The 72089-nt window shown below is 36.6% G+C and overlaps 5 protein-coding genes across 5 annotated transcripts; 3 read left to right on the top strand and 2 right to left on the bottom strand.

Moving 5' to 3' along the window:
- The first annotated feature begins 3951 nt into the window (after positions 1 to 3951).
- Positions 3952 to 10479, top strand: LOC111895486 (trafficking protein particle complex II-specific subunit 130 homolog). Its single transcript, XM_023891567.3, has 21 exons — positions 3952 to 4265; positions 4622 to 4851; positions 4946 to 5127; positions 5229 to 5412; positions 5487 to 5577; positions 5671 to 5831; positions 5917 to 6006; positions 6096 to 6257; positions 6345 to 6406; positions 6498 to 6588; positions 6670 to 6833; positions 7130 to 7322; positions 7398 to 7943; positions 8012 to 8224; positions 8338 to 8692; positions 8963 to 9059; positions 9140 to 9224; positions 9301 to 9487; positions 9573 to 9850; positions 9937 to 10027; positions 10147 to 10479. Exons 1-21 carry the CDS (start codon positions 4202 to 4204, stop codon positions 10332 to 10334), a joined length of 3714 nt encoding a protein of 1237 aa, XP_023747335.1. The 5' UTR covers positions 3952 to 4201; the 3' UTR covers positions 10335 to 10479.
- A 7134-nt stretch (positions 10480 to 17613) lies between these two features.
- Positions 17614 to 19273, bottom strand: LOC128129179 (uncharacterized). Its single transcript, XM_052767840.1, has 3 exons — positions 18821 to 19273; positions 18485 to 18734; positions 17614 to 18401 (listed from the first exon to the last, which is right to left on the bottom strand). The coding sequence occupies exons 1-3, from the start codon at positions 19271 to 19273 to the stop codon at positions 17614 to 17616; spliced, it is 1491 nt and encodes a 496-aa protein (XP_052623800.1).
- Positions 19274 to 42453: 23180 nt separating this feature from the next.
- LOC111895468 (receptor-like protein kinase THESEUS 1) lies at positions 42454 to 45611 on the top strand. The gene has a single exon (XM_023891542.3). The coding sequence runs from the start codon at positions 43027 to 43029 to the stop codon at positions 45496 to 45498; it is 2472 nt and encodes an 823-aa protein (XP_023747310.1). The 5' UTR covers positions 42454 to 43026; the 3' UTR covers positions 45499 to 45611.
- A 16835-nt stretch (positions 45612 to 62446) lies between these two features.
- Positions 62447 to 64238, top strand: LOC111895471 (receptor-like protein kinase FERONIA). The gene is made up of 3 exons (XM_023891545.2): positions 62447 to 63626; positions 63726 to 63879; positions 63961 to 64238. The coding sequence occupies exons 1-3, from the start codon at positions 62576 to 62578 to the stop codon at positions 64055 to 64057; spliced, it is 1302 nt and encodes a 433-aa protein (XP_023747313.1). The 5' UTR covers positions 62447 to 62575; the 3' UTR covers positions 64058 to 64238.
- Positions 64239 to 65807: 1569 nt separating this feature from the next.
- On the bottom strand, positions 65808 to 67032 carry LOC111895482 (uncharacterized). The gene is made up of 2 exons (XM_023891564.3): positions 66710 to 67032; positions 65808 to 66126 (listed from the first exon to the last, which is right to left on the bottom strand). Exons 1-2 carry the CDS (start codon positions 66960 to 66962, stop codon positions 65945 to 65947), a joined length of 435 nt encoding a protein of 144 aa, XP_023747332.1. The 5' UTR covers positions 66963 to 67032; the 3' UTR covers positions 65808 to 65944.
- Positions 67033 to 72089: the final 5057 nt, after the last annotated feature.

Below are 72089 nucleotides of genomic sequence, written 5' to 3'. Positions count from 1 at the left end.
TTTGTTCGGTACCTCCATTTCTGGAAAATCGAATTCTTCTTTTAATGTGGCTAGGAATGTCACCTCGCCCTTCCGAAGGCCTTTGCTAAGTTGCATGGCTGAAATGATACGGGAATTTGCCTTGCTTCTTTCTAAGGGAACGATGTGAATCGAGGATCCCTTGGTGAGGCGCATGGTTTGATCTTCAAATGAAAAAGGTCGGGCTTCGTCTAGGAATTCCATCCCAAGCACCATGCAGTAATCATCCATAGGGACTACCGTTAAGTCTATGATTCCTGTCCATCCTCCTATCTCGATGGGCACATTGTGGGCGACACCAAGGATGGGTTCGGATGGGGAATTTACTGCTTTCAGCCAGCCTATCTCCTTGGTGTATTGAATATTCCTTTTCTTGGCTTCATTTTCAGCAAGAAAGTTATGAGACGCACCTGTATCGACTAGGGATTTAGTTGCCTCTCCATTTATTTTAGTCTTCACGAACATGAGACCTCCTCCCTTCTTTGGTTTTGTCTCTTCCTTAGCCACCGAGTTGAGGAGACGCATCGAGCTTAGTTGTTGTTCGTCCCTTTCTTCATGTTCATCTTCAAAGACCATGGCGTTGAAACTTTTCTTCTTGGGACAATCTCTTATTAGATGGGGACCGTCACATAAATAACACTTCACCTCCTTACGAGTCCCTCCTTCGATCGCCTTTCCCTTGAAAGCTGAGGGTTTGACAGCGGGTCTATCGTCCCTTGGTGATGGATTTGGCACAGCTTTATCTCCCCCACTAGTCCTTCTAATCAGTGCATCTCTTCGGAAGTCCATAAGGTCTTCCGCTACAACAATCACTTCATCAACATCTTGGATATTCCTTCGCTTGAGCTCGTTATAGGCCCAAGATTGTAGTCCATCTTGGAAATAAAATAACTTGTCTTTTTCTTGTAATTCAGGCAACTCCAGCATTAAAGCAGTAAATTCTGCCACATAATCTTTAATCGACCCAATGTGTTTCAGTCCCCGAAGCTTCTTCATTGCTACATCTTCTGCGTTGTGGGGACAAAACTGCTTCTTGAGTTGCCTTTTGAACTCATCCCAGGTATCTATGGTGTATAGCCCTTTTTCTATGTTGTTATGCTTCCGCCTCCACCATAGGGCAGCATTCTCACATAGGTATAGGACAGCCGTGTCTATTTTGGGCTTATCGTCCTTTACCCCGATTGCATTGAAATAACATTCTACGGACCAGAAAAATTCTTCAAGAAGTTTAGGGTCACGCTTACCTTTGTACTTCAGGGGTTTAGGTGCATCGACATGTGGCGTCATCTTTGTACTTGCTCCTCCAGCAATTGCGGCTTTGCACAACTTTACTTCGGCTTCTAGAGTAGCTACCTTCTCACGGAACTCATTCTGCAGGGTGTTAATAAGTCCAAGGACTTCTTCCTTGATGACACCGATGGTCTCCTTCAATCCATCGCTCGTGTCACTTATCTCGGCAACGAACTGATCGACGGTATCCTTCCATTCAAGGATCTCACCGACGTTAATCTTCGTCCTTGTAAGCTTGTTCTCTAAGCTTGCCAAGGCATCTATCGATTGGTCCCTCTTCCTGGATTTTCTTCCTTTCCCCTCGACGACAGGGGGCACGTTTGCGACTTCACTACTTCCTGCTTCCGTAGTCATGATCTCTTGCTTGTACGAACAACCTGGCTCTGATACCACGTGTCACGGGATGCTTCAATCACCGTGCGCCACTTAGTATTTTCTCCGACTAAGTCAGGCTAACTTCGATCGCTTAGATGTATTAACGATTAAAGGAAGCAAGAGAAACGACAAGAAACACTTCTAAGAAAAGAGCTTCTTTATACAACTTTACTTCTTACAAGAGAACTTCTTGGATGCCTTGGACAAATGAGTCCTCCTCCTATTTATAGGCATCCTACACCTCCTCAAAGGGAAGTCTCTAGATTTCGTACATTCCCGAGTATTCTAGATTGTTCTTACAAGATCCTTATCTATACAAAGTTCTACACAATTCTATTCTATACTTTTGCATCCTAGAGAATTCTAGATCGTTCTAGGGACTTATGGTAGATTATTACTTGTTCTACCATCTTCTTGATCGATCTGGAAGATTCTAGAACACCGACTCGTGACACTATGCCCTTAACCCCAAAACGCGTACTCTCTTTCTCGCCCCCTTCTCCTCCTTCTCACCCGCTTCTTCTCCCTCACCGAACTCCAATAATCAACCGCCTGTGACGACGCCTCCGACGCCGCCGCCTTCTCCTCCGACGCCTACAACAACGCGTCCTTCAACTTCGACAATCCAGGTTCGTTCTTCTTCCTTCTTTCCCCCCGAAACTCGATTTTTTTTTTCTGTTTTTATGAATGAATTGGTCAATGAATCGGTTTTTTTTTCTCCTCAAACTCACGCCTCCTCCGATTCTCTCTTCTCATCAATGCACACAAACACCTCCGCTCCATCTGTTGTGTTCCCCCTGAAACTCGATTTTTTTCCTGTTTTTATAGAAAATTTGTTTTTTTTTTCTTTTCCTTTATTTTTTAATTCATGTGTGGTTTGCAATCTGATGTTGAATTCGTGATTTTCTTATGTTTTTTTTTTCCTGAATTCATATGTGGTTTCAAACTATTGAAATGGTGAAATCAGAAATCTAATTATAAATGTTTGAATTTGTTTTTTCTTGAATGTTTTGCTTCTAACAGATTTGGATTGGGTTTTAAGTGTTGATGTATGTATAAATTATGATAAAGCTGTTATTAAGAGCATCAATTTCAGTCTCTTAAAATGTTTAATGTGGGCGATTCTTGAAATCTGTTTGATAACCTGATGCTGAAATCTTGATACTTGAAACAATTATGAACTTGGATTCTGAAATTTTCGTTAGGAGCTTTGATTATTAAATCGTGTACCTGTTGCTAATGGGTAATTTCTTGCTTAAATGTATGATTTATATTGAATTGTGCTTAAAAGTTTTGGTTAATTTTTTGTTGATAAAAGAGTAATAAATTGTATGGTTGTTTCTTAAGTGTGCACGAAGTAGAAAGTTTTTGGTTCACTAGTTGGATACATATATATTGAAGACTCAAAGCTGAAATTAAAGTATACCCTATCTTAAAAGATCAAAGCTCATAACTCAGTGGGAAAAAATTTGACCTTCAATGTCAAATATGTTGTACTAGTTTATAATTCGTGTGAACCACGGTTACAAAATTAAGTTTTTTTAGTGAAAATTCAAAGTTATTAATCAATTATTTTAAATAAATTATTAATTAGGAGATTTTTTTAGTTATATAAAACTATAATTATTGATTTTAAATAAATATGTGAGATTATCACTTTATAATTTGTATTAATTTTATTTTAATGCTATTAATTTAATGTAGATAGAGTGGAAAATTTAAAATTTAAAATAATAATCAATAGGTTGACATGTTGCAAGTATTAATTAGTAGACCTAATATGGTGACACATGGCAAAAGAAGAATAAAACATGCATTAATTAAGAAGTTTAATAAAATGACACATGTCAAAAGGAGAATAAAACTATCATTTTATTAGAATAGGAAGATTTTAACTTTGAAACCCTTAGAGACATACAAAAAATGATTGTTATTTTTGTAAATTGATCTCTCAAAGATCATTACAGATTAATGAAGATAAATTTTGATTTATATTAATTTGGATTTTGTATGGTGTTTAACTTTTTTTATTATTATTATTCAGAAAAAATAATATAAAATGGTAAACTGGTCATTTTCATAATTCAACACAATAATTTAGAGGTTCTAACCAAACAACATTTAAAAATTCAGATGTTAAAAATTCATACACTCTAAAAAATTCAGACATTTTAAATATTCATTCTTTCCAAACATTCCTAAAATAAACATCATGGATACATAAATAGTAACTATTGGTACAAAATTTTAATATTTACAGCCAAAACTGAAGTTGATTACAAACTACACACCCAATCAGCTTTAGATCACACGGAGGTCACCAGAGGTGCAATAAACAAGCATGAGATCAGATGAATCCCGACAATGACGGAAAAAGAGCCGATCAAATCGCTATACTCTAAAATCACACTGAAGGGGTTTTAATTTGACTGTTTACGACCAATTTCAACCACCCCAGTTGACATACGCCCTTTGGATCCACTGATTTCCGTATGATTGCGGCAGATCGATCACCTACATGGCGAATTTCCTAGCTCAGTTTCTGTCGATCAAGAATTCTTGTGAACGCGTCGTCATTGCTGGTATAGTTGATTAATCCGTCCTTCCTTTATTATTCGTAGCCCTAATTTACATTTGAAACATGCGTTTGTATTCAACTGATAGAAATATAAATCATGTAGATCAAATTATTACTATTTTGTTGATGGTTTTTGTTTACATTGCGGAAATGTAAATGTACTACCTCCATTAGTACTTGGAGTTTCCTCAATCGCATAATTTAAGCGAACATTTCTCTTCTAAATTCAGACCTAGTTCTTTCGAACTGAATATTCATGCATATATTTCAGTTTTTGGCTATAAATTTTCCATATCGTCATAGCTTATGAGTTATATCTGAATGTTGAAATCTCAAAATCTCTTATTTAATTGATCACAGTTGAAGATGTGAGTGATTTGTGGCCCTTAGTCAAGAAGGGATTTGAGGATCGACTTCCAATAAGAAGAGCTACATTGAATAACAAAACCCGTAATCCCTTATTAGTGGATAATCTGCCAGCTGAATACATACTAACAACAGATTCAAGGCTCCGCAGTAGATTCCCTCAAGAACAATTCTTATTTTCATTCAGAGAACCATATGCAACCGTGGTCCTTGTGACTTGTGAGGTAACTGATACTTCATCTTTCACTTTGGTTAAATATTTCTATTAATCTGTTAAATTCAACAACACAAATGAAATTGTTATCACCTCATCAACAGGATCTGGATGAGTTCAAGACAATCCTAAAACCTCGTTTGAAATTAATCGTGCAAAATGATGAGCGAGAGTGGTTTATTGTCTTTGTGTCTAGAGCTCCACCCCACAATGATCAAGCAAGCAAAATGGCTAAAAAAGTTTATGCCAAACTTGAAGTTGATTTTAGCTCAAAGAAGAGGGAAAGGTAAACTTGCTATATCTTAATAAATGTATCTTGATTTCAATACAAAAAAAAAGGGAAAGATTAAAAGATAAACTGTCATTGTAAATTTGTAATTGTAACAGGTGCTGTAAATTGGATATGCATGGACCTGAAACAACCTTCTGGGAAGATTTGGAATCTAAAATCACTGAGTGCATTCGAAACACTCTTGATAAACGTATACAATTCTATGAAGAAGAAATCCGTAAACTCAGTGAACAAAGATTCAAACCAGTTTGGAGCTTCTGTAACTTCTTCATCTTAAAGGTACCCAAGATTTTTATATCTGTTGAAAATTTATTGATCTTGGATTCCCTTTAAATTATTATTTTCAAATACAGGAAAGTTTGGCATTCATGTTTGAGATGGCTCATCTACATGAAGATTCATTACGTGAATATGATGAACTAGAGCTTTGCTACCTGGAAACAGGTTTTTTTTTTTTTTTTTTTTTTTTTTTGGTTGTATATTGAACTTTTTTTAACAAATGTGGATTTAGTAACTTTATTTGTGAAATGTGATTAGTTAACATAGCAGGAAAGCAAAGGGACTTTGGAGGAATGGAGCATGGAGATGATCAAGCTGCATTATTAAACCCTGGAAAAAAACCATTGACACAAATAGTTCAAGATGATTCCTTTAGAGAATTTGAATTTAGACAATATCTATTTGCTTGTCAAGCAAAGGTAATCTTTATGCTTTGTTGCATGTATAAACATGTAACAGGTTTATTGCTTGTATATGATTTCACTAAGAGGAAAACATTTGCAGCTATTGTTCAAGCTAAATCGTCCATTTGAGGTTGCATCAAGAGGGTATTCATTTGTTATTAGCTTCTCAAAAGCATTGGCTCTTCATGAGGTCTGACATTCACTTCAGTGAGTATTAATACATATTTTCTAAACTGACAACTTGGTTTTTTTCTGATTACATTTCTTTCTATTGTCCAGAGTATTTTACCCTTTTGTATACGTGAAGTTTGGATTATAACTTCTTGCTTGAGTTTAGTCAATGCAACTGCTGCTCATTATAGCAATGGACTTGTGGGACCCGAGATAGAAAAAGAATATTATCGTGTACGTGGGGAACTATATTCTCTATGTAGAGCTAAGGTAAAGAGGTTATAACTTATAAAACAACATATCAACCTACTTTTTTTTTTGTCTAATTTATTGAAAGTTTATTCTTGAATTTGTCAGTTCATGAGACTTGCATATTTACTTGGTTATGGTTCTGCTATAGAAAGAAGTCCAGTCAACAGGTAGCCTAGCCACTCAACTTTTTTCCTGTAAATTGCTTTCAACTTTGTAATTTATTCGCCATAAAAATTATTTATTTAATTTTGTAAACAGTGCTTCACTTAGCATGCTACCATGGCCTAAACCAGCAGTTTGGCCTTCTGTTCCTTCTGATGCAGCATCTGAAGTTCTTGCTAAAGAGAAGGTATGCATATATATCTTATATTATGTTTAATAATAAACAAAGAAAGTTAATATCTGACTTAATTGACATTATATTATATAGATGATTCTTCAAGCTACTCCAAGGGTCAAACATTTTGGTATTCAAAGGAAGCCACTACCTCTTGAGCCTTCGTTTCTTTTGAGAGAAGCTAATAGGAGAAGAGCTTCTCTTTCTGCTGGAAATATGTTTGAATTGTTTGATGGGCGTTCAAATTTCATGGATGGGTATGGAAAACTGTACTTTTATAGTTACAAAAATGGTCCCTGTGCTTTTTGATTTTTACCGTGTTTAGTCAAAAATCGAAGCTTTTTTCAAAATTTCTCCGTATTTCAAGGTTCTGTATATATTCTGGTCCTTCTTTCAAGGTTTCAGGGAGAAAATCGATATGAAACCTTTTCATAAGGACTAAAATCGAAAAACAGTTTTGAGTTTTGGACCAAACATGGTAAATATCAAAAACCTTATTTTGTTATACATGTAAAAAAAATGGCACTCTGATCCACTTATCATATAATTCCAGCTCATTATCTCCATCTCCCAAATTACAACCAACATCCATGTCAAGAACCAATTCTACACCAGGAAACTTTGAAAGCTCAATCGATCGACCTATGAAACTTGCAGAAATCTTTGTTGCTGCTGAACATGCTCTCAAAAAGACAATATCTGATCATGGGTTATGGACATCATTCTCATCTTTAGCAGATTTTGAGGTGCATGTCCAAGTCCACCTCAGCATTGTATGATGTTTGACTGTTTCTTTTCTCATTCATGATTTGTGTTTTCAGAAAAAGTATCTAGAACTTTCAAAGTCTGCTGCTGAAAACTATCATCATTCATGGTGGAAAAGACACGGGGTTGTTCTTGATGGTGAAATTGCTGCTGTTTGCTTCAAACATGGTGAATACGATTTAGCAAAAAAGTCATATGAAAAAGTGTGTGCTCTTTATTCTGGTGAAGGGTGGGAGGATTTGTTAGCTGATGTGCTTCCTGATTTAGCTGAGTGTCAAAAAATACTTAATGATCAAGCTGGTTACTTATCATCTTGTGTGAGATTACTCTCTCTTGATAAAAATCTGTTTTTGAAAAAAGAACGTGAATCTTTTCAATCAGAAGTTGTTCGTCTTGCACATGGTGAAATGGACAATCCTGTCCCTCTAGATGTGTCATCATTAATTACTTTTTCTGGGAACTCTGGTCCACCATTAGAGCTCTGTGATGGCGATCCAGGGAATCTGAGTGTAACTTTATGGAGTGGCTTTCCTGATGACATCACTCTTGACTCACTCAGTCTTACCTTGACAGCTACTAGTAATGCTGATGAAGGTGTTAAGGTATTTTCTTTTTTCTTAATTTTGAGTAAAGAGTAAATTCTGATTTTTTTCTTTCTTTCAATATTTAGACAATCAGGAGCTCGGGTGCTACAATACTAAACCCTGGGAGAAACACAATTACACTTTCGTTACCCCCTCAGCAAACAGGTTCCTATGTCTTGGGCGTACTTACAGGGCAAATTGGTCATTTACGCTTTAGGTCTCATGGATTCTCCAGAGGTGGTCCTGCTGAAAGTGATGATCTTATGAGTTACGAGAAGCCAACTAGACCGATTCTTAAGGTGATAATACTAATACTAAAACTAATTCTACTCTTCAACTTGGATGGACTTACAGGGGTAGATTGGTCATTTTACAGTTTTATGATATAATGTGTTTTGTTTATGAACTTTAGGTATTCAAACCAAGGGCACTTGTTGATCTTGCTGCAGCCGTGTCATCTGCATTGTTAATGAATGAGCCTCAATGGGTGGGTATAATTGTCAAACCAATAAATTATTCCCTAAAAGGAGCTGCTTTACATATTGATACTGGTCCTGGATTGAGGATCGAAGAGTCATTTCCCATTGAAATGGAGAAATACGGATTAGAGGATAAAAAGAACCATAATGATTCTGTTAAGGAAATTACGAAATTAACCTTGAAGAATGGTAGCATAGAGTTACCTGACTGGGCAAGTAATATAGAGAGTGTTTTATGGGTTCCTGTTCGTGCCATTAATGAAGGACTTGCAAGAGGAACATCTGCAGGTTCATTTGTTATTATTATTAGAGTTAGAATAAATTACTTTTTTGGTCCCTGAGTATAGCTGATTTTTTCAATTTTGGCCCCGATTCTTTTTCTTACAATGTTGGTCCTTATTTGAGGTTTTTGATTCCTTTTCCAAGTAAAATGACTTTATTTTTTGGACCAAAATTGCAAAAATCAGCTGTACTCAGGGACTAAAAATGTAATTCAATCTTATTAATATTATCAATGTGTTTCTCTTTTAATAATCTATAGTTATTTCTTTCTTGTAGGGGCAGTTTCGTCCGGAAGACCGAGTGTTGTGGATGGATTAAGGACTGTAGCTTTGAAACTTGAATTTGGAGTATCACGCAATCAAAAATTTGATAGGTTTTCAGTTTTTAATAATTTAATTCGATTTTCAGTCCCAAATGTAGTGAAAATATCAACATTTTTGCCATTATTTGTAGGACTATAGCTGTTCACTTCACCAACCCATTCCATGTCAGCACACGTGTAGCAGATAAATGCAGTGATGGCACCTTGCTTTTGCAGGTATATTGATCTCAAGTCTTGTTAGGGTTAAATGCAAAAAAAAAAAATAATAATAATTATTTACTCACATTCCCAGGTGATACTCCACTCACAAGTGAAGGCTAACTTAACCATACACGATTCTTGGCTGGACCTAAAAGACGGTTTTACCCTTGCTGGTGAAAGTCAAAGTAATGGAAGACCAACATCCGCCTTCTTTCCACTTGTAGTTCCTTCTACATCAAGAGCCGGAATCTTGTTCACTATATCCCTACCCACAAATGGCAAGCATTATTTTATTTCTCATTTTATCACTCATCTTTAGAAAAAATAATCAATCTCTCTTTTTTTTTTTTTTTTTTTTTACAGATGAAGCGAAAGATATGAATCCTGATAGTGATACGATATTAAATATAAAATATAAAATATCTGGGGATAGAAATCATGGATCGCATACTCCTATGTTTGAGGATGAGTCTTCACAGATGTTGACTTTTAAGAGTGCTCTTGTTTTACAAAGACCAGTGTTGGAACCTTGTTTGGCAGTTGGTTTTCTTCCCCTTCCTCCAGAAGGCCTTAGAGTCGGCCAGCTTTTTACTATGAAGTGGCGAGTTGAAAGGTTGAAGTATCTCGAGGACGAACAATACGTAAGTTTCTAAAATTTTTACTTTTTTTTTTTTTTGGCAATAAAAAAGTAAAAATCACTTAAATCATATATTTGATTTGCGAACAGGATGAGGTAGTATATGAAATAAACGCAAATTCTGAAAACTGGATGATTGCTGGGAGGAAGCGAGGCCATGCACCTCTCTCCACAAAGCAAGGTACTACTAACCTTTTATAATCCAAATCCTCTTTCAATATCTCAACATTTAATAAATTAATAAATTTTATATCTTGATTTTGAAACCTTGTTGTCTAAAAATAAACTTAATGTATACAGGTTCACGAATAGAGATTTCAATCCTATGCGTGCCATTGGTTGCTGGGTACATGCGGCCCCCACAACTGGAGTTACCGGACATTGGTGAGGGTAATATTAGTTGCAACCCAGCTGGGCCCCACTTGGTCTGTGTTTCCCCTCCACCTCTCAGCTCCTCCTTCTGTATTCCCATTCCCATTCCTGCCTAGAGATGAAATCGTGACTTTTGTAGGTGCTAGGTTATAGTCAAATTTCATACGCTGTATGTTATAACCTAACTTTGTATCTTTATTATGTGGGATTTGTGTGTGTGTGTCTATGATTACTTTCAATCACTTTATTCATTTACTGTCACTACCTCACATACTTCATTTCATACATTAAGATTCATCAATGTTGATGTTATTTAGAATTCCACCATTTTCATACTTTTGGTTTTAGGTCACCCTTTGCACATATTGGAATCGAAATCAATTATGAAGTAACAAAAAGTTCGTAGGTGTCATGAGATCATTAGGAACCTATCGAGACATTAGTCAATAGGTATTAATCATTAAGGACTAAATATGAAGAATCAAGGAGTTATACCTAAACAGAACATTAGTTTCCTTTCTAATGCCACATATGAAGAATCAAGGAGTTATACCTTTCACTAGAAATGAAGATGATGATTGTCATGTTGACCTTTTAAGAACTTGCGTTGTGTGTATGTGGAATTATAACTCTAACATGAAACCTTGGTGAAGAAAGATTGATGCTCTACAGGGGAAATCATAACCATAGTGAAATTACGCTAAAAATGACACATTAGAAGAAATTGGTTTGTTGTTATGGAGTTTTTAAACCAACTTCGCGGTTGAAACATATTATCCAACTAAATGACTTGAGGTGATCGAATGTTTGAGACACATGTGAGTGAGTGAGATATATTGATACCTATTGGTAACTGACTCCATTAATGAAATAACAATGAATATGTTAAAGTTAGGTTTATTTTGAAAAAAAATTAGGTCCCAAAAAAAAAACAGAATACAAAAGTATAGAGTATTTTATCGAATAAACCCAATCCAACTTTGTCAAATGGCCACTCCATTTATGAAATAACATCGAATTATTTTGTAAAAAAAAAGTTTAAAACGGAAAATGTTTTTTATGAACAAATCCTTTTAGAATAAGAATAAATATTTAAGCTTTTAAAAAATCATTTTTTTCAGCCAAACATCCATTCCACCGTCCTATAGATAATTGAATACAACAAAACTTTTCTTTAGAAGAGATTTAAATGGCTCCCACAACAAATAAATCAAATGCTCAAACATGTAACTATCATTTTGATGTGATGCTACAAATCCAAAACTTTTCGACAACAAACAAAGAAAAGGCAAATGATGGTTGATAGATGCAATTTGATAGCAACATATGTTGACAAATGCATGTGCGGCGGGTGCATGGTGACGACCGTTGTTGCTTATTCTTTTCCACCAAAAGTCCTCCTCAATCACCCGTCCCCTTCGCCACTAATGGTGGTGCTCTTTTAAAATTATTAGAAGAATCGACAAACTCATGACAATTAGATATCTTTAACATCTTAAAAACAGTATATGAAAAGACATTTTATGGATAGGAAAAGTGATAATATATAATATCAAATTATGTTGGATTGATTGCTTTCTAGAATGGTATTGGTATCTATCTTCCCTAAGATTAATGAACAATTCTTTAATTAATGGTAAAATATAATATGATTGATTCTGTTTAAAACCAAAAAAAATTATGAGTTTTGGCCAAATTATCTTTTGAATATTAGTGTATCTTTGACAAAGAGTAGATTTTAGTTTATACCTTTTAATAAAAATCTTGAATTAAAGAAAAAGATTTTTTCGGGACTATGGACATAAAGCTTTTACTTCAAATAAAAAAAAAATCATAATCCAATTATTTGAACCAGCTTCTATAAATTTTTAGCTTTTAACTTTTATATTCTATGATATGAACTCATTTAAAACTAGGCCCATATCAAGTCCAAGTGTAAAACTTACTATCAAAACTTTGTAGGAAGGACACGTACACTTATATTTTATGTCAATTTATATTTTTAAAAAATATACATATAATTTTATCAAACATTTCTACATAAACAAAAAGTTTCCAGCTAGATTTATAAAACATATCGTAATACTATTTATTTTTGTATTCAATGCGGTAAGGTGAGTACGGTGCAGTTCATTGCGGTTTTTGGGCCAAACCGAATCACAAACTGCAAGTTGCAGTTATCTATAGGGAAAAACCAAAATTTACAGTTTTGATTATGTGTGGTTTTACGGTTATTTCGGTGTAGTTTTAGTTTTTAACCGAAAAATGAGCTGATGCGGTTTTACGGTTAAAATGGTTAAAATGATACGGTTTCATGTCCAAACCAGATTTTTCAGTTGACTTTCTTTTATTTGCAGAATTTCGTCGACTTCATTTATTTATAGATTTTTGTTGCAAATAACCACTATTTTGACCAATTTTATTCTTGCAAGTTGCATTTTATTATGTTATAGTTGCTTTATTTCATTCAACCAATATGCATAATAGTTAAATAGTCACCACTGAAAAATAAAAATGGTATTTTTTGACAATATTTTTATTAAATAAATAATATATAAATTCAATATGTATAATAAATAATAATACGGTTATTTCGGTTTTTACGGTGCAATTATACAGTATAAAACTTAACCGGGTTGAAATTTACGGCTTTTTAAAAATTTAAAACCACACCATTTTGTTCATTCGGTTTTGATTTTGGGTTAAGTTTTAACTGCTTTATATAACTACAAGTATAACTTTTTCGGTTTACTTTTAGCAAATTACCTTTCATCATCACATTCATTCTAATACGTGGGTTGTATTATCTTTTTATTGGGGATCAAATGAAATTTGTATCGTAAATGATCTATAGCCAATTCAAACATATCTAAAAATAAATTCGATTACCATATATTTGGGAAGTAATAAATAAAATTAAAAGGAAAGAAAAATGTCTCACTCAGCAAACGGTATTCAAAAACAACTTAAAAACCGCGTTGGGTGGCTGCCACCAGACCCATGGTCCATGGATATAAAAGGTTGCAGAATAAATGAGGCATTAGATCTAAATAATTATAATAAAAAATATAAAGTACAAAATCAAACATTCCATAATTTACCACATATGAAGCACTATACGATGGAATTGACTCAAATTTAATATCATATATTTTAACTTTAACAGTTGTTAAAAAAACACTGTTGGGTACCGAATACGTCCTCGGCTTAAAACCGATTTGGTCGTAAGTATGATCACCAGTCAAATACATTTTGTTTTCTAGACACTATACTATAAATTAAGAATTATTATATCCGATCATTATAATATCTAACGCAAACAAATTGACAAATAATATTTAGAATTATATGTAAGGTAGTTGAAAATTATAAAATCAAACTATTATTATTTGTTTACCAAGTTTGTCCAGAAGTTAGTTTGATATTTCACGATCATATATGATTATAAGAAAAGTATAAGGAGACAAATTAAAAGGCGAGATAGAAATTAAAACCAACATGATTTTGCTAATCTCACTGTTTAAACTGCACAAAATGACTATTGTCCTTGAAAGGTTTTATGTTATTTTAGGGTTGTACACATTTATTCACTAAACAATTTATTGTAAATGATTTACCATTAAACTATTCTAATTGTTCAAAAGCTTCCATTATGACCTAATATTGCAGGTAAATGTTGATTTGACATTTATGTAACTCATACAGATCTAATACATAATTATTTGACATCTATGTAACTGATACAGATCTAATACATAATTATTGACTTATATTCGGTATATAACACATCTAAAATGTATCTCTTGTGCATAAGTGATACCATTCATTTGTAGGTCACAGATCAATTAAAATACCACTTATTTCAGTGTTATCTTCGGTCAAAGATGTTCTAAATCGAGAGGGTAAATCATAATTGTATGGAAGGACGTTGATTGAACTTTTCCATACCTAGTCCCGGCTTCGATTAAAGACCCAAAACAACCTTTCATTTGTCCCTTCATATTTGAGTTGGAAACCCATAGATGAAGACTACATTTATGGGACCGCGCTTATCAAAATTTAAGGCACAAAACCATGTATGTTAGATGACTTACACAGTTACACATTAAATATAAGTCCAAAACTATGTATTAAATCAATATATTTCAAATCAATATTTATCTATAATATCTCGTCATAATGATAGTTTTTGAACATCAAAGAGATTTTAATGATAAGTTATGTACATAATAGTTTTGTAACTAAGAATATGTTTTTTAAGAGGTAAAATATATGCACACATTTGTAAAAGAAGATGTAGACCAAATGTATACAATTTGCAAGAAAAAGACTATTTGTTTTTAAAGTCTACAGACTGCTAAAATAAACTGAAATTTAAAGAACAATTTTCTTTAACTTAATTGTTTTTCTCAATTACCTTTTACAATAGTTATCTATAATTTATATAAAAAACTAAACTGTAAATTCAAAACAATCTTCATGCATAAATAGAACAAATTAGTTGATTCAAACCATTTTTTTAAATGATATTTTAGAGAAAATTCATGAAACCATCCATGAAAAATCATCATTAAAAGGTGTTAATCGCAAAAAAACCTATATACATGAAACCATTTATAAGAAAATTCAAACAGATGATTAAGAAGTAATAAAAAAATGATGTATTATCAGAATCCTTAAATAGATGAAAATCAAGTTGATTGCATAAGATTATTTGTTATTGTTTACTTATTTATTGCGTAGTTAAAAAATTGGTTATCTATTACAAAATAGGTATCGGGTCGGGTCGGTCAAAATAATATTATGTCGTTTAAATAATAAAGTTAATAGCATCAAATAATTTGCACCGATATTAACATCATAAAATGTTTGCTTTTATATACTTAATTTACGTTCATATTTATATTAAATATCATAGGTTTATAACTTTTGTCTATTTATTTATATGTTTTTACACTTTGAATATATATTCCTCGAAAGCTTTTATAAAATGACTTTGAATATTCCAAGCTTTTAAAGATTAATTTGGTTTTAATTAAAATATTAGATTGGATATATATATATATATATATATATATATATATATATATATATATATATATATATATATATATATATATATATATATATATATATATAGAGAGAGAGAGAGAGAGAGAGAGAGAGAGAGGTTCAAATGTGGATTAACAAATATTGTGTGAATGTAGTGATTAATTTGGGTCAAGTATTTTTTAATTTTAATAATTAATTAAATCATCTACCCTTTAATTTAGGAAAATTACTTTATTTAAAACCCTACTGTCTCTTTCATCCACACCCACAAAATCGCGTCCCGCTTCCATCAAAGATGTCAAGATCGTCGGAGTGAACGGATTCAAAATCGAAAATCAGAATCGGGAACCAACCCTCCAGAGCTCGTTCAATTGATATGCATTCGAAGATGACAAGATCGTCATAGGGAACAACTTCAAAATCGAAATTAGAATCGGGAGGCGGGAACCAATCCTCCAGGGCTCTTTCAATCGACGTGTGTCTCCAACAATGCTTCAGCCTCCATCAGTATCGTGAGTTCCTCCGCCATTGTCAATCATATCGATTTTCTTTCTTCTCAAAACATGACTTTACTTTCAGAAATTGATTTTCTCCATCTCCGAAATCAATTTCTTTCTTCTCATCTATGAAATCCGTTTATTATTTGAAATCGACTTTTGTAAGTGATATTCTCTAATCGATTTGGAATGAGTTTCTAGGATATAAAATTGATACAAGCATTTGTCTATTTCTTTTCTTTTTAGTTCTAAGTTTTGAAGGGTTGATTTAGTATTCACAAATGAGAATTCAATAGTGATAGTCAATTCAAAATATCTACAAACAAGGTTGGTCCCTTATTCTCCACTTAAACTCTACAAGCATTTCTCTATTTTTTTAATCCTAAGTTTAATGTATGTGATTTAGGTAGTGTTTGTTTTTTGTCTGCAGATCTACATAGCCTCTTCTGTCTGCGTCGCGCAGACCACGCGCGGACATTAACCTTCGCAGAAAGTTTGTTTTTTTGAAGACTGCAGACCTAAAAATGTCTACGCGTCCTCTTCTTGGCATAGATGTGGACCAGAGTATTCTAACATCTTCTAGCCTAAATATATATATATATATATATATATATATATATATATATATATATATATATATATATATATATATATCTTTATTTTTTTTAAAGTTTTTTTTTAATTTATATTTTTTCCAACTTTATTAATAAGACAAAATTGCAAAAATGGTCCCTGTGGTTTGCATTTTTTCAGGAAAAAAGTCCAAACCACGAGTTTTTTGGTTTTGTGGTCCTTTTGGACTGGTTTGTTTGTGAGAATGGTCCCTATACTTAACACCAGTTAAATTCCATCCGTTAACCCCCTCATGTGCCTTGCACGTGAGGGTATTTCTGTCCTTTTACTTATAGGGACCATTTTTGCATATGGAAAAATAAAACATCCTTTATATATCGTTTTCTTTTCTTTTCCCAGCTTCTTCCCCAACAAATCTTCTTCCCCAACGTTCTTAACTGTTCTTCCCCAACGACTATTATCTTCCATTTCTCATTTCCTGACTTGCAATCGAACAATGGTGGTTTGTTTTTGTGGAAAGCTTGCTTTGGTGAAAACGTCTTGGACACCACTGAATCCCGGCAGGAGGTTTTATGCTTGCCCTACTAAGGATTCTGTTTGTGGGTTTATCGGGTGGGTTGACCCACCTATTTGTGCTAGGAGTAAAACCATCATACCTGGTCTTCTAAGAAACATAAATACATTGGAGGAAAGATGTAATGGGCTGGTAAGAAGTATCAACATGTTACAGGAACAGTGCAATGGACTTTTGAGCAGGAACAACATGTTGGAGGCAAGGTGTGATGCATTGAAGGATGAAGGTTTCAAGCTGAAGATGTATTTATGTGCAAGTTGGTTTATGTTTGTGATTGTTATCTTTAGTACTTGGTCTATGTAAGGGATAGGGTTAGGCAAATGTGGGGATTTTTGTTGATCAAGTGATGCAGGGTAAAAATGGTATAATTTTGTTGTAATTTGACTTCATCATGTTTGTAATGAATTCCAAAATGTGTATCAGTTGTGTTCAAAATGTGTATCAGTTGTCAGATATAAGCACATAAATAGAACCAAAATGTAACAAAAGTACATTACCAAAATACATGTCATAAATTTACCAAAATGAACATTCCATTAACCACATGAGTGGAACCAAAAACCATTACCAAGTTAAGCATACAAGTGTCTGTGCACCATACATAACCACATCATCAAACCATAACTAAAGTTTTCAAAAACAAACAGTTTTTAACAACAAGAAACTAAATAGTCATTGCACCACAACAAATAACCACAATCACTTCTTAGATTGATTCCCTCCTTGCCCTTTACAGGTCCTAGAGTTGTGTCCTTTATTCTTGCATTTGCTACAAGTAACACTAACATGTTTCCTTGATAGCTTCTGCACTCCATCATTTCTTGGCCCTTGGGAATTTTCTCCTTGCATCTCATTGACTCCATCACCTGCACTTGCCTTCTGCCTTTTGCTTAACCTTTCACCCTCACTTTGTCTTCTTTTTTTCTTAGGCCTTCCCACCTGAGTGTGATGTGGAGGAGGGATTAGCTTTGTTGGACAATTACTTTTAGGCCACATGGGTCTCCCTTTAATTGGTTCCACCTTAAATGAATAAGCTTTTTGCCATGTCTCTAGCCAATACACCTTGTGTACCCACTTGTAAATGTCAAGCTCAGCCTCAGGGTCTTTGCTCATTTCATTCAGAGTTGCAATTGCATGCCTGCAAGGTATTCCCATTAATTCCCACTTTCTGCAAGTACAGGTTTGGTTCCTAACATCCACCACATGTTGATCTTGCAATGCTGCAGTGACTTGATACTTGTTTGCCCCATTCCACCTAGCAATATATTGTGAAGCACCTTTTTTCCTTGCATCTAGGATGTCTGTTGCTGTAGGTGTTAGTGGACCTTTAGCCTTCTTCATTGCCTTCATGACATTGCATATCCTCTTCATTAGATACTCCCTAATGAACTCTAAACATGAAATTACAGGTTTGTCCCTGCCTTTCTCTATCTTCCCATTAAACACTTCACACATGTTTGAAATCAACACATCAGAAACAGCTCTTCCTGCACATTACAATAACATACAATTAATGCTGATAAATAACTGAAACACATAATCTTTACCATATGCAAACATATACAATTACCTGAGAAATGACTCCTTGCCCAATGTACAGGAGGAATTTGCTTCAACCATTGACATGCCTCCTTATCATACTCACTAAACTCTTTCATCAAATGTTCAAACTCAGGAATGGTGGTTGCTGATGCACACCTCCATAAATGGTCCCTGTACTCAGTTTGCCCCCACTTCTTTCTCATATTGTCATGAATATGTCTAATACAATACCTATGCTCAGCATTGGGAAACAATTGATCAACTGCAATTTGTAATCCCTACATGACTCAACATACAATAATTAGAATTAATTTCTTGGTAAAAAAACACAATCTAAATGATCAATTGATGAGTTTTAATTTACCTTTTGCCTGTCACTTATGAAAGTATAGTTTGAGTTGCTCCCAAGCTCCAAGTCATCCCCAAGGTTTTCTAAAAACCACTTCCAGCTAGCTGTGTTTTCAGACTCAACAATTGCATAGGCTAAGGGATAAATTCCATTGTTGGAATCTAGACCAACTGCTGTAAGAACCTGACCAGGGAATGGGCCTTTCATGAAGGCACCATCCAAACCTACTAAGTCTCTAAGACATGCTTTGAAACCTTTTTTCAGTGGACCCAAGCATACATAAATCCTTCTAAACTGCCTTGTTGGGGATGCAGGGTTGCCATTAGGACACACATCTATTTTGACTGTTGTGTCTGGGTTTGTAGCTTGAAGTTCAAGAGCATAGTCCCTCAACAACTCAAACTGTTTTGTGTAGTCCCCAGTTACATGCTTTCTTGCCATATCTTTTGCCCTAAACACCTTATCCATTGAAATACCCACCTGGTAGGTCTTTTGAAAGTGATCTTGTATGGCTCTCAAAGGAATGCATCAGTTTTACTCCCAAAAAGAATCAAAGACATGTACTCACCAATTGGTTCATCATTGACATGGTTCATATTTCTCAATGGAGATTCTACATGAACTTCAGCCTCATATTTAGCCCCTTGATCATCATTTTCTGGTAATTCCTCAATGACAACTTTACCCTTTGCATTTGGAGACATGAAGTATGTGAGTAGATTTGTCTTCCCATGTTCTGTGTACACTTCAATCAACTTGTTATTTTGAATAAATTTAGAAAGATTGATAACATCCTGATCATTCCCTAAAGCTCTAAGACCAAATTGAAAGTCACCATTGGGTATCCTGAAATGGTAGTATATCACTGGGGATTCAACACTCAATTCAATCATCCGTGGGTCTGGGTAACCTAGGTCAAGCATTATGGCATCAAGTTCATGTACAGAAAACTCATCTATGTCCACATAATCAACATAACGCACTTCACCTCCAGTATACTTTATGTCAGGTAACTTAGTAAACTTCCCACCATGATGAAGCTTAATACTAAACCATGTGGGTGCACCCGCTACAAGTCAAAATTGTACATGATAACAAAGTCAAAATTTGGCGGATTTTAGTATAAATCAAGGGTAAAATGAAAAATAGGAATGTTTAAGAAAACAGAGCAACTTACCATATAAGGATGATACGTCGACAACTTCATTTTTTGGTCTGATCTGCCACATTACGTACACCATTTCGACTTTATGACCTTGTCTCCTTTTGCTTCGATTAGGTTCTTTCGATAACGACTTTTTTTTTTGCAGGTTTAATGGAGCAGAAGGAAGAAGGAGGGAGGTGGGGAGTTGACGGGTGTTTGGGATTGTAAATGAGGGATAAAAGGTAGAAGGAACTGTTGACATTGTAAGTAAAAAGACAGAAATACCCTCACGTGCAAGGCACATGAGGGGGTTAACGGATGGAATTTAACGGGTGTTAAGTATAGGGACCATTCTCACAAACAAACCAGTCCAAAAGGACCACAAAACCAAAAAACTCGTGGTTTGGACTTTTTTCCTGAAAAAATGCAAACCACAGGGACCATTTTTGCAATTTTGTCTATTAATAATAAACAATTTGAAATTTTTTTTTACAAAACTTAAAAAAAACGTTCGACGATACAAACATGATATTTTTGACAGATTTATAAATAAAGATTTATTACAATAATAGTCGTTGAAGTTGTTTATATAAATATGAAAAAAAAAATATAATATATTCTTATATTTTTTTGCCAAATTTTGTAAAACATTATTTAATACAGTATCGTCAATTTATCGATAAAATATTTGTGGTATGTTTTTAATGGATTTAATTGAAAAAATCGAAGTTTATTTCTATCGATTTATGTATCAAATTCTTTGATCACTAATTATAATGTTTAGTTATAACTTTGCAACCAAAGTTGTTGGTTTTTATCAAATATATATGTTAATTAATACCATTTTTTTTAATTTTTTATATAATAATACATAACAGTTGATCTAGATTCGTTAATTATTTATAACAAAGTCATAAAAATATTAAAAAATCACTTTGAAGTTTAAAAAAATCAGTTTATTTTAGTAGTCCGCAGATGTTAAAAAAACAAACAGTCTTCTTTTTTCAGATTGCGGACGTTTGGTCCACCTTTTTTACTGCAGAGGTATATAGATGTGGTCCGCAGACTGCGGATATTTTGCCTCAGAAAAAACAAACAATACCTTAGTCTTTTTTTGTGTCTTTAATTTTCAAATATCTTGATTTCTTTTGCTTGAACAAAATTTGGTTTTAAGCACATCATAATACAATAGTCATGTTATTTGTATAATCTTATTCTCATGCTTATTTCTGTTTTTTTTAATACAAGTCTTTGTTTACTCGTTAGTTGAAGATCTAAAGTCAAAAGAAATAAACTCCCTTCTAGGAAGAATGAGAATGAAGAATCTTTCATGAATGACTATATTCTTATAGAAGACAAAACTGCAAAATTGGTCCTTGTGGTTTCATAAAAACTGTGGATAGGGTCCAAAAAGTTTTGGACTTGCATAGAAGGTCCAAAATGAAAGATTTTCTGTGATTTTGGTCCCAAAATTAAAAATGTTTTGTGGTTTTGGTCCTTGAAAAAACTAAAAGGATGATTTTGCCCTTTTAATTTATTTTTTCCATTTTTTATATTTGCTTTAACATTGTTTTAATTTAAAAATAAGAAAAAAAGGAAATCAGCCAACCCTATCCCCTTCTCTCTCTTTGACTTTTCTCTCTCTCTCTCTCTCTCTCTCTCTCTCTCTCTCTCTTCCTGAACCAACACGCCATAACACACATATACACATCTCTTGATCTCTCCGACAAATCCCACACACAGAGAGAATCGATCTCTCAAAAACCCCATTTGTATGAACGATCAGTCAAATCAATCTCTAAAAGCAACCCATATGTATGGATCGATTTTCAACCCATCTGTATTAACAACCATTGTGGTATTTGGGCTACATCAAATTTCCAGTGGTGAAGGTTGTCGACCTGTCAAGATGATGGTTGTGGGTACGATTTATTCAGCAATTCTAGACCACCACCATCAATGAAATTAGGGCCCTTAAGAACAAGTCAAAAATTAGGGCTCGTCACAATGTCTCAAGCTTTTCTTCATTTGCCTCAATATATCCATCATAGAGTATGTTTAGTGATGATTATAGTGAAGAAGGGCATGTAGGAGGTGAGATGACAATTGTAAAAACCCGATGCAAGGCTCTGATTTCAGGTTCTGCAATTGATTCAGGTCACTCTCATTCGAATCCTCTGATAAGCATGCCAGTCGATGCAATTCAACTGATCGCTACTATACACCGAGAAATGACGTTAATCAGAAGACGTAGAAGACGATGATTTGGGAGATTCATGAAAAGAAACCATGGTAGATCGTAGGATTTACCAGGGACAAAATTACATCTACATCCTTCGTATTCTTCATAGATTTCCAAATAAAAAATCATTATTATCGCAAAGGGACCAATTGGGATGAAGTTAAAAAAACGAGGCGATTAACAGATCTATGTTAGAGACTAGAAGGATGAAAATGATAGGAGAGAGAGAGAGAGAGAGAGAGAGAGAGAGAGAGAGATGAGGGGCATCGATGGGGGTAGGGTGGATAGGCCTAATTCTTTTATTTTTATTTTTATTTTAATAAAGTATTTAAAATGGTTTTAAAAAAATGCAAAAAACAAATGAAAAGGGTAAAAGAGTCATTTCAAGTTGTTCATGGACCAAATCCGCAGAAAGTTTGTGATTTTGGACTGGTGGTGCAAGTTGGAAACTTTTTGGACTGCATCCACACTTTTTTAATAATCACGAGGACCAAATTTGCAGTTTAGTCCTTATAGAATGAATATTTTTTCAAAAATGACTTACTATAAAGCTTGTATTCTTATAGAACGTAGCAAAGATTCAAAAAATGACATTGTATTTTTATAGAATGTAACAATAAAAACTATTTTTTTTATTTTTTTTTTATTTTTGGACCTTAGATTCTTCAATAATATTAATAATAGATGATTATTCTTTAAGAATGTTGTTATTTTTCAACTCATGGTTCAAAAATTTGTTAGTCTTCAAAATGTTCATTCAATCAGAATATGTATTTTGTCAGAATTTGTATTCAATCAAAATATGTATTTTATTAGAATGTGTATTTTAAAAACTTGGTCCACATTCATTCCTACATCCACACAATACTTACCATCTACATTATAACCTAGCCCTATATATATATATATATATATATATATATATATATATATATATATATATATATATATATATATATATATATATATATATATATATATATATATATATATATATATATATATAGGTTCATTTGAGACCATTCTAATTTTGTGAGACCGTGAGACCAAATCTAAAAATAATTTTAAAATGCAAAATAAATGGAAAAATCCAAAAATTCTTTTTTTAAATATTATTTTCGGAACCTGAATTAACTAAAAAAATAAAAAAAAATCCCGTTTTTTTTTTTGAAAAATACGTGAAATATTCTAATAGAATATTACACTGACATATACTAAAAAATAATTTTAAAATGCAAAATAAATGGAAAAATCTAAAAATTCTTTTTTTAAATATTATTTTCGGAACTTGAATTAACTAAAAAAAAATAAAAAAAAAATCCATTTTTTTTGAAAAATACGTGAAATATTCTAATAGAATATTACACTGTACATATTTTAAAAAATAGTTTTAAAATGCAAAATAAATGAAAAAATCCAAAAATTCTTTTTTTTAAAAAAATTGGACGCACATACTTTTTGTCTATAATGGTTCACACCCAAACCTAGTAGCTAGGATACTTGAAGAGAGAGGAGAGAAGTAATCAAAATTTCGGCTATCTCTAGAGAATAGGGAGTTTACGAAATATGAAGGTATAAGACCTTTTATATAGCTGACTGAAACTTGGGGCGAAAGCTAGAGTTTTTGGGATAAGGCCTAGATTAATAAGTATAATAATCAAACTGCCTTATCTCTTATCCAATCACCCTTGGACAAAATTTCTAGATGATCTCTGGCTATAACGTCCCGAAAATAACAGGATAAAAATTTCATTTTTATTATAATTAAAACACACAATTTTCTTTATTCAAACATTTAGAAGTATTTCAAATAAAAAATTATCAGAGTACATTCTTAGAATCACAAGTTATGGAAAACACGGGTGTATGCACTGTGATCAAGCCGGACCCTTCCCTTACGAACCGACAGTACCTGAAACCATAAACCACAATCTGTAAGCACAAAGCTTAGTGAGTTTCCAAAATACCACATATCATACATAACATACGAGTCATACATATCAACATACAATAGGACGTGCTATGTGCCAACCGTAGTCTTTCCATTATGCCACGAGCCATATCATAGTCTTTTTTGCCAGGCCGAGGTCTAAAACCCTAGGTCGTACAGACAAGTGCCAGGAGCCACCTCTTGGTCTTCCATGCAAGCATCACAAAGACAACTAGCATACAATGTACCACTACTTATCTAATTACCTGCCAGAGTCCAAACTCTGGTCTTGCATACAGATTGCCAGGAGCCACCTCTTGATCTTTCATACAAATGCCAAGGGACTCCCACTGGTCTTCCTAGTTTAAATAAACCAAATGGGCCGGTATTGGTGCCTTCGACCCATAGTACAGTGATGAGACTCACCTCAATTGACAGACAAATCCTATAACTGTTGCAGCTGCTGCAAACCGGCTCCACGAACTAAACCAAGCGACCAAACCGTACTCAATAATTATCCAGGGCTAAACCCTAAGCACTAGGTCCAAAAACTGTCCAACTAAACAAGCCCACTAATGGTCCAAGCCCATTGGGCCCATTAAGGCCCAAAACCACAATCCTAGGCCCAACAAGGCAACCCAATAAATAATTACCATCTTAATAAAATAAAACCTCACTTAAACGAATAAGCCCAAAAAATCGATCCAAGCCCATGATCAAAGTCCCAAAGTCCAAAAAGGTCCGAAACTCCAAACTGCATGCTGGTCGCGTACGCTCTAAGCAGTTATCGCGGTCGAAATTTCAATAGCGGTCACATGCCATTATTTGAAATTGCGGTTATCACGGTGGTATAGCGGTGGTATAGCGGTTTTATATTATATATTTATACAAAGTTTATATATATTAAAGTATTAATACTATATATAATTCATATTATAAAATTTTATATAAGAACATCACATAAACCATATATATAATATTCTAATATGGTAATATGGAAACTAAAAAGTTTCAAAGTGTCATTGCAACTCAAGTTGTTCGTGGTTTCTAAATACAGAAAGAGACGAGAAAGAGAACTTGTCATTTGTTGTTTTGTAGTTTGTAATTAATTAGATTTATTATTTGGACTTATTAAAACCAAAGTGTAGTGGACAAATTAAAAAATACTGATTTATTATTGAAATAGTACACAATCGGTTTTTTATTTGTAAAAGTAGCCCAATTTGTGTGAAATTGTAAAAGCGGGTGTAGCGTCGCTATAGCGCTGATGGGATTCACGGTAAATAGCGGTCAATCGTGCCGATAATAGCGTCACCGCTATTTGTAAACGCTATTTTAAAATAGCGGTTCAGTATTACCGCAAAACGCTATAGCGTTGCTACAGCACCGCTATAGCGCGCTATTGATAGCATAGCGTACGCTCGGCGTACAACTCATACGCTCAACGTACGCTCAACGACTTGGGACAGGAGCAAAATCTAGTACGCGGGGCGTACTACACATTACTCGCAGCGTAATGCGGTCCTACTCAAAAACTCATTTTTGACTTAACCAATTAAGCACTTAGTCCCTAAACCTTAGAAAACCTTCAAATTAAGTCCTTAACTCGTAAAGTTGGCAACTTTACTTGTTTGAATGACTTAATGGGACCGAAAATCCGATTATGTCCATCAAGTCTCACAACAAGGGATCAAACTCATGCATCGTCCAATATCCACAATCAATATAGCATTTTATGAACTAACAACATCAGAAGCGGCAAGATTTATATATCCAAGCTCCTGGAGTGGCTCCAACTCACAAGGAGAATTTAATACACCATAAACGCTCCTAATCTTGCCCTAAACTCAAACTAGCATAAGAAGGAGTCAAGATAAGAACTTTATACTTCCTGAAGCTTCCTAAGAGTGTGAAGGTTATGGATCTACAACCCCAAGGCTACACCAAGCATGATCACCAAGATTCACTTCCTTGAAATAACACCAAGAACCCTTCAAAATCACCTCCAAGCTCAAGAATACACCACCAAGGGAATTAGGGTTCGAAATAAAGCTCTAAGATCAGTGGAGGCTGAGAAATGAGAGAACCTTGAGCTTATAAGGATGTTTAAATAGTGCACAAACCCTAAAAATTAGGGTTTGGCACTCTGCCAATTACGGTGGGCATACCTCAGCTTACGTTGGGCGTACCCACCTAGACACACGCCATCTCATCATGCACACATGGGACCTATCTTGCAAATCTTTTCAACTAAGGACCATTTCTGCCATTAATTCAAACGACCATAACTTCCTTGTCTTAGGTCCATTTCCAACGAAATTTATATCCACAGAAATGTGACGAGCAGCCCTACACTTCTAAAAACTCACCCTAGCTGTAAAACTTTCCGAATAAAACCCAAAATCCATAAAGAACCGAGCTGCCAAATTACGATGATACCCTTAGGCTCCAAAATACAAACGAACACTCGAATTACTTAATCCATAACACCCATAACCAAAAATGGTCAATTCCGTTCATCCCTAAGGCCCTAAGCCTTATTGTAACATCCATAAAAAAATCATGCCAAATTTAAACTTTTAAAACATTTCAAAACCAATGATTATTACAAAACTTGTTTTCAAAATAGTATAATGTCAAAGTATCCCAGAATCAAATTATGAAAACATAAGGAGGTGTATGATCACGCCTTCGCCTTCTCGCGGTCATCAGAAGTACTTGAAACAAAATCAACAACCATAAGCCTAAAGCTTAGTGAGTTCCCCCAAAATACCAACGCCATAAAATCATAATCATATCATATAAACAAACAAAATGTATAATGAGCCTTCAGCCTGACTGGACCACCTTGTAGGGCCTTCAACTTATCTGGACCGCTCCCGAGCGTTCGACACATTTGGACCGCCTCGCAGGGCCTACAGCCTATCCATACCACTCGTCGGGCTTTCGGCTTGACTAGACCGCCATGCAGGGCCTTTAGTCTATCCGGACCACCCTGTGTATGTTGGCCTTCAGCACAAAGCAGGACCGCCTCAACCCAACCCCCAATCAAACAATCATGTGCACATAAATATCATACGCTAGCATATATACCAGTCAAACCGATCTAACATGTCACTAATCATAGCAACATCCTATAACCAAGATACAGACCTAACCGGTCACTAACATAACATCATCCTATATAACAGGATACCGACCTAACCAGGTACTAAGCATATCACCATCCTAACTACCAGGATGTAATCAATAAGCATATCATGCAATATCCCAGATACAAATCTGAAAAGGGCCGACATTGGTACCTTAGACCCTGTTGATATAGTAAGAAGAACTCACATCACATTGTTGAAGTCCCGCTGACAAAACCCTAACTTCTAGATGACAGAGTCCCGAACTGTCTACATCAAACAACACACAATTAATAATTGGGTGCCAATACATAACCATAAGTCCATGCGTAGGGTAAAAGGCTACTTTACCCCCAACCTAGCTTGATTCAAGCCCAAGGCCCAAACTCACACTCCAAAGGCCCAATTGTCAACCAATGAACCAAAGCCCAACATATGGCCCGATTTCCCAAATTGAGCCCAACCCTTTACATGGGCCTTAGCTTAAGGCACAACCATCTATTCTGGTCCAAACACTTGGCATTCCAATGGTCCAATATCTCATAATCATAAAGGCCTAATTATGGCACATCTATGGCCTAATTTTCCAAATTGGGCCCAAGCCCTTCACATAGGGGCCTTACCCTAAAGCCCATCAAAATATTTTAGTACATTTACTTGTTCTTGGATAGCCCTTTAATAGACAAATCACCAAATCCCAATAGAAAGGCCAAAATCAAGGCCCAATAAAAATTAGGGTTTTCACATAAAATGACGATTAGGGTTAAGTCTTTCTTACTTAGCCCATTAAGGACTTAATCTATTAAGTCCATCACTCTACTAGATAAATCACATGGTGTGATCAGGTGTAATTCATAATTCAATTCCAATGACCCCAAACATGGGTCCCGATAAGCCCAAACCAATAAATCCAAAATTAGGGTTTTCTAAACCCAAATGTAGCACCTGGTTCTTGGTACATATTTCTTTCTAAGTATTTTGCATTTTTAGCGTTGGAATCGGCGAGTTGAAGGAACAACTCGCCGAGTAGAAGCGGGACGGGACACGGGATTTAAGTGATGGACTCGACGAGTCGGGTCCCAGACTCGGCGAGTAGATGCTGTTTGGACAAAACCATAATATGAGGGTTTGCACCCTATTTAAACAATCTTATATAGCCTCCATCGCCCCTTTATGCTCCCAGAAACCCTCCATAGTAAACCCTAAGTGTTTTGGTGCAAGATCTAAGGCTTTTGAGTGATTTTTGTGGGTTTTGACCACAAGGAAGAAGGAAGAGCATAGAAGGATCAAGAGAAGACTGAAGGATTCGAGTTTGGTTCATCATTTGCAGCTCATTGAAGGTAAAAAGCTATAACCTTGCTCGTTCATTAGTTAGATCCCTCTTTGGGGAGATTTAGGGCTTTTATAAGCCATTTTTGGTGGCCAACCATGTTTGCAAACATGGTTGGGGGTTTAAGCTTTAGAATCACACCATTAAAGGAGTCACTAGGATGATTTGGGTTGCTTTTGCACCCATGAAAGGTCCCATGTACCATAGGAGCTTGTTTTATGTCTTTTTGAGCTCAACGTCCCATGCAAGCACGTAAAGTTTGTAACTTTACTTGCTAGATCGATCGTAGAAGCTTGGATCTATCTTTTGATCAAAGGTTGTACATCATAAATCGAGGATTTAGAGTGCGGACGTGACCGAGTCGGCGAGTCCGTTCTTGGACTCGACGATTCCAAGGCTTTGAGCCCTATATCTGTTGAGAGTCAAAGGAACCCAGTTGAGTGTTAGAAGGTTTGTAACCGGACATAAAGAGTTACCCAATGCATTGGACGTGATTTTAGACCTGGAGTTAATGGGACTCGGCAAGTGCTAGAACAAACTCGACGAGTCCAAGGCAATCTTCTTAAGGATGAAGATGAGCTCGACGAGTTGTTCATCAACTCGGCGAGTCGAGGACATAACTTGTTCATCAAATGAAGGTGAACTCGACAAGTTGTACATCAACTTGGCAAGTCGGATGAGTTTTCATGTGATGTTCATATGAGAGAAGAACTCTTCGAGTTGACGGCCCAACTCGACGAGTGGGGTCATGGATGAGGACGAGTAAAGGGTGAGGGACTCGGCGAGTTGACGGCCCAACTCGGCGAGTAGGGTCAACTTGAAGTTGACTTTGTCTGGACTTGGGCTGACCCTGTTTAGGGTTGTACTTGTTGTGTGTTGACCTGAAGGTCGTCGTGTAGGGATCGGGGAGTCGAAGGGAGTCGACTTGTGAGCCAAGGAGAATTCAAACAATGCACAACATTGAGGTGAGTTACCTTCATGTAGGGGTGGGTCTAAGGCCACAATGCCGGCCCACCAAAAAGGGGTATTTAGAAGATAATGCTCTTTGTGATAATTATGTTGGTCTGGTTATGTGTTGGTTATGAGATTTATTTGGATGATATGTTATGTGTATAGTATGGATTAGTTCTCTAACAGTTGTCCATAGGACCCAAGGGTAGGTCAGTACCCGAATATGCCTGACTGTATGTTATATCTGTAGATTGTATGCTAGTGGTAGGGGTGAAATAGTCCCCAGATACCGGTTAAAAGATACCGATGTCGGATACCGGTTGAAAGATACCGATGTTGATTACCGGTTGAAAGACATCGATGTTGGTTACCGGTTGAAAGATACCGATGTTTGTTACCGGTTGAAAGATACCGATGTTGGTTACCGGTTGAAAGATACCGATGTAGGTTACCGGTTGAAAGATATCGACGATGTTTTATGGTATGTGGTATCATGGGGGGACTCACTAAGCTTCGTGCTTACAGTTTTGGTTTTGGTTTCAGGTACCTCTTCGTCGAAGGGAAAGAGTCGGCAGTGTAGCAGCGCATCACACGCACGCATGGTTTTCCGCAAGGAGTTTCTGGGACTGTACTCTGATTTTTATTACTTTTGACATTATGGTTTGGGACACAACAATATGATTTTGTGACGTGTTGTTTATTCGACAATATTTGTTAAAAATGTTTATGGAATTGTTAATTTAAAAATTAATATTTCGGGCTTGAAATTTGGGTTGTTACAAGTTGGTATCAGAGCCCTGGTTTGAGGGATTCGGACGCACCCTCGGGGGTGTTTGGACTCAAACCGAGGGACTAAAAGATTTTTACAAGGAAAATGGTTTTCTAAAATTTAAATTGAGAAATTTAAAAGACGAAGTGTGTGATGCGTGCGACCGGTCGGGCTCAAGTAAGTTTTCCCCAAGATACCCATACTTATTATGTTATGTTATATGGTTTGATTCGTAGAACTGCATGCTAGAATAGGACTAAGGATATAGGAAGATGCCTTGTCTGCCTGCTATTTGATTTAGAGAATTGCATGCTAGTTAGGACTAAGGATCTAGGAAGGATGCCTTATGTGCCTATTATATGAGTTGTATGCTAGGACTGATTAGTCAACCATAGGATGGCCTGTGTAGGTTATGCCTGGTTTGGTTACTCAATGCACGAATGTTGCTTGCTTTGTTCTATGGGGGTTCTGACCAACTTCAACTAACTAAGGAACAAATATGTAACAGTATCCGCAAGCTAGTTAAGGGGAAATGGTGGGGACTCCTAGTGCAGTTGATGGCGGAGAGTAGGTCGGAGAGTGCCCTAGGGAAGCCTAGGATGAGATCAGTGAAAAGGGTATCAGAAAAAGGGACTTGGCGAAGTCGAAGCAATCCTTGAGGAAAGTACGGGTAGATGTGGAAGGTAGTATGGGCCCGTACTACTGAAAGTAGAGGACCCGTACTCGAATCAAGGAGGGCCTAGATGGAACCTGGAAACTTGGAAAGTGTGTGGGACCTCTAAAAGGTATATGTGACCCTGACAGTCGTATGTTTATTTTCAGAATGGTGGTCACGTGACATGGAGCAGGAGGTTCAAGATCCGGTTCAGGATTGAGCTCGGGCGCAGGATCCGAGCAAGTGGATGATGGGTTACGTGAGTTCATCGCGTCCGAGATCACGAGGGGTATCCTTGATGCGATGCTGGTTATCTTCGGGTCGATCAAGGAAGGGATCATTGAGCTGATGGAGGAATGCCTCAAGGCGTTCAGGAGTGACATGGCGACCAGCCAGTCAGGGCCACGCACACTGTCCTTTAACGACTTCAGAGGGAGTGGTGCGCCAGATTTCCATGGGGTGAAGGACCCCATTGCTGCTAGGAGATGGCTCGCAGACATCGAGTCTGCGCAGCTGACGAGCTTCTTCCCGGAAGGGTGGAAGGCCCGTTTCGCTGCAGGATGTTTGAGAGACAGGGCCAGAGATTGGTGGGAGTCGGTTGGTGACTCTCTGGGAGCCTCGGCTGTTGAGGCTATGACCTGGTCAGACTTTGTGGCCAGATTCAGGGCGGAGTTTGCGCCAGCTGTGGAGATTCAGCAGCTGGCCAGGGAGTTTTTGGATATGAGACAGACTACGGAGACTGTGGCGGAGATCACCGCCAAGTTCCGGGAGAGGGCATTGCTGGTGCCCCAGTATGCGGGTGATGAGGACATGAAGAGGACCCGCTACCATGACATGCTACAAGCTGACATCCGGGAGCATGTCAGTTTCTCAGCCTGCCCTACCCTGGATTCCATGATTGCCAGGGCTAGGGAAAGGGAGATTGATCTAGAGCACATCCGGAAGAGGAAGGCAGCGGTAGGGCTGACAATGGGGGCTTCGGGGAAGAAGCCCAAGGGATCCGATGGTAGGCCGAAAGGCCAGTCAGGGCGGGACCGCTGTGGGAAATGCGGTCGGTCACACGAGGGAGCTTGTCGCACTGGACCGGGTTCAGGCTGCTATAAGTGTGGCAAGGTTGGACATTTTGGCAGAGATTGTACTGCCTCTACTCCTACGATTCAGATATCTGACCTGATTTGCTTTCATTGCAATCAGAAGGGCCATAAAAGGCCAATTGCCCTAGATTGACGACAGCAGCAGCAGCAGCGCCGGCGGTGGCGCCGACTTCAGCGACAACACAGGTTGTGGATGGTCGGAAGGCCAAGGTGGAGGCTCCTGTGGTTCGGAGCCGAGCATTTCAGCTGACTGCCAAGGAGGCACGCGCTGCACCCGATGTGGTGACGGGTATGAATTCTTATTTTATGCTTTTATGTTATCTCGCTGTGATTTTGATATATTATGTGCCTTGCTTAGGGTCGTTCCATGTGAACGGTATCCCAGTTCAAGTGTTGTTTGATACGGGTGCCACCCGATCATTTGTCTCTCTTGCACTGAGCAAGAAGTTTCATGAGTCTTCAGGCATGTTGGATTGCCCTTTAGAGGTCGAAATTACGGATGGCCGGTCAGTACGAGCGTCAGAGGTCTACCATGATTGTGTTTTGAGGCTGTTCGAGGAACGTTATCTGGTGGACTTGGTTCCCATACCTTTACAGGGGAACAAGGTCATTATTGGTATGGACTGGCTGAGCCCCAATGAGGCAGTGATCGACTGCACGCAGTAGTCAGTGCGGATCAGGACCCCTAGTGGGGGAGAGCTGGTGGTTCAGGGCGAAAGGCCACAGCAAGGGCCAACCTTATGTTCGGCAGCGAGGGCTAGGCGCTACCTCCAGCAGGGTTGCGCAGGTTATGTCACCTATGTTATGGATACTCGGGAAAAGGGAAGGGCAACGGTGGACGATGTGCCCGTGGTACGAGAGTTTACGGACTTATTCCCCGAAGAGTTGCATGGGATACCTCCGGAGAGACAGGTGGAGTTCCGGATCGACCTAATCCCTGGTGCGGCTCCGATAGCCAAGGCACCGTATCGGTTGGCTCCTCCTGAGATGCAGGAGCTATCTACACAGCCGTAGGAGCTGTTACACAAGGGGTTCATTAGACTGAGCAGTTCAACCTGGGGAGCCCCGATTCTGTTTGTGAAGAAAAAGGACGGGTCGCATCGGATGTGTATAGATTATCGGGAGCTGAATAAGGTAACGGTGAAGAACCGTTACCCACTCCCGAGGATTGATGACCTCTTTGACCAGCTTCAGGGAGCCTCTTGGTTCTCCAAGATCGATTTGCATTCAGGGTACCATCAGATGAGGGTTCGAGAGGAGGATGTACAGAAGATTGCGTTCCGTACGCGCTATGGTCACTACGAGTTCTTGGTGATGCCTTTCAGGCTCACCAATGCTCCTGCCGCGTTCATGGACCTCATGAACCGCGTGTGTAGACCGATGTTAGACCGGTCGGTGATAATGTTTATTGATGATATCTTGGTTTATTCCAAGACGCAGAGGGAGCACGAGGAGCATCTGCGAGAGATTCTGGAGACCTTGAGGAGGGAGAAATTGTATGCTAAGTTCTCCAAGTGTGAGTTTTCGTTGCGCAAGGTGCAGTTTCTTGGGCACCTTGTCAACTAGAACGGGATTTCGGTAGATCCGGCCAAGGTGGAGGCCGTGATGAGGTGGGAGGTTCCGAAGTCTCCATTTGAGATTCAGAGTTTCCGAGGATTAGCCGGCTACTATCGGAGATTCGTCCTAGATTTCTCTAAGATAGTCGTGCCCCTGACCAGACTAACAAGGAAGGCCGTGGTTTTCCGTTGGGGGCCTGAGCAGCAGGCTGCATTTGAGATTTTGAGGCAGCGATTGTGCGAGGCGCCAATCTTAGCCCTGCCGGAGGGTATGAAGGATTTTGTTGTGTACCGCGATGCGTCCATCTCTGGTTTGGGCGCATTATTGATGCAAAGAGGTCATGTCATTGCTTACGCTTCGAGGCAGCTGAAGCCTTACGAGGCGAACCACCCGACGCATGATTTGGAGCTAGGGGCTGTTGTGTTCGCCCTCAAGATTTGGCGTCATTACCTCTATGGGGTTCGCTGTATGGTTTACATGGACCACAAGAGCTTGAGGTACCTCATGGATCAGCCAAATCTGAATATGTGGTAGCGTCGGTGGCTTGATGTGGTAAAGGATTATGATTGCGAGATCCTTTACCATCCAGGAAAGGCCAATGTGGTGGCCGAAGCGCTTAGCCGCAAGACAGCACCGATCAGGGATATCTGTCCGAGGATGACAGTGGTGTCTCCGCTTTTGGAGCAGATTCGGGAGGCTCAAAAGGAGGCCATGAAGGAGGAACATTGGAAGAGCGAGCGGATTGTGGGGTAGGTTTCCTCCTTCGATTATGACAGCCGAGGGTTATTGACACTACACTGTAGGGTGTGGGTGCCGTACCTCAGGGGTGTGCGCCAGGTTCTGATGGAGGAGGCGCACAAATCTCGATTCTCCATTCATCCCGGGGCAACGAAGATGTATAGAGATTTTCGCATGGACTATTGGTGGCCCTGCATGAAACGGGATGTAGCATGGTACGTGGAGCGGTGCTTGACCTGTAGGAAGGTCAAGACCGAGCACCAGAGGCCACACGGAAAGATGTAGCCGTTAGACATTCCACTGTGGAAATAGGAGGACATTACGATGGATTTTATCACAAAGCTTCCCAGGACCGCGCGAGGGGTGAATTCGATTTGGGTCATCGTCGACCGATTGACCAAGAGCGCTCATTTTATTCCGATTCAGGAAGGCATCTCGGCTGAGAAGCTGGTCGACATCTATATCAGGGAGGTGGTGGCACGGCACGGGGTGCCAGTGTCGGTGATTTCGGACAGAGATGTGCGGTTCACTTCCAGGTTTTGGAAGAAATTTCACGATGATTTGGGTACTCGTCTGCATTTTAGCACCGCCTTTCACCCTCAGACAGATGGTCAGAGCGAGCGGACCATCCAGAATGTGGAGGATATGCTGCGAGCATGTGTTTTAGACTTCGGAGGTAGCTGGGATACCTACCTTCCGTTGGCGGAGTTCTCGTATAATAATAGCTATCATGCGAGTATTGATCGTCCTCCCTTCGAGATGTTATATGGGAGGAAGTGCAGAACCCCGATATGTTGGGGTGAGGTTGGCCAGAGGGTCATGGGGAGCACCGAAGTGGTGCTCAAGACGACAGAAAGGATTCAGCAGGCCCGGAGCAGGCTTCAGACTGCTCAGAGTCGGTAGAAAAGTTATGCCGATAAGCGCTGATCAGACCTGGAATTCCAGGTCGGGGATATGGTCCTCCTGAAGGTGTCGCCACGGAAGGGCGTTATCCGATTCAGAAAACGGGGCAAGTTGGGACCAAGGTACATTGGACCGTTTAGGGTTATAGCCCGGGTGGGCAAGGTGGCGTATAGGTTGGATCTTCCAGCTGAACTCAGTCAGATCCACAACACTTTCCACGTGTCCCAGCTGCGAAAGTGCCTGGTGGACAACTCAGCAGTGGTGCCCTTGGAGGACATTCAGATTGACGGCAGCCTGAACTACATTGAGCGACCTGTGGCGATCCTCGACCGGAAGTCGAAGCATCTAAGGAACAAGAGAGTGGAACTCGTGAAGGTGCAATGGCAGCACCGGAAGGGCTCAGAATGGACTTGGGAGCCGGTGGACAAGATGATGGAGCACTACCCAGAGCTGCTTCAGGATCGAGCAACAGACTTCGAGGACGAAGTCTAAAATAAGTGGGGGGAGATTTGTAGCACCTGGTTCTTGGTACATATTTCTTTCTAATTATTTTGCATTTTTGGCCTTGGACTCGGTGAGTTGAAGGACCAACTCGCCGAGTAGAAGCGGGACAGGACGTAAGATTTAAGTGATGGACTCGACGAGTCGGGTCCCGGACTCGGCGAGTAGATGCTGTTTGGACAAAACCCTAATCTGAGGGTTTGCACTCTATTTAAACAATATTATACAGCCTCCATCACCCCTTTATGCTCCCAGAAACCCTCCATAGCAAACCCTAAGTGTTTTGGTGCAAGATCTAAGGCTTTTGAGTGATTTTTGTGGGTTTTGACCACAAGGAAGAAGGAAGAGCATAGAAGGATCAAGAGAAGACTGAAGGATTCGAGTTTGGTTCATCATTTGCAGCTCATTGAAGGTAAAAAGCTATAACCTTGCTCGTTCATTAGTTAGATCCCTCTTTGGGGAGATTTAGGGCTTTTATAAGCCATTTTTGGTGGCCAACCATGTTTGCAAACATGGTTGGGGGTTTAAGCTTCAGAATCACACCATTAAAGGAGTCAGTAGGCCGATTTGGGTTGCTTTTGCACCCATGAAAGGTCCCATGTACCATAGGAGCTTGTTTTATGTCTTTTTGAGCTCAAAGTCCCATGCAAGCACGTAAAGTTTGTAACTTTACGTGCTAGATCTATCGTAGAAGCTTGGATCTATCTTTTGATCAAAGGTTGTACATCAGAAATCGAGGATTTAGAGTGTGGACGTGACCGACTCGGCGAGTCCGAGGCTTTGAGCCCTATATCTGTTGAGAGTCAAAGGAACCCAGTTGAGTGTTAGAAGGTTTGTAACCGGACAGAAAGAGTTACCCAATGCATTGGACGTTATTTTAGACCTGGAGTTAATGGGACTCGGCGAGTGCTAGAACAGACTCGGCGAGTCCAAGGCAATCTTCTTAAGGATGAAGATGAGCTCGACGAGTTGTTCATCAACTCGGTGAGTCGAGGACAGAACTTGTTCATCAGATGAAGGTGAACTCGACAAGTTGTTCATCAACTCGGTGAGTCGGATGAGTTTTCATGTGATGTTCATATGAGAGAAGAGCTCGTCGAGTTGACAGCCCAACTCGATGAGTGGGGTCATGGATGAGGACGAGTAAAGTGTGAGGGTCTCGACGAGTTAACGACCCAACTCGGCGAGTCGGGTCAACTTGAAGTTGACTTTGTCTGGACTTGGGCTGACCCTGTTTAGGGTTTTACTTGCTGTGTGTTGACCTGAAGGTCGTCGTGTAGGGATCAGGGAGTCGAAGGGAGTCGACTTGTGCGCCAAGGAGAATTCAAACACTGCACAACATTGAGGTGAGTTACCTTCACGTAGGGGTGGGTCTAAGGCCACAATGCCGGCCCACCAAAAAGGGGTATTTAGAAGATAATGATCTTTGTGATAATTATCTTGGTCTGGTTATGTGTTGGTTATGAGATTTATTTGGATGATATGTTATGTGTATAGTAGGGATTAGTTTCCCTAACAGTTGTCCGTAGGACCCAAGGGTAGGTCAGTACCCGAATATGCCTGACTGTATGTTATATCTGTAGATTGTATGCTAGTGGTAGGGGGTGAAATAGTCCCCAGATACCGGTTGAAAGATACCGATGTTGATTACCAGTTGAAAGACACCGATGTTGGTTACCGGTTGAAAGATACCGGTGTTTGTTACCGGTTGAAAGATACCAATGTTGGTTACCGGTTGAAAGATACCGATGTAGGTTACCGGTTGAAAGATATCGACGATATTGTATGGTATGTGGTATGATGGGGGATCTCACTAAGCTTCGTGCTTACAGTTTTGGTTTTGTTTTCAGGTACCTCTTTGTCGAAGGGGAAAGAGTCGGCGGTGTAGCAATGGATCACACGCACACATGGTTTTCCGCAAGGAGTTTTTGGGATTGTACTCTGATTTTTATTACTTTTGACATTAGGGTTTGGGACACAACAATATGATTTTGTGACGTGTTGTTTATTCGACAATATTTGGTAAAAATGTTTATGGTATTGTTAATTTAAAAATCAAATTTTCGGGCTTGAAATTTGGGTTGTTACACCTAACCTATGTCGGGATTGCATCTAGTTTCTTCACCAGTGGCGACGACGACCTTTGACTGGTGGTTGGTGGTTGTCGAGGCCAACACAAATAATAACCCTAAATATCACACACTAAAATAGTGTATAGTGGTAAAGGGGCCGAATCCACGGAGACTGGTTCAATTTATAACTCTATGAGAAATCTCTTTGTAAAAATACTTGGAATATGACAATAAATTGAAAATGGGGGTGTTTGATGTTTTGAAATACTTGAAACAAACTAGAATTAACTATGATTTAAATGGACAATTGCAACAAAAATAAGAGTTTGATGTAAAATCAATAAGAGAAAGATGGTTGACTTTGGACTTTCATCACTTGAACATTTGGTTAAATAATCATGAGAATACCAAGGTGCAATACTTGTGTTTAAAATCTAACTTGGCTATAGCAATTTATAAGCATAACTTGCCTCAACTCTTCTTTTGTATTAAAATGACTAGAGAAGCTCATAGCACATTTCCTAAATCAAAGTCACAAAACTAATGAAGCATGTAATTTTGTGAAAATCAATTAGCATTAGGTTTTAAGAGTCACCAAATCCATAGAGTAATCTATTGCTTTCATTACCACTATGGAGAAAATATTTTTTTAGTCTAAATGAAATGAAAACAAACATTTAAACTAATTGTTGCTTGTTAAATTGAAGACCTATTACTTATTCAAGAATTTAACCAACAAAGATAACATTCATATATCAATATTCATGACTAGAGATATATAAACATGAAGGAATTTTTCATAGAAAATATAATCATAAATATTCAACGCAAGTTCATGGAGTTCTTCAAAATAACCAAAACATTCAAGCAATTACATCCAAGTCAACCAAATGAAAATCTAGCCAAGCATGGCTAAGATTAAACAAAAACAAGAGGGATTAGAGATACCAAACATTGTCTTAGATGCAAGATGTAAGGAAATTACACTAATCTTCCAAATATTCTTCAAATCTTCCCAAAACTTCTTAGAGAGAAAAAAATGGAATGTGTTCTTCAAGTTCCCCACTCAAATGAGCCTCCAATCTCCAGCTAAAGAGGGTCAATTTCCGGATTCAAAAAGAGACCAAAAGCTACCCACCAAACTTCCACAAATAGAGTCAACAAGTCAAAACCCGGAAACAACTCAGCACAATTCACGCGGACCGCGTATGGATCCACGCGGACCGCGTGGGTCGCGCTGAATATGAGAGTTGGGCCATTTAACATGCATTTAAGCCCAATCTTCATTTCTTCAACTTCAGCCCATAATCATAACTCTTTAAGACCCATTTGCCATTCCAAAGCCTTCTAAAAATTGATCCAACACTCCTCCAATTTCGTAGCTCGATTCCGCGCCGTCTCATCATCATCTTTGCCCATAAATTAGATCCAAATTGATTTCTTCTTTTACGCAAGCACCTAGCCCAATCGCACTACTTCAAGTCCGCAAGCAAATCACATGCCTCCATGAGTCCCGCATCCTTCTAAGCCTCCAATAACAAATAGTCATCGGAAAATCCTGCAATTAAGCTCAAAAACTAGAAAGTACCCGGTGAAGGAGAAAAATGACAAAAAAAGAAAATATGCATGAAGATTGACTAAAATAAGATGGAATGTGCTAAAAAAACTATAAAAAGAAGTAAATAAAATGAAGCTATCAGTGGTTCCGCCTCTCACAGCGGTGGCGGTGACAGGTACTCCGGCTTCGGCAGATAAGGAGGTGGCTGCAGGGTCATGTGCGACGACGACAACAGCCGACGGTGAAACAGTCGCATGGCGGTGATGGCAATGACGAGACCCCGACGACAGCACAGGTTCGCGGTGGTGGCTTCGGTGTTGCAAGGTGGTGACGAGGAAGCTGGAAGTGGCGGCCGGATAGAGGGGATATAAGGTGGGTGGCGGCTAAATAAGGGCTCCTAGGGTTAGGGTTATGGGACGGTTATATACCCGACACCCTTTTAAACTTCATTCCATAATGACAAAAATGGTCCCTCCCCATAAGATTCTTTTCAAACAAAGTCCATAATTTACTCTTCATACCACTTCTCCCATAATTCCATTCATATTTAGTCCAACAGCTACCATTCAGGCCCTTAGCCTCCAAAATCTCTTCAAATTAAGTCCCAATAATTTACCAAGTACTCCCTGCCTTCATAATTATTTACAAAACCAATCCAGAACTTACACTTTTAACCCCCAACTTCTAAAGTTGTGACAGTTAACTCCTCGAGAGCCACACCTTGCTATATTATTATTGATTTTAGGGCTACAAATTATTCATTAATTTGTCTATTTATTTATTTAATAAATGGGGTGTTACACTTATGATAACCAATAAACAGGCCACGACACTGAATAATAAACGATTCGAAACCGGATGTTACACTAGCTAATTTTTGTCCACTGCATTCCATGGGGTTCTAGAGCCTTCCTGCTTCAACTTTCAACAAATAACCAAATAGTCCATGTATTTTTAATTAATCCAAGTAATCCCAAAATGAATTCTAATTAATTTCTAATTAATTATTAATTATATAATATGATTTATAAGTAATATATTACTTTCATAACATATTAATAAATTCATTTTAACTTCTAATTAATTTATTAATCTCATAATAAATTAATAAATCAGTCTCTCTTTCTAAAAGTCATCCTACACAATTACTAGGTTTGAGGGAAACCCAAAAAAACTTTGCTAATAATTCAAGATTATACTAATTTAGTTATTGGCTTAGACACCTAATCCAATAAATGGTTCATATGGTTTGGGTAATTTACTTTTTTGGTTCCTAACTTATTTTTTTAACTCGGAAGGCTCCTACTGTTTGTTTTTGTTGTGTGATTGATCCCTATCTTACCTAAAAACTCTATTACGTCTTTATTAATTTCTTTTTAATTAATTTTAATGTTTATGTATTTATTTTAATTTATTATTGTATATTTATGATTAATCTAATACTCAGTCTTCCATCTAATTTCTATTTGTCGGAGTATGCCACCAGAGTTAACTACCACCATTTATGCCACCACAAGATTTAAACCTACCCTCCACCCCTAAACTAACCAACGACCAACAATAACCACCTCCTCCTTGCCTGCTAAAACAACCGCCATCCACCGCTAACCACCAGCAACCATGGTTAGATTCCTGAAAACAAATCTAGAATCAAGAACAAAGCTGATGAATCAAAACAAAATACAAACCAGATAATTAAAATCAAAACATGTAATCAACACCAAATTAAACCAAAATCAAGAACAATCATGAAACCTATCCCAAAGAATCATAATAGTGATGGTGGAGAAACCAAATTGAGAATCTCCAGGAATAGATCCGAACATGGTGCCATACTTCTAGGTCACATATAGGATGAAAGGGGAGCAATCATTGATAAGGAATTTCGTTGGGCCAAAAAACCATCAGACTACCATTTCCCCTTTTGAAATCAAGATGCAAAAAAACAAGATATCAAAATATCGGCCTTAGCTTCCTCATTCTCACTCAAGTTCATTGAATGATTCGTAGACCACCTAAAGATGCCATTGTGAAATCAAAACCCTAGATCGAAGTTTCTGATGGCTTTTCTAAAGAACCAACTGCATCAGAATTCAGAAGCTGCATTAGAATTTAGAATTCATGTTACAGGTGGTTTACAAGAATGAAAAATGGGTATCAAAATCTTCTTTTAATCAAAACCCTAGATATATCTTCAACTTATATATGAGTTATAAGGACGAAAATGAGAAGATGCCAGGGAAGGAGAACCTTCGACTGTTGATCGTCGGAGGAAGAATATGATAGGGAAGATGTTAAGGTTAGATGCAGGGGAAACAAGAGGGTGAATTATATATGTTGGAAGGTGATGGTGAGAGGCTGTCGATGGAGGAGAATCTAGGCGACTATGGTGATTTTTGGTGGTTATGGTGGTTTCCGGTTGCTATAATCTTCCATGCCACTCCAATGATTTAGGGATGATTTAGGGATGAGTAAGAAGAAAGATATATCGGGTTTAGAAGGGGAGAGGAAGGTGTGGGTCCCATGATACTTTTTAATAATTTAAATATTAAATAAATAACAAATAAATTAAACAAATAAGAAAATGTATATGGTCGTTTTAGTTATCTTAGGGACCAAACACGCAACAAAAACAAATAGTAGATACCTTTCAAGTAAAAAAAAAATTAGTCGGGGACCAAACATACAAATTATCCCAAACAATATGGATCATTTTACTCTATAATATAATACATTACCATCTCAAATCATGAAATCAACAACATATATTAATTAACATTTCATCTATTTTTTAAATAAATAAGATAATCGATATTGCCAATAATACCCGATTATAACGCTAATTTATAAATAATCAGAAAAATAATAATACATAATATTGAAAAAATCATTTAATAACAAAAGATGTACACAATAGTAAATCATCCTCTAAAATTCTTGACTCTTTGAAAATAGCTTTGACTTAACATAATAAATAAACTTTAAATATAGCTAAGCAAAGTGATCTTATAATAATATAATAATAATAAAATGAAAAAACTAAAAAAGAATAAAAAGAAAACACAGCTCAGTTGCAGAACTTTCATGGTGCTTTCTGCAACACTGACCCAAATCAAAGATACGCTACTCATGAAATAAATGAAATTACTCGTAAATCATTTGACACCAGCTGTTTGAGATTGAATCGAACTGAGTTATATTTTCATCTTGATTCTTTCCAGTTTGATTGTGGGTCCATTCAAGCCAGTTCTTTTGGCAGCCTGGAAAGAGCTGTGTCCACTTCCACCTTTATAATGGAGTTTTCATGGCATCTTCACATCCTACTGAGGTTTTGGTTTTTCTCTCTTCACTTCAACTCCCCTTCATCCAATTCAAACCCTACTTCTACGATTCAACATAAATATTTCTGGGGTTCTTTAGGTTTGCAGGAATTCGACATTTCTCTCTTCAATTTTTTTGCTTTTTGGGTACCAGATTGGATCACCCAATTGCTTTGTTTCATGAATCTTGAGTCTTTAAGGTCCAATTACCTTCTTTTTTGCGACAATTTGGGGTTCCCAACTGCTCATTATCATGAATCTTGATTCATTAAGGTGCAATTAGCTTCTTCTATTTTCTATTAATTTTGGCGATTTATCAAGAAAAAATGCGTGTTGTGAATTGGGTATCTTCTGTTATTGTTCTTATATCTTTATATCTTCATCACTCATCATCTGCTTCATTCATTCCTCCTGATAACTACTTAATTGCTTGTGGTTCTTCAAAAAACATCACATTTCTTGGCCAAATTTATCTCCCTGATTCAATTCAATCATCATTTTCCCTAAAAACCGAACAAGATTCATACTTTATCCAATCGAAATCAGCAGTTCCATTACCAATTCACCAATCTGCACGAGTTTTCACTGCCATTTCAACCTACATATTCAATATCCGAAAACAAGGTCGACATTGGATCCGACTCTATTTTTACCCGATTCCAGACCACAACCTTACTTCATCTTCATTCACTGTAGTTACAGAAAACTTCGTCCTCTTGAACAGTTACAGTTTCAGAAGCTTCACCGGCTCTAAATTCATCTCAAAAGAGTATTCCATCAATGTCACTTCTAACACATTGCTTCTTAACTTTATCCCATCAAACAATTCAATTGCATTCATTAATGCAATCGAAGTCGTTTCAATCCCTGATGAATTAATCCCTGATCAAGCGACAAAATTGTCCCAATCCGCCCCAATTACCGGGCTTTCAGAACTCGCGTTTGAAACCGTTTATCGATTAAACATGGGTGGCCCAAAATTGACACCACAAAACGATACTTTAGGAAGAATTTGGGAGAATGATGAGCAGTATCTTCATGTTAATAGCTCGGCTGCAAATGTCTCCATAAATCCTTCACTCGTGAAGTACCCAGAAAATTTAACGCCTGAAATTGCACCGAATTGGGTGTATGCAACGGGTCAAACATTGGGAGATGCAAAAGTCGCGAATTTGAACTTTAACATCACTTGGGTTCTTCCCGTTGATCCTGATTTCATGTATTTTGTTCGTGTCCATTTCTGTGATATCGTGAGCACGTCTTTGGATACTCTTGTTTTCAATCTGTATATAAATTCTGATAATGCTTTTTCCGATCTGGATTTATCAAGCTTCACTGGAAACCTGGATGTGCCTGTTTACAAAGATTTTGTCACAGTTTCAACAGATTCGAATACTTTATCTGTTAGTGTGGGGCCAGAAACCGATTCAGAAGACCCAAATGCGATCTTGAATGGTCTTGAAGTTTTAAAGATCAGCAATGGAGCAAAAAGCTTTGATGGGGTTGATCCGGTGGCGAATCTGGTTGTTTCTCAGGCGAACAAGAAGAGGAAAATGGTGGTGGTGATAGTGGCGGTTCTTGGGGCAGCTTTGGCGGTGATTTTTTCCGGGTTGTGTTATTGTTGGGTTTCGGGTCGTGGGTCCAAACCTGTTCATACGAAACCATGGCTTCCACATTCAATCACCATGACAAAGATGTCAACAATTTCTATACCTTCATGTAATCTTGGAAAAACCTTTAGTTTTCAAGAAATCATGGACGCAACTAATAAATTCAATGAAAAGTTGCTACTTGGAGTTGGTGGTTTCGGGCGGGTTTACAAGGGAACAATGGAAGATGGTACACTTGTTGCGATTAAACGGGGAAACCCACGATCCGAACAAGGTCTCGTGGAGTTTCGGACTGAAATCGATATGTTATCAAAGCTCCGACACCGTCATCTCGTTTCACTCATCGGTCACTGTGACGAACGATCCGAAATGATTCTCGTATACGAGTTCATGGCAAATGGCCCTCTCAGGAGCCATTTGTATGGTACAGATCTCCCGTCGTTGTCATGGAAACAACGACTGGAGATCTGTATCGGGGCCGCGAGGGGCCTACATTATCTTCACACAGGTGCATCACAGAGTGTGATCCACCGTGATGTGAAGACAACCAATATTCTTTTGGACGAAAATTTCGTTGCAAAAGTTGCCGACTTTGGGTTGTCGAAGGCGGGTCCCGCCATCGATCAGACTCATGTCAGCACTGCTGTGAAGGGTAGTTTCGGATATCTTGATCCGGAATACTTCCGACGACAGCAGTTGACCGAGAAATCCGATGTTTATTCGTTTGGGGTTGTTTTGATTGAGGTTCTGTGTGCAAGGCCGGCTTTGAACCCTGTTCTTCCGAGAGATCAAGTGAACATAGCCGAATGGGGTCTAAAATGGCAAAAAGATGGGAAATTGGATCAAATTATGGATGACAAACTTGTGGGGAAGGTGAATTCTTCATCGTTGAAGAAATATGGTGAGACTCTGGAGAAATGTTTGGAGGAATACGGTGTTGATAGGCCTTCGATGGGTGATGTTTTGTGGAATCTGGAGTATGCATTGCAGCTTGAAGAGACTTCGGCTCTTGTGGAGGTGGAAGATAACAGTATGAATCATATTGAGGGGATCATGTTGAATCCACTTGAAGGATTTGATAATAGTGTGAGTATGATTGATGGGGATGAGTTTAGGAGAGCTAATCATGGCGAAGATGGTTCGATAGGTAATGTGTTTTCTCAGATTGTGCATCCACGAGGAAGATGATTGAATCGATCATCAATTGTGAAGTTTATATGGTTGATTAATGTTTCATTCCTGGTATGTAATGGTGAATTCGAATACCTAATATTGAAAATGAACAAAGTGCTTTATATGAAGTCTATGCCGTGTTAATTTTTTTATTTTATTTTAAATATGCACTTGTTAAATAACAATATAAATTGATGGCATGTTATGTTTTGTTATGCGTTTTAAAAATTATAATCGAAATAAGATAACAAAATGGAATAATGGATGGAGAAGATAAAGAGTGAGTGTGGTTTATTGTTTGAAATTGTAAAATTTGGATTACAAGTTGGTTAAATGTTAAAATATCCAGATTTGTTATAATACTAACTAGAAAGGTTTCCCGCACATTGTGTGGGGTGGAAAGTGTTAGTTTTGTGTGTATGTTCCTGTGTTTCATGCATTTACTATTATCTGAAGTACATTTCTATTCTGTATTAGTGTCTACCAAAACAACATCAATAGTTCAATACCACCATCAACCTTCTTAGTTAAAAGAAAGTAGAACGCAATGTACAGTACATGCATAAAGAACTTCTTGATTTAATAGGTAACCATTTGATCAACCATGTGTATTATCAGGGAAATCAATTACAAATTACTAGTATTTGGTAAAAAACTTGCCGTCACCACCTGAAATGAAAAATAAATAAATAAATACTAAATAAAGAAAGGGTTACATATAAAAAATAGCAATGTATTTTCATTTATTCGTTTATCACAGCCTTATGAATAATGAGTGTTGGTTGTCAAGATTCTACTTTACCAAAAAAAAATAGCAACCTGATTGAGTAAATGAGATAGTTGGATAAGTCTAATTTTTTTTTTCATAATATATAGATGTGTTTTTTTTACCTTAACATGAGCTGTAGCTATTTTAAAAAAATAATAATTGTGTAGGATGATGATGGCAACAGTTTGACCAGATTTCCTGTTAAAAAAAAATCTACTCTAATAAATGAAGGTTTTTTTTTGTCACATGTCCTCTTCTCTTTCATTTGGACACATGACATTTTCTAGAATTTTTAGATTTTCTATTTTTCAATTGTCATTTATTGTATTTTTCATTTTATTAAATTAAAATTTCACATTTAATATGTAAGGTAATATATATGTAAGGTATTTATTAGAAAATGTTTATATATATAATGTATTCAATATATTAAAACCTCATTAATTTTAATAATTCAAAATTTTTCTCATTTTTCTTATAAATTCAAATTTTTTCTTATTATTAAAATTTCATATTTAATTTCTTTTAATTAAACCCATGTAATACATGGGTCTCACAACCGGTTTAACCGGTTCAACCGCCGAGTGAACTCGTTTCTATATTTTTCATGTTTTTTTTCTATATTCCTACACGCACACACACACACACATATATAAATATATATATATATATATATATATATATATATATATATATATATATATATATATATATAAATTATAAATTTGATGTTTAAAAGTTCAAACATTAAAAATACACATAAAAATAAGTTGTAGATGAATCAAAATACATTAAAATAACACTTAACCATAAGTTTTAGTGTTTTACATCAATTCATATACGTCAAAAAGAAAATAAAGTATAATACTGAAACGAAATATACTTTTTTGATGAATACAAACACATCAAAAGAATCTATAAAATTTACCATATGTTTTTATTTAAAGAAAACTAAATAGATTTGAAAAAAATCACCAAAGTTTATAATGTAAATATTTTTTTTTATGTGTTTTTATTCGTTTTAACCGGTTCAACCGGTTTTTTCTAAAAACCGGTCGGTTCAATCCGGTTCAGAAATCAATGTAAAACCGGTGATAGTTAAACCGCTCTCTATTCCGGTTATTGGTCCAACCGGTTCGACCGGCCGGTTCAAACCGGTTTTTAAAACATTGCTCACACCTAGTCTTGTAATATAAATAAATGAAAGTATGCTGCGAAAACATCTTTAGTGTTCTATTTTCAGCAACCATTCTCCCAGCATCTCCCGACATCTGTAAATGCTTATCATTCTATGAAACATGTTAAAAACTGAATTTAGGAAACATATAAAGTAATTTGATAATTTCAACATTCGGTCTGTTAAACTTTTTTTTTAGTATCTCATTCAACACCGTTTAAAAAAAAAAAAAAAAAAAAAAAAAGAGGTTCGACCAAACTAACATAAAGTGGTAAAACAAACACATATTAGTAAGTAATTGACTAAGAAGCATCATATTTATCACAAAAAATGGAAAAAGGTTGATATAACCATGATTTTATCAATAAGGGGAATAAGGTCCAAAATGTGGGGAATAAGGTCCAAAATGTATTACAGGAGCTTTTTCATTTAGACCATCTCCAACCCATCTTTATTTTTTCCTCCATAAATAGAGTAAATAATGTTTCATCTCCAACCCTACTCCATTTTCTACCTTATTTTTTACCCCAAAAAGTATATTCCTATAATATTCCATTTTTATAACTTATATATATATTGTCAAATACACCCCTCTACTAATTAAACTCTATATTTATGGTTAATTAATATAAATTAGTATACAATATGATATTATAAATATTAAATATTGCATTTAAATTATAATTAATAGATAAAATAAACTAGAAATATATAAAATAAAAATGAGAGAGACTAAAATTGACAACCAAACTTCACCTCCATTTTTGGAGATATGAATAGTATTTCCCCATATATGAGGGAATACTATTCATATATCCAAAAATGGAGGTGAAAATGGGATAGGGTTGGAGAAGAATGAGGGAAGAAATAGAGTATGTGGGTGGGTTGAAGATGCCCTTAGTGCTTCCCATGTATGCTTTTTAATTAGGTATTAGAATGTATCTCTTGTTTTTCTATTTTAGGATTTTTTTTTTTATTAAACTTTATGGCATACTTGAGCAGGTTAGAGGAAATTCGTGTTGTTTTCTTAATTAAATAATCCAAACTTAATTGAAAATGATAATAAATAAGGCAGTAATAATATAGAGTACTTTATTTGACCTGTTAATGTGAATTATGTCTTGCTTTTGTGAGGTTAATTAAACACATCCTGTTCCATGTTTAAAATTGTTGAAAAAAAAGAATAAAAAAAAGGAAAACAGAGAAAATGCTTACCATCATGTCCTGATATCTGCAAAAGGAAATCATGTAAAATGCTTACCATCATGTCCTGATATCTGCAAAACGAAATCATGTATTTTGATATGTTAGCCATACTTAAAGTCTGATTAGATGTTAATGAGAATTAGGTTAATTCTATTAAAATCAGTTAGAAGGGTATTTTACTTATTTATGTTAATTAAATAGCAAACCACACACACACATACACAAACACACACACACACACATATATATATATATATATATATATATATATATATATATATATATATATATATATTAAAAAAAAATTGTTTTCAGCTTGATTTATGCATTGTATCTGACCTGTTTTCAGTGATTTCTTCCTTTGTTGCTCTTGTAATACATTAAAAGAAAACATTTTAGCACCATTGCTGCTTGTCTACCCAAAGTATCTGAAAACCAATAAAATTCTTGAGTATTTTCTTATGAAAATGTATACAATATATAACTTTTGATGAAAAGAACTGACCATTGACAACTATTATGAAAACTGCATGCCAGAAAGGTGGTGTACTTTCAGGAAGGAGCATCACCAATGGATAGAGGACGTCATCTTGGCGGCACTACCAGTAAACACCACCCACATGAAGTGTAGACAAGATATTTAATGAAACCGTTATGGTGATCCTTATCAAACATATTATAAAAATATATAGAATGATTTGCACCTTGAGAGTTGTCTGCTTGCAAAGAATATCTTGAGTTGTGATTCATTTTGAGAGTTTTGGAGCATTCATGAAGCTAGGAGGAACAAGAAGGTTGGAGGTTCAAGGAGGAAGGAGTAGATCTATAAGATTCACTCCATTTGCTGCTCATTTTGGTAATCAAGTTCCTTCCTTGACTTCTAGTTTGTTAGATCTCTTTATGTCCCTTTTTATGAAGTTTATCGACCAAGGGTGATTTCTTGTGGGATTTGGACATCCCTAAGCCAGATCCTTTCAGATCTAGGAGTGTCTTGAGTAGTAAAAGCATAAAGGTGGAAGCTCTATGCCATTAGAACTCCCCATGCAAAGTTTAAGGAATTGTTTTGGCCTTTGAGCAAAAAGGGCCATGTATGTGTGCAAAGGTAGTGGCTTCGTGTGATATCCTGACCCTAGGAGGCTACATCTAGGTCTTGGATGCTTTGAGCTTGTCTGAAATTGTCTGAATAGAGTTGGACATAGAGAGACTCGGCGAGTCACTTGTGGGACTCGATGATTCAGGCCAGTTATTGCCCCAAAACCCTTCTGTTAAAGGGTATGCGTTGAGTGGTTAGGGAATCAGCCAGTCTGAGTCCATAGTGGTCATGAAGTTCATCGTACTCGACGAGTTCAAGGAAGAACTCGGCGAGTCTAAGGCAATCTTCGTAGTTTATGAAGATGGACTCGACGAGTTGTTCATACAACTCGGCGAGTCACAGCCTAGACACATTCTTATGTGGATGATGAACTCGACGAGTTCAAGGTCCCGATTGTATGGTTGAAGGAGAACCCGTCGAGTTCTTGATAGACTCGACGAGTGGAGTCGGGGTTGTATGGGGTTGGAGGAGTATGGACTCGACGAGTTGGTAGATCAACTCGGCGAGTCAAGTCAATTGGAGGTTGACTTTGACCAAGTTTGACCTGGGTTGACTTTTGGGAATATTGTGATCTAAATGTTATTTTGGGTATTGATATTTCGGGAAGCCAAAGGGTCAGCGGTTCAGAAGTTGCCGGTTAGCAGTCAGAAGTGTTCAACGAGTTTTTAGCAGTGCGAGGTGAGTCTCCTCACTGTGTGCATGGGTCTATGGCCACAATGTCAGCCCATTACGATTATGTATGTTTATGTATAGAATGAAGACCCGGGGGTTATCCCTAGGCACTTATTGTTATATTTTCCGGGTTACGACCCGATGCTGGGCGAGGCTCGAGGAATGATAAGATGCTAGAGGTCTTTGTGATTCTTGCATGTGTCGGAACGATAGGCCCGGACCGAGGGTCCGATGTAAGGGTAAGCCCAAGGTATGTTAGATAATAGTATGTCTCCGGACTGGGGGTCCGATGCCGGGGCAATCCCGAGGAAAATTCTTATGTTATATGTTCGATTATACTTGTGTCTCTGTGATACTAGTATGTGCCTGGTAGGGAGGTAAGTGTAGGCGAGGTCCCGTATCTCATCACTAGCTAAGTATAGATGGAGTTCCATGTCTCGATATTAGCAGAGTAGGGGCGAGGCTCATGATAGGAAGAATGTGAGTGTGGGCGGGGGCCCGTATCTCACTACTAGTAGGAGTATGGATGGGGTTCCACTACTTCAGTAGTAGACCAGGGGCGGGGCCCAAGTTAGGCGAGGCCTTAGATCAGGGTACAGTTAGAGTATGTTTATGTATGTTCTAGTATGCTATTCGATTGTATGTATGCATGTAGCGGGCGAGGCCCGGAGACAGGCGGGGCCTAAGGGAGACATATCTATATACAGAGCGGGGCTCGATGCCAGGCGGGGCACGATTCCAGGCAAGGCCCGATGCAGTGGGCGGGGGCCCAGTATGTGGTTATGTGTTTCTAGTTATGCGTATATGGTATGTGGTAGGATGGGGAATTCACTAAGCTTCGTGCTTACGCTTTTCAGTTTTGGTTTCAGGCACTTCCGATAGCGGAGGAAAGGGCTCGGGATGATAGCATGGCACACACCAAAAAGTTTAGACTGGGATGTTTACTCTGATAAAATGAACAAGTGTTTTGAAAAGATACTCTGATTTGTTATAAAACCGTTTTAGTATGATTGAAATGTTTTAATATTTATGGGTTAGTAATGTTTTTAAAAGAAATTTTTGGTCATGATTTTTGGGATGTTACAAGTTGGTATTAGAGCCTTGGTTTGAGGGATTCAGGCACACTCTCAGGTGTGACTGAACTCAAACTGAGGGCTTGGTAAGGAAATTTTCAAAAGAAAATCATTTTTATAAAAATTACTTTGAAAAGAAAAAGGATTTCGAAAAAGGAATAAGAACTTTGAAAAAAAGAAAAGGGTGTGGTGCATGCAATCAGCCAAGCTCAAGTAAGTTCTCCCAAATTACCCATACAAGTTTATGTTATGATATGACTATGTGATCATCATGCTAGATTTAGGGCTAAGGGTCTAGGAGGATGCCTTATATGCCTGCTATATGTGTTTGTGAACTGCATGCTAGTATCGGTTAGACAGCGGTAGGATAGCCTGTTTAGGTTATGTTTGATTATATGAGCTTAGCATCGCATGCTAGTACATATTCTTGTTATTTGGATAGAATTGCTTGATTATGTTCTGGTTAGATTTCCCTTTTTTCTGAATGCTACTTGCTTTGTGCTTTGCGGGACTCTGAGTGATGGGAGTTAGCCATTAGGTGAATGCGTCAAGTCACATGTGACCAGGGTTGAATAATCTCAGAGTGTGATTTGTCCCTATTGTGTAGCTCTTGTTTGAGTCCAACCATTGTAGGGACGAGTCCTTTACTTGAAGGATTATCTGAGCCTCATCACATGTGATGGTATTTAGGTAGTGGCTAACTGCATTGTAACGATGCCTTCAGTAGCTGAGGACTAGGTTCGGGTTGGAGGTTACCCTAGGGTAAGCCTAGGATGAGAGTAGTGCTGGGAGCAGTGTTAGTAGCAGTGAAGGGACTTGGTGTAGTCGAAGCAATTATTGAGGAAAGTACGTATAGATGTGGAGGGTAGTAGGGGCCTTTACTACAGAAAGCAGAGGATCCGTACTCGATTCAAGAGGGGTCGAGATAAAACCAGGGAACTTGTAGTGTGTGTGATCCCTCAGCATTGATGTGTATTTTGATGGATGTTATGGCATGTTTTTAGCATGGTGAAGTTGCGTGAGAGATCAGTGGATGGATCAGGTGCCGGAGAGGGACCAGGCTCGGGTTCAGGAACCGGGCAGCTTAAGGAGCGGACGAGGGAGTTTGTACCAGCTGATATTACGTGCAGTATTCTAGACCAAACTCCTGTGATCTTTGGCACGGTCAAGGAGGGCATACTGGAGATTTTGGATGAGAGGTTTGGAGCCTTCCGCACTGAGATGATGGCCATGATGGGAGCACGTACATTGACATTTCGGGAGTTCAGAGCTTGTGGGGCTCCAGATTACCATGGGGCTAGGGATCCCATTGCTAGCGGCAGATGGTTGGCTGATGTTGTCAACGCTTTTTGTTCTAGCCGGTGTCTCGAGGGGGACAAGGTTCGCCTCGCCTCTTGTCTTCTAAAGGACAGAGTGAGGGATTGGTGGGAGAAGGTTGGTCATGCTATCGGGGATGATTCCGCATTGAACGCGATGACATGGAGCGATTTCTTGGCCAGGTTCAAGGCCGAGTTTGCACTGACGATTGAGGTGCAGCAGTTAGCCCGAGAGCTTCAGGATTTGCGGCAGACTATAGAGACAGTGGCGGAGATCACCGTCAAGTCCAGGGAGAGGGCCCTTCTGGTTCCATAGTTTGTGGCGGACGAGGAGATGAAGAAGGCTTGATACCACGAGATGTTGAGGAGCGATATCAGTCAGTTTGTGAGTCGGTCTAGCTGCAAGATATTGGAAGACATGATCGCTCGGGTCAGAGAAAGAGATATTGATCTTGAGACAGAGAAGAAGAGGAAGTTGGCAGAGGTTCAGATATCTATGGGTTTGGGAAAGATTCCCAAGACATCAAATCCTAGCTTGAGAGGTCCTCAGGACTGGAGTCGTTGAGGCAAGTGTGGCAGGACGCACGAGGGTGCATGTAGGAGTGGCAACGGTGGTGATTCTGGTTGCTTCAGGTGCGGCCGGATTGGTCATTTTAGCAGGGATTGTAATACTACCACCACCCAAAGATCAGACCTGATATGTTTCCATTGCAGTCAGATGGGCCACAAGAAGGCCCAATGTCCGAGTTTGCATTCTGCAGGACAGGTGATAGCACTTGCCCCTGCAACCTTGAGGATCACCGACGGTCGTCAAGGCCGGGCGGAGGGCGTATCAGTTGGTTTCAGAGGAGGTGTGAGTAGCCCGATGTGTCCGGTGCGTATCTTTCATTTCTCTATCAGCAATTGTGATGATTTTATTGTTTTGGTTCTGCATCGATACAACGTAATGGTGATGAGAATAAATCTCTAGATCGTTTAGATCTTTCACAGGTATATTGATAAAGAACAAACAATTCAATCACAATATGATTAAGAACACAATATGGAATCAATATGAAGCTTATGATTCAAAATATAGCCACGCCTCAGCAGAGCTCGATAAAGAACTTCCACTGTAGAGGCGAGCTAAGGTTTACAATAATTTTGATAAGAAAATTATGAAAGCGTTACAAAATAAGGATGCATGCATGCACCTTAAATACCAAAACCCTGGAGTAAAATAATGCATGGTTAGACAAGCCCAAACCGGCTACAAAACTGGACTAAGAATCGAGCCCATGATGCAACACTATACGGCCCAACAAACAGGGTAAGCCTAAATTCCCCTCCTGTCGAAGCCCAGTAAGTTGGGCATAATGGGGTTGTACGCATGAAATACTCACCAGAAGGCCTTTTGGGCCATTTTTGGGCCTTAGGTCATTATGGGTTTGGGCCATGGTTAGATGGGTCAAGTAGGGGAAAGGGAAAAATGATCTTTTACCCTTAGCATGATGGAATGTAATCTGGACCATTTATTGTAGGTTGCTACCTGATTAATAATAAGGGTTTATTTTGGATATGTTCAGTGTGAGAAGCCGTGGTAGCAGCAACTCGAGAGTATGGTTTGTTTATCATCAAATTGAGGTGAGCCTCCTCACTATACTTGTGGGTCGAAGGTATCAATGCCGACCCACTGGATTATATTGTAGGATAGTAGTGGTCTTTGTGACACTTACTTATATGCCTGCATGTGCTTGTTGTCTTTGTGACTCTTGTTATTATGATTGTATGCTTGGCTGTAGGGGTGAAATAGACCTGTACTTGTTGAAAGACACCGAAGGAGTCAGAAGGGACTCGACGAGTCGGAAGGGACTCAGGGGTGAAGTAGACCCGTTATATGTTTTAGTATGATATGCATGTGTGATGTATGGTATGTGGTATTTTGGGGAAACTCACTAAGCTTTGTGCTTACGATTTATGTTTAAATTTTTTTCAGGTACTTCCGATTAAAAAGGGAAGGGCCTGACATGATCACATCACATCCACCTGTGACATTTTATGATTTTGGGATTGTACCCTGATAACTGTTTTCTTCTATGACATAATTAATGGTTTTTGAAATACATGGTTAATGGTTTGATTGATTTTAAACAAAATTTTTACTTAGTATTTTTGGGATGTTACACCTGGTTACCACTTTCCATGTGGTTATGATGTGGCTCATAGAAGATGATAAAACCCATTATGTTCTCTCATGTTGTCTTTGTTTGGCTCTCTTTCTCTCATCTTATCCCTCTTCATCAAGAACGCTTCATTGTCTCCTTGTCCTCTTCTATCATCCCCTCTTATCTCATCTCGTTAAAGAAGGCTTCAGATGACATTCTCTGCTAACTAAATGTAAAACACTGATCCCCAATATAATTGATTTTTTCCTTCTATCTATTAGAAAACATAAGCCAAACAAGTTTCAATAACCAATTTGTAGGCATCTTTCATGTCAATTTTGTTTCTGTGAAGTTGATTTAGTTAATAAATAGTTGAAGCATAACAAGAATGAGAAAGTTTTGATTATATTATATACAATTCAAAAGAAAATACTATACATCCCTATCAAGTACATTTTCCAAAAAAAAAAAAAACAACTTACAAGTTTAACACATCCCTGTCCTTGCCAAAAAAAGATACTAAACAAAACACAAACTTCACATAATCACTTCCTTCACAAACCCTTGAGGTTTTCAATCGGTGTTTCCTTCATCACCACCCTCAATGAAGCTTGTTGATGACGTTGAATAAGGTTTGAAGTTTCTCATCATCTTTATTCCTGCTCCTACTAATATATACAATTGTGAAATCATTTTTTGAGTGATATGAAGCAATTTACGTAGTTGTTCAAATATTTCTCCCTTATCTTCATGTGATGCCATGGTTTGCTTAAATTGGGACACCATTTTGCTTCACTCAAAATACTTGAAGATGTTATGCATTATTATTTGCATGAGGCGATATTTTTCCTAGATTGTAGCTTTCATGTTTTTTTTGTAGGAATATGTGTGTGTGTGTGTGTGGGGGGGGGGGAGGGGTTGTAAGTGGGTTTTAGCTTTGAATGGGGTTATATAACCGGTGATATTGGTTGTTTATAAATAGAGAAAAGATTGTCATTATGACATACTTACACCAAAAAGACAGTTTTGGTTTAGCAGTTAATGTTTTTCAATTCACTAGAAGATGGTCATTATGACATACATACATAGTGTACATAGTTTTGCAAGTTAGTGATAGAGAATTTCATTTACAAAATGTTACAAGATATAACTTAAGGAAGAAATTCCTTACAAGATTTAACTTATGTTGCCCTATCAATAATCTCCTTCTACACCATAATATATTCACATTGTCTTTGCTTGACTTTCCTCTTCTCCATCTCCAAAGAAAGTAAAAAAAATTAAATCCATTTCCAATATGTTTAGGTAAACAATTATCTCAATGAGATGTGGGAGCCCAAGATGTTCTAGTCCTCTTGAAGCACATAACCTCATTTCCATCCTTATAAAACATACCCTGGACTACTTAAACCACCAAATTATGAACAATTGGCTAGACTCAAACTGATATCCTGCTACTAATAATCATAACTCCATAAGGCAATAGAGCACTAACATATTTGTCACTTTAAGGCTTTCCTATTCTAAATATACATTAAAAATCTATTATTTTTTCATACATGTACTGAAAGAATTCAACTCAAATGGTCTTTATTCTAACCTATTTTTTTCGTTTCACTTAAAATGGCGGCAAAGGTACCACCACCTATGGATTGCAAATGAGGACATCACATTTGTACCTTCTTGGATTGTGATTACAACTGATAGTATCAATGGTCAGTGCATTTGCTAGTAGGATTATTTTGGATCCGCTATACATAAACGTTTCACTATGAAATAGGCATAATATCTATCGCACAAACCAATAACTATACACAAAGTTTATTGATTTATAAAGAAATATGAATATATTCAACAACATTTTATCACAACATTGAAAATACACGACCACATGATGATAAATACGATATTTTTAGGATAGTTAAGGATCAATACCTAATTAAAAGCGATGGGACCAACTTTGAACACAAAGTTTCTTGGAATGTTCTTAAATATGTTATGCATTTCTAACTTATAGTTCTTTTTTTTTTTGTTATTTTTAGTCTGTAATAAGAAGTCATGATGATAATTGTTCTTCATAATTCCAAATCCAAAAATAGGGGTAACATGATTGTCATTTGATTTGGTATTTCCTATTTAGATGGATTCGATAGACAACATATAATTCCTCTTTGGTATGCAACTCGATGCACTCCAAACCTCCAAAAAATATGAACCATACAGTAACAGCCTAGTATGCCTAATGATCACATTACTATTATAGTGTGACCTCCTGGTACACCATAATTGTGCTATTTACCACATATAAACGTCTAGAGTTCAAGATTTCTCCCTTCAAAGTTATAGAATGACACTTTTGTCACACCCCCGGCCGAAGCGGCATAACATATCGAGTTGTGCAACTTAGTTCATGGATCACAAGAAATCGATTATACAACACAAGTACAACGATAAATAAACAATATTTGTATTTCATTTTTAAGTTTGAATACAAGGTTCTTACAAATAATGATAAAGTACAGTAGTTGCCTTAAACTGGTAGTCATATATAACAAAATAAAACTAGATAACTAGGTCGCTTGAAATCCATGACTAACCTTCTGTTTGAAAGCTTTATTACTGATTCCCTGCGAATACATGTAGATTTGAGGGTCAACACAAGGTTGGTGTGAGTTACAGGTTTTCTGCTATCAGCAGTCATGATACTTTTAAAAAGTCCAAACAATATTTTATTTGTAAGTATAACCATACTAAAAAAATTTGTGTTTGTAAAGAGTATTTGAATAAGCTTAGAAAACCAAAAACATATCGTTGCATAAGTAAATCAATACTTAAAATAATTTTAAAAGAAACCAAGCCGATGGTTTAAGTACGAGAGAGAGAGAGAGAGGGAGAGAGAGAGAGAGATTATGGTTAATGTTTATAGTGAGTCTTATAACCAAACTATGTGACTAGATGTAATCCTTATAATGCTTCATTGGACGTCACAAGTAAAGAATTAAGATATTTATACAGATAAAGTTGTACGGATGAAGTTATAAGGATAAACAGATATACAAATATACGAATGAAGTTATCTGCCTAGGATGTAGTTAGCAACTACAGATACGGATAAAGTTGTACAAATATACAAATAAAGTTATTCAATAAAGTTTGACTATAAAATTAACTAAGGTATATAGATATAATTGTACGGATAAAAGTCGAGTATGTTCTGTGTAACAGTGTATGATATTCGTTTAAATAGGTGATGAATTTTATGGGAGTGTACACAAGAACATGTAAGAATCTATGATATAAGTTTTATAGCTTGTATGTGTGTGTGTGTGTGTGTGTATATATATATATATATATATGTATGTATGTATAATAAGTTGAAAACTATAGAATTGATAACCGTTTAGGACACATGTTTTATGACAAACTTTTTATACATAAAATCATAACACTTTGGAGTAGGAAGAAATATCATTTTTATTAGTCGTAATATATTTATAACAACTATAATATATATATATATATATATATATATATATATATATATATATATATATATATATATATATATATATATAACATATTTTGACTAATTTATGTGCATATGAGGTGTTATTTAGCAAAATAACATATATAAACTAGTTATAAATTTGTAAGTCTTTTCATTAACAAAATAAAGTATAGCACATGTATTCTCCCATAAAATATATAAAAGCATTAAAATGGGGTCGTAAGCACTCACTTTAATGTGTGATTGTCGGTTTATTTCGAGATGCTTGACGTGAGTAACTACAAATTGACACTTCTAAAACGAACCATCGGGACGATTCTTGTTACATATTTATCCAAAAGGAAAGTTTTGGTATTATTTAACAATAGTAGGGATGTTTTGTAATTTAAGTAAACTATAAGGGTTGATTTACTAAAATAAATAAATTGAATGGGATCGATTTTCTTATTTAATTCCAAAAGAGGAGTTGTTTAAAACATTTGTAATCGAAGTTTGAGTTTGGGACTTGTTTTGTCAATAATTTCGAGATGAGGGTTGGTTTTAATTAAAATATACGGACATTTTGAGAATTGGACCAATTTTGATAAAAAAAAAGTTCAATGGGAGGGTGGTTTTAATTATTTGAAATGGAAGTTTGGAGTTTTGATCATGAACGAAGATACAAAAAAACGATGGTGGTGGTGGAGACTTACGATAGCAGCAACAAGAAAGAGGTAGTGGCCGGAATAACAGTGGCAGCGGGTGGTGTCAGTGGGTGGCTTGCGGTGGAAGCCCCTGCTGCCTTGCTTTGTTTTCTTCCTATCGACAGCACACAGCGAGAGGGAGGGATGAGTTAGAGGTGGAGGCAAGTCGGAGGGGTGTTTGGGAGGGTTGTTGGTCGGAAAATAGTAAGAGAAATGGTGGCTGGTGACAGTTTTATGGTGGTGGAAAGGTGGTGTTGTTGTGGTCCCTTTTATAGCCATGCATGACCCTCACAAGTCTGTGATGTCATACCCCCTTAGATACTTATATATACAAGACATAACATGCTTGTACCTCTTTAATCAAGAATGTAACTAAGAGAGGGATGGTAGAGGAAGAGGGTAATGTGGGTAAGAGGGACAGAAGTCCCAAATCATATTTTTTTAAGTCTAGCAAAGATAGGCGGGCCCTAATAATGTCACGATTTCAATAAATGCCCAAAACAATCCTAGTTTGGTGAATCAAGATCCCGACATCGAATAATTTTTCCGAAAGTGTCGTACGATAGATTCGAGTTCAAGGATTCCAAAAACCCAAACGGATTAGTTTTTTGAGTTGCAGAACTCTGGGAAATCGCGTTTAAAGTTTCACGTGTAAGTGACCCGAAACGCTCGATTTTCCGACTTTTGCAAATATTTTCGTTAAAAATGTTTCGAGTATGAAATTAAATATTAGACTATAGCCTGAGTCCAAAAATACCTCTCGGAATTTCTATCTGAGGTGTGCAAGTGCCTTGAATGATCGATTCGGTTTTAGCAGTTTACAGAAAATTAATGTTTTACTGGTTTGTTTTCTTCTAACGTTATTTATACTTTTGGAAACATGGGAACATGTGCTAAGAGACTAGAATGTTTTCTTCCCTCACATCTGCTTAATAAGAATTTTTAGTTTTTTAGACGCATTAACTAAGGTTGCAAACCACTTGGGTTGTGGTGACTTGGTAAGGCATGTGGAAGATATGGTGGATAACCTATTGAACCATGTTCAAATCCTGGCACTACTAAGCCCTTGTGGCCATGGAGGTTCGCCTGCAGTGACTCCAGGGCATGAGGCAAAGCTTCATGTTTGCAGCGGGGGATTAGTCGGTGCGCGAAAGCTGGCCCGGAAACCCTCGTTAGGGAAGTTCCCTTTCCAAAAAAAAAAAACTAAGGTTGCAGTTTAAGTTGTTTGATTCGTTTGACAGTTTACACATTTGGAAGTAAAATACCATATGATATCTTATAATAGTTGAAATGAAATCATTTATTTTACAAAAGATGCACTAAAACTCAATGAGTAAAATTACAAATAGATTTACTATGAATTGACTGTCTACAGTTTTAGACCTAAATTTCAGGATGTCACAATTTTTCTTGCCTGCCTCTTGACAACCTTTTGCATCATCTTTTGAAGCATCAACACTGCATAAGGGGTAAGTTTATAACCAAAGAGCCCAATTCAAGAAAGTATAGGATTTTTTTTTTCATTTAGCAGGTACAAAGTATATACTTATTTATATATTATTTTACATCCAAAGACACCGTGTTGAATATAAATTCGTTGAATCATCTCACATATAATCTCAACGAGCACCATTATAGGTAAATTTTGTTCATCTATCGGTAATATGTTGATGAAATCTAGAATATCAAGGCTTATTATTGAAACAAATGTTCAGTTATGGTCACCTGAGATCCAGTGTTATATTATAGTCTATCAAAAATTTGTTCAAAATCAGACATTCTATATGACTTGCATAACTGCCAGAACAAATGTTTTATTAATCTACTTCGACTAATCCTAGACTGCAAAGTAACAACCATAATCTTACAAAAATAACCATAATAAGAATATACGAACATTTAACCAAGCGAAAAGTCTATCAAGCGTTAATATTGGTTATCCGTATTACTTCCCTAACATCTCTTTGATACATTTCTTCAACCTCATCATGGACCATATACAAGATTCGACACTAATATCATGCTTAGACAAAACTCTATAGGAGTGGTTTGGTGGTATCCGTCCATAGCAAGTGTTGTTAACATTAAGCATAGGTAGTCCCCTTTCACATGGACACTACCTATAAAGATATTTGATAGTATGCAGGTGAGAAATCTATGAACCCACATTTTTAGCAACATTATTTCTAACAAAACTAAGAATTGAAAATAAAAAATTAATATTTGGCAAAATGTTTTTTACCACACATACAAGAGCCACAAAAACATAACTATAAATGGTCCATAATATTTGTACTGATGTTGGTTATTTGAAGGTAAACAATGAGCTTTGGTAAAGCTTTCTTTGTGATCATGATATGAGGAACTCATTTTAAAATATTATAAAACATAATTACAAAATCTTGTTTATATGTGGAAGAAAAGATAAGAGAAAACATAGGATATACAGTGCAAAGATTCAGAATGTGTCCAAAATGTATGTCCAAAATCTAAAAAAATTGAATGTATGTTTGGGATGTAAGATGTTAGTCTAGAGTTGACTATAAATCCGGATGTACATTGTTATTAGATTTCAGAACAACTTTACATCAAGGCTCACCGAGACGACACCACTTCTAGAACGAACGTAACTTCTTCAAAATGAGGTGCTCCGGAGAAAGTTAGTTTTTAGATAACGAAAAAAATGATTATTTTTTTAATAAGGTCATTTGTATGGGTTAATTCAATTAATATCCATGCCTTCACCAAAAAGAATTTACTTTAAATAAATAATTTGCAATTTTCATGATATTAGTTCAAAATTCCTTTTTCATCAATTTTATCATGATAATTTTAAAATGTAAAATCATTTTCTCAATGCTTCATTTTAAAATATCCGTATCATATTAACTCAAAATAACTAGTCTTTATTTTCTAAAAATAAGTTGCAAGCTACTAATATTGTTATTTTAACTTGTAGCCAAGAAACTATGTAAAATATTATATTATATTATTATAATAATAAATGATTAAACACAACCAAATTTTTGTTTACTATTGGCCAATTTATATGGAAATTAAAATTTCTATTGTAAAAAGCCACACGATGTTTGACTTTAACAATCAACCCTTTTGTGACTTTAAATATCCAATTTTAATGAAATTAAACTTTGAAACTCCATAAAAACATGATCTTGGTTTTAGATATTCATTTCTTGTGAAAGAAAAATATATTGTTAGAGAAAAAAAAAAAACTTCACTTATTCTTTTGAACATCTTCACCAGTAATATAAATAACTCAATGACATAAAAAAAACTTGGAAATTTCGTAGTCATCATGGCCTCCAATCTCCATATCTCTTTCCAGGAAAATCAACATCATCTAGGTTGACTATAAACCTCCAACTTCATCTATAATGGAAGAACTATTGCAAATTGTCCTTCAACTTCCTCTTCTTCATCATCAATAATTATGCTGACAGGTGGAGGAGGTGGTGGTGGTGATGGTAAGGAATCTCAACCCTCCACCTCATCCTACATAGAGTACTCACAACCATGTCGTGAGTTCGAATTTCCTGAGATTCTTTTAGCAACCAATAACTTTGATGAATCATTAGTAATTGGTCATGGAGGCTTTGGAAAAGTTTACAAAGGAAACATTATAAACGGATCAACCGTTGTCGTTTCCGCCATTAAACGATTGGATTCCATGTCCACTCAAGGGGCTACAGAGTTCTGGGCGGAAGTTGAGATTCTTTCCAAGTTGCGACACTGTCACCTTGTATCTTTATTCGGTTATTGTAATTATGAAAAAGAGATGATCCTCATCTATGAATATATGCCAAATGGAACACTCGAAGACCACCTCCATAAACTCGAAACTCCTCTTTCTTGGCTTCAGAGACTCAAGATTTGCATAGGTGCAAGCCGAGGGTTAGACTATCTCCACACTGGGACAGGAATCGAGCTTGGGGTTATACATCGCGATATCAAGAGCTCCAATATTCTGTTACATGAAAGTTGGGCAGCTAAAATTTCCGACTTTGGGTTGTCCAAAATAGGTCCAACGAATCAGCCATTGACATATGTCAAGACACTTGTAAGAGGGACTTTTGGGTATCTAGATCCTCATTATTACTCAACTGGAAGGCTAACAAGGAAATCAGATGTGTATGCTTTTGGAGTGGTTTTGTTTGAAGTGTTGTGTCGTAAGCGTGCTGTGGATACGCGTCTTGATGAAAGTTTGGCAACATGGGCTCAAGGTTGTATCAAAGAAGGCAATTTAAAACAAATAGTTGATATTAATGTAAAGGATCAAATATCCCCAAAATGTTTGAAGGAGTTTGTTCGAATTGCAGAGAGATGTTTGCACAACAATCCGAAGCATCGACCTACCATGGCTGAGGTTGTGGTTGGTCTTAATTTTGTGTTGACATTACAACACAAAACCAATACTACGAGTAGAACAATGTTTGGAAGAATGCTTCATATGTTTCCCTTCACCCCAAAGAGAGAAAATTCTGGTATTTCAGTTTGCTCTTATTGAATTGTGTCATTGTGTGTAACTGTTTTGTGTTTTTCTTCTTTTATTTTTGTAATCTGTTTGTATCAATCTATTTCAGCCAAAGTTGATTCAAATCTATTAAAAAATACCAAGGGAAACAGTGCAAATGATATTGATACTACAGGGGATGACAACAAGGATTTCACGATTCCTATTCCAAGTTTAGGAGTATCAATGTTTTCTGATTCAAAATGGCAAGCAGAGTTGGCTAGGTAAGTCTTGTTCTTAGATTGGTTACTCAGGATCTTGATCCTCTTGATACTAAAGTAATAACTTTATTTTGTTGTGAACAGGTTAGAAGAGCTTCATACACTGAAAGGGCATGTTGAATCAGTGATTAAGTTCAAAGGCCTTGATATTGAAACAATGCAACAATACTACACCATTTAAGTAGCCAATAACACAATTCTGGAACAACATAACCAGGAATTAGGAAAGCACGATTTTACACAATGTTCTTTTTTTTTTTGATAGCCATGTGTGAGGTGTGTGAATAAGCAAGCAGATGAGAGTGGTTGACAAGAAAAATGTACTATTTGATATTTGTATATCATGCTTTTTTTCCCGATTATAGCAATGTGTTTGAATATTTGATACTTCGATTTCAACTATGTTTAATAGAGATTCATACTACTAGTTCTGTTAAGATGGGATCTAAAATGTTGTGTATTCGAACTCGATTAAAATATGTATTAACTCCTAATCTGAAATCATATATAGAAAAACACTCTACGTATCGTAAACGGAATACATATCCAGTTTGCATGATTCAAGTAATAATCGTTTAGACTAAGGTCCCGTTTGATACGCATCTTTCCAGGTCCAAACAGATCTTTCTGGCTGAATGGACCGGAAAGACTGTTTGATTTGCACAAAAAGAGGGGTCTTTCCCGGTAAGATATGTCTTTCCCAGAAAGCCCCAAAATCATATCTTTCTGGCTGAATGGGCTGGAAAGACAATTATACACCAAACCCCGCCTCTTTCTTTCTTTATTGGATTATTAATTTTTTTAAAATAACTTTTTTTAAATTTATTTTTTATTTTTTATTACCTTTTTTCATCATTCAGCACAGTCAATCAGATGTACAATCAAATATCATGGTTTCTTTCCCGGTCAGAAAACTTTCCCAGACAGTACCTTCCCAGACAGCACTTTCCTAGACAGAAACTATCAAACGGGACCTAACAAAAGTTCGAAGAAAAAAAAAAACCATAGCTTGCTTAATAAAATAAGAAAAAGCAACAAAACCGTGTCCCCCAGGTTTATTCTTGGTTTTGGCTAGAAATAAGAGGAAGTAAGTCTTTTATACTCTTTCTTATTACCACATGTTATATAAATCTTTTATACCAAAACCTTTTAAGTCCAAAAAGATATATACATTGACATTATAAACCATTCATAAGATATTATTTTAATATTAACATTGAAATTATTATTTTTATAAAATATTAATTTCTAGTTAATTGCGAAAGTTATAAATATTAATCAAGAATCAAATTCTTGTAATATTCAATTTGTGTCTATTTATTATTGATTTGATCATATCTTATTGGTAATATCATCCTAAAATGATTTGTGAGCATATAGATCATTCATGTTTGGCAATCTCTAAATGATCGAATGATTGAGAGGCTCTGAATTAATCTGCCTCTAAATGAAAACATGTTTTTTAGTCATAGAATTGACGAACCAATGCTTTCAAGGGATACATATAGCAGAGCCTTGTTGAACCATTCAGATGCAGAAAATTGACAAACCAACGCTGATTCAGAGACAACCACTTAATAGAACTGTTAAGAGGCTTACTAAACAGCCCTCACTCAAAATAGTTCATTCAAAACTTAGTCAAACTTTAAAAAAAAAATAAAGTTAATTTATTATTCATATCTCAACAAGAATGGCTTTGATTATTGAGGGATGTTTTACAATTTTGACAGCATAGCCGCTCAAGTAATTTCACTTTGCTTGCACATATCTTTCTTTTTCGAGTTAAATGCAAAAAATAACAACATACTTTCAAGGGTAAATCCGTAAATGCAAATGTATGTTAATCTATTTGTTTTATAATTATAGCATCTACATGGTACTTTCTATTTTTTTTTCTTGTTAATATATTCTACTTTGAAGAAAATTCTACATAAGAAACTTGTTATCTTTGTTATATACCCAATTGGGAAAATTTACAGGTCCTTTTGTTCCATGATGTGAAGAAAACTTATACATTGATTGGCTCCTACTAGTCTTTCTTCTCCACATGAACAAGTTAACCAAGTATTTACAGTTTAGACCTCCAATGTCCACCTCCACCTTCATTTTCATTTTCATTTTGAGAGTTTGATTTCCCATTTTCACTACTATAACTTTCTTGTTGTGGAGTTGCTTTCATTCCATCTTTTTGATTTTGTTGTTTAACTTCATGGATTGTATCAGAAACCAGCTTAGATGCCACTTTTGCACCTACATAATGTAACAAACAGTTGACTTCAATGGCTATCGACAAGGACACACTCTCAAGAAAAGCACATATGTCATATATATGTTGATGGATATAGAAAGAACCAAACATATGAAGAAGCAAAAGGATTTGTGCACAAAATGATGAAATGAATATCAAGTTATGGTGGTTTACTTGCTTCAAAGAGTGAATACCTACTATTCGTTGTTATATTAGTTTGACAAATATCCTGATATCAACAGTCAGCATCAAATAACCAATTATGTGGATCGGAGATCGTATCAAACATGAAAAGGACAGAAGCCGAGAAAATTACATAAAAATTGTTCTAGCAGTAGAATCAATGACACACTGAGGATGAACTCTAATTAATGCTCCATCTGTTTCAAAATTAAGAGCGATTTCTAAAATTTCGCACAATTTCAAGGAGTTATGCGAGTATCTTTTGTATCATTTTCTATAACAAGGCTATGATTTTTCCATGGATCAGAAAAATTACAGACCTTTAACCTAACATCAGATGATCGATCGATTTTAGGCTTAAAAGTTTATAGAGAGAGATAGAGAGGGAGGGGAAAGGCAAACCAGGAATGTGTTTGAAGCCTTCATAGACAGCATATTTGGCGGTGTTCTGAGCAAGTGTAGTGGCGAAAAGGCCGATCTGAGCTCTAGTTTCACCGTCTGGCAAATACTGATGCAGCTTCTGAATACCATCCACTCTAACCACCTGATCAATCTTTGTGACGGCCGCGGAAGTGCGGTTGTAAGCTGCGACGCCTGCACGTTTCACAGTCGATAGATCCGGAACTAATACTTTAACTTCGTCTCCAATCCCCATTTTTCTCTCTCTGGTTTTGTGTCTGTAGAGAAGAAAGACCCTTCGACATACGAGGAGTGGTAGGGTAAGAAAATTTTCATTGTGCAACAAGAACAAAATATGATTAAATTTAATTTTGTATATATTACAATTAAATGTAGAGAAAATTATAAATTTAGCAAAATACACTAATTATTTTGTGGAAAATAACCAAAAAAATCAAAATTGCATTTTTAGCCACTAAAATCACAGATGGATATAATCCATTTGCGATTTCGCTATGCCATTTGCGAACGTACAAGTCGCTAAAACACAGACGTGTTTTAACCACTTGTATGTTGGCAGACGTTTTTTTTCTCTATATATATACCCCTTTTCCGGCCAAAAATTGAAGATGAATTATGTCCATCTGTGATTTCCTCTCATATTCATCTGCGATTTTGTGAATTTTTAATTTTTTTACTATGAAATTGATAGGGTTTAACTACACAACAATCTTATTATATATAAACCTTTTCAAAAACTTATCATTTTTTACTATGAAATTGATAGGTTTGAAGAAGTCGTTCATGATCGTTCTAAGGAAATCGCGGAGAGAGAGAGAGAGAGAGAGAGAGAGAGAGAGAGAGAGAGAGAGAGAGAGAGAGAGAGAGAGAGAGAGAGAGAGAGAGAGAGAGAGATTCTCTAAAAAAGATAGTGAAAAATGAAATGAAAAAAAAAAAACGTTTTATACAAAAATTTGCGATATCACATGCAAGTTGGAAACTTTTTGGACCCTATCCAAAGTTTTTTGAATACCATAGAGACTAATCTTGCAGTTTTGTTTTGCTATTAATTAAGAGATTTGATATGATTTGATATTTTTTTGTATATATTATAGTTAAATCTAATAAACGTAACAAAAATACTATTATTACTGTTAATAAAAATATTTGATCTGATTTGATATTTTTTGACTAGTTTGAACGTCCAATCAAGAAAAAAAAATTAGGATTTGTTTGAAACGTAACACCTAACTTACTTTTTAAGTTTTATAATGTAGTTTATAAGTAAATCTATTTATACTAGTTTTTTAAAAAAATTTTAAAAATTTTCGAAATAGTAACTGATATATTCACAGATGTTTTTTTTTTAAAAACTTTCGGAGGAAAAACAGGTTCGCCGGAGAAGACATTGTTTGCTGGTAGAACACGTTCACAGCCTCTAATTAACAAATACCATGAAAATTGCTAGAGTTTGGTGGTTGGATCTGCAACGTCTATCTTAATCACCATATCTGGTGGTGGGCTCAACTAAGTTGCAGGGCTCAACTAAGTTGCAGGGACCATATCAAAAGCTATTTTCAGTTTCAAGGCTATTTCAAATGCAAAAAAAAAAAAAAAAAAAAAAAAAAAAACACCATTACAGGTCACATATCAAAAGCAGTTGAAGATGGGTAAAATCAAGCAAAACATGCACAATTACAAAGCATAATAACAAAGCTTTCCGACAATTTCTTTCTCTGTGTAAAATTTTGAAGGATAAGGATCCTTTTGCTCAATGCTCGTTCGAGAGAACCTACTTTCAGTTTGGCACACACAATGATTTTCTTGCCAGAGTTTTGTTGGCTTCTTTGACTTTCTTGCTGGAATGTGAGGATTGTGTGTTTCTTGAAGTGGGATTCGCCGGTGATAAACGAAAATACGCATGAAATCACTTACCTTTTACTGGTTGAAGGAATGACCGATCGAAGAGGAGGGGGAATGGAGATAAGTAGGCAGGGGTAAAATTTTCAATTTACTTAAAAATCTTGTGGATGTATCAAAAACATCGGGGATATATCACCTCCCTTTCCAAATATGTCCCTTAATAGTTTATAAAAAACATACTTCTTTAAATGTTTTTTATATCATTTTATATATTTCAGTTAGTTTTATTAAACATTTTTTTTATCAGCTAGCTTTTCATACAAAAATTAACTTTTCTTCTATCAACTAGCTGTTCAATTCATACATGTATGTTTGGCGTACTAGCTGAAAAGCTAGCTGTTAAATAAAAAACTAGTTGATAGTTGAAAATTTAGCTGATAAAATATAACGTTTGGCAAAACTAGTTAAAAAGCTAGATGGAAAATATAAAATGACATAAAAGGACCTTTAAAAGAATGTGTTTTTATAATTAGTTAAGGGGTATATTTGAAATTTTAAAAAAAAATGCTCTTAAAAAGTTAGTCTAAGTAGCTTTTTAAAAAACTAGCTTATAAGCTACTTTTTCGCTTGCTAAATACGACAACTTAAAAAAGCTCAAAAAATAAGCTAGCATTTTAGTTTATTGTGGCGCGTCAAACACAACCTAAGCTATGTTTGGCGAACTAGCTGAAATATATATAAAATAACATAAAAGATATTTCAAAGAATATGTTTTCTATAATTGATTAAAGGATATACTTGAAAGATTTAAAAAAAAAAAAAAAAAAAAAAAAAAAAAAAAAAAAAAAAACTCATGAAAAGCTAGTCTAAGCAACTTTTTAAAAAACTACTTTTTGGCTTGCCAAACATGTCAATTTAAAAAAACTCGAAAAATAAGCTAGTCTATTAGCTATTTGTGGCGCGCCAAACATAGTCTTACTAGGTTAATAAGGGTAATTCTATACGTACCCCCAAATTGTTACATGTACCTCCATTGTGACTGGAATAAATAATGTATACCCAATGATTTGGCAATTTATGTGAGTGAGGGGGTACATATAGTAACACTCATTAATAAACTCTTTTCTTTGTACAAAAAACATCATTAATCTTAAATTTTTTTGCACATATTACCATTCAACATTAAAATTTGATGCAAAAATAACAAATTTTGCACACATTAACATTGTTAGTGTGTTATTTAAGAGCATTGTACTTTAAATTATTTTCTTATAAAGCATTATACTTTGGCATCCATTGAATTTTAACATTTTACTTTATTTCTTTGTCTTAATTTGTCTTGTACTCATAAAGTTTGTTTTGTCGATAATTCTTCTTCTTCTTCTCTCACTCTTTCTCACTCTCTCTCACACACACACACACTCTCTCTCTCTCTCATACAAACACAAAACATGCATGCAACCTTAAATATATCGACTATATAATGTTATGTTACTTATGTGAAAAAAAAACATGAAATATGTATATACTAAAAAAGGAAAGAAAAATAATTCCACACTTCAAACATATACTAGAAAAGTTCTATTAATAGTGAATATAAATTACATTTTATTCATTCAACGAGTACATCATTACATCAAAAATACGATACATGCCTTAACAGATAGGCATTAAACACATAAAGTATGTGATTGTGATTGATAACAAAAACTCTCATGAGTGTTCCTCTCTCTCTCTCTCTCTCTCTCTCTCTCTCTCTTTCTCTGTGTGTGTGTGTGTGTGTGACAGTCCAACTTCTTATGTTCCTGAAAATACGTCAACATAAAGTTGGTGAGTTCACATGTTTTGGCTCAAAGTACCTTTATAACCAAAAAGTAGGTGTCTAAGGTATATAAGTGCTTACCTGACTTATAAAAAGAAAAAGATGTTTGTAAACCCTACAAGTATGTGTTGATTGTGTGTAAGTGTTTACCTAACTTACTGATACTTATAAACCCTACAAGTATGTGCTCACTGTGTATAAGTTCTTACCCGACTTATGTATAATGGTACTTGTGAATCGTACAAGTGTGTAATCATTGTGTATAAGTTCTGACTTAACTTATGTGTAATAGTACTTGTAAACCGCACAAGTCTGTAATAGCTCATTATAAGCCCTATATCAACTTATTTTGAGTACTTCTCGAGTGTATTCGTGTTACAATGAGACCTTATAACCGAGCTATATGATGTGTTCATGTTGTTGTTTGGCACCAACGTTGTATGCCCCACACTATCGTGGTGTGCTGTAAAAAGTTAGCACGACGCTTCATCAACATCATAACCGGTGGAAAGTTATCACCTGTTGTGACTCGTCTGCCATGGTTGTAGCTTGCAACCACATGTGGGGTGTCAACTCATATATATCTATATATAACGTTCCTCGCTCGCTTAGGATTAACGGTTATAGGTTAGAGATCTTGGCTAAAGCATTATGCTTAGTTGTTGAATAAGTATCATGTAAATTCCCCGAATTTACATAATTCTAAAAGTATCTGTGTGTTTGCGTCTTAAATGTTAAATAATAAAGTCACTTGACAAAAAGCTCGATTGTGCGTAATAACCATGTAAAGTTTCTAACAAAAATTCGGCAGCGTAACGGTTGTAAATCAAGTAAAACCAACAATACCATAAATATATATATATATATATATATATATATATATATATATATATATATATATATATATATATATATATATATATAAATATATATATATATATATATATATATATATATATATATATATATACCTATTTGTTTAACAAACCAATAAATAAGTTTTTTTTTTATAATTATATAAACAATAATTAATTATCTAAAAGTTTATATAAAAATAAATAATAGATATTTTGCAAGTATTCACTCCCGAAAACATTTAAAAAGTTTAAAAGAGGGGTCGTGAAACTCATTCTCGTTGTGTGCTTTAACCAGATCGGGAATCAGGTTTATGATTGGAAATGACACGGAGAACACTTTGTTTAATGAAATGTTGCAAGAGGGATGTAGATCGGGTCAAAGGAATTCTAAAAACACAAAAATGTTCGTCGGGAACTGCCGGAAAAACTTTTCGGTCGCCGGAATCTTTGTCGGACTCCTCGTCGGCGGTGGGTTTTCAGCGACTTTTGGCTGCGACAAAGGAGAGGGGAGGAAGGGGGGGTCGTTAGATGTTGGAGGTAGTCGAAAGAAGGAGCTAGGTGGTTGAATGGAGCACCGGTGGCTGTAATACAACAGCGATCAGCGGCAGAGTGACGGAACCGAGAGAGAGGGAATGATCGGAGATAGATGAGGGAGAGATGTGTGGAGAGAGGGTAGCCCTCTCTCTCTACCTATTTATAGGAATTTTTGGACCATAACATCTTGAGAAATGTCTCTTCTAAATGGTTGACAAGTATCACTATTCTATTGGTGACACGTGTCGCTTTCTCGATTGGCATGCAAAGGTCCGACGAAAAATGACATCTCACATTTTTGTTCGAA

The sequence above is a fragment of the Lactuca sativa genome, chromosome 9 (assembly GCF_002870075.4).
Source record: "Lactuca sativa cultivar Salinas chromosome 9, Lsat_Salinas_v11, whole genome shotgun sequence".
NCBI lineage: Eukaryota > Viridiplantae > Streptophyta > Magnoliopsida > Asterales > Asteraceae > Lactuca > Lactuca sativa.
Note: the sequence above shows the minus strand (reverse complement) of the source record. Positions and strands in the feature narration are given on the sequence as shown.

Coding starts and splice junctions, on each gene's coding strand:
- LOC111895486 (XM_023891567.3), top strand. CDS start 4,202: ATGGCGAATTTCCTAGCTCAGTTTCTGTCGATCAAGAATTCTTGTGAA. Junction 4,852..4,945: donor TGGTCCTTGTGACTTGTGAG/GTAACTGATACT, acceptor CCTCATCAACAG/GATCTGGATGAGTTCAAGAC. Junction 10,028..10,146: donor ACCTCTCTCCACAAAGCAAG/GTACTACTAACC, acceptor TAATGTATACAG/GTTCACGAATAGAGATTTCA.
- LOC128129179 (XM_052767840.1), bottom strand. CDS start 19,273: ATGGATAAGGTGTTTAGGGCAAAAGATATGGCAAGAAAGCATGTAACT. Junction 18,735..18,820: donor TCATAAGTGACAGGCAAAAG/GTAAATTAAAAC, acceptor TGAGTCATGTAG/GGATTACAAATTGCAGTTGA. Junction 18,402..18,484: donor GGCAAGGAGTCATTTCTCAG/GTAATTGTATAT, acceptor TGTAATGTGCAG/GAAGAGCTGTTTCTGATGTG.
- LOC111895468 (XM_023891542.3), top strand. CDS start 43,027: ATGCGTGTTGTGAATTGGGTATCTTCTGTTATTGTTCTTATATCTTTA.
- LOC111895471 (XM_023891545.2), top strand. CDS start 62,576: ATGCTGACAGGTGGAGGAGGTGGTGGTGGTGATGGTAAGGAATCTCAA. Junction 63,627..63,725: donor CCCAAAGAGAGAAAATTCTG/GTATTTCAGTTT, acceptor AATCTATTTCAG/CCAAAGTTGATTCAAATCTA. Junction 63,880..63,960: donor TGGCAAGCAGAGTTGGCTAG/GTAAGTCTTGTT, acceptor TGTTGTGAACAG/GTTAGAAGAGCTTCATACAC.
- LOC111895482 (XM_023891564.3), bottom strand. CDS start 66,962: ATGGGGATTGGAGACGAAGTTAAAGTATTAGTTCCGGATCTATCGACT. Junction 66,127..66,709: donor AGGCTTCAAACACATTCCTG/GTTTGCCTTTCC, acceptor TACATTATGTAG/GTGCAAAAGTGGCATCTAAG.